General features: G+C 36.6%; 1 protein-coding gene and 1 long non-coding RNA gene across 3 annotated transcripts in view; one reads left to right on the top strand and one right to left on the bottom strand.

Moving 5' to 3' along the window:
* The first annotated feature begins 20,882 nt into the window (after positions 1-20,882).
* On the top strand, positions 20,883-47,999 carry MGAT4C (MGAT4 family member C). 2 transcript variants are annotated; one of them, XM_059472859.1, is made up of 4 exons: positions 20,883-21,017; positions 40,035-40,188; positions 44,385-44,532; positions 46,275-47,999. In XM_059472859.1, the coding sequence occupies exons 2-4, from the start codon at positions 40,048-40,050 to the stop codon at positions 47,429-47,431; spliced, it is 1,446 nt and encodes a 481-aa protein (XP_059328842.1). In that variant the 5' UTR covers positions 20,883-21,017; positions 40,035-40,047; the 3' UTR covers positions 47,432-47,999. The 2 variants fall into 2 exon arrangements, with proteins under 2 accessions (XP_059328842.1, XP_059328841.1); XM_059472858.1 differs by lacking the exon at positions 20,883-21,017 and having other exon boundaries at positions 39,969-40,188.
* Positions 48,000-72,032: 24,033 nt separating this feature from the next.
* LOC132074008 (uncharacterized) overlaps positions 72,033-72,089 on the bottom strand; it is a 2,462-nt gene continuing 2,405 nt past the window's right edge. The window contains exon 2 of the long non-coding RNA XR_009418563.1: positions 72,033-72,089. This exon is cut by the window's right edge and continues 1,240 nt beyond it. This is a non-coding gene — a long non-coding RNA (uncharacterized LOC132074008).

The raw sequence follows: 72,089 nt of genomic DNA, 5'->3' as shown, positions 1-72,089 counted from the left end.
TCTTTTGCTTTGTTCTAAAGCCTGACAGAAAATCAAGCCACCAACGGGCAAATAAGGTTCTTTTGCCAAGGGGTTAGCAAGCAGTTACTGAGAAAGACATGGACAGCAGCCATCACCAGGAGGGCATTTCTCAGCACATGGGGGAATTATAATTGAGAAAAGTGTCCTGAATCAAAATTGAGGACATAGATTAACTATTTAGAGGTTACATTCCTATGTGAAGGCTATGCAGACCCTCTAGAACCTATTACTTAAATGCTGAGGGTTTTCATATTCTTTATTCTAAGAGCTTATATTTCCTACCTAGACACAAATTCTAATGCTTCCCTAGCATTGCAATTTGCTTAAATTGATAGCTAAATATGTATGTCTTTGGATTGTGCCATTCTGCTTCTTAGATAGTATTTAGATAATCTAAGGTCTGTAACTAATTCAATGTACCAGGTGTGCTTTATCTAATTAAATTCTACAATATTTAGGTATCACTGTGCATGCAGACTGATTGTCAGTATAGAGGACATGCATGGATAAATAAATTTGTGACTAATATTCTATTCAAAATTAGTAGCTTTTACTCTACAATGTGTTAACATCCATCCAACTAAATTAATTAGCAAAATTTTAGTGCAGTAAAAGGGAAACATATGTGTTACAGTATCACAAGAAATATTATCTCTCTCTGAAGCTGGGTTTATATGAAAACAGAAAAGATCTTTAATAAATGGAAGATTTATCCAGCAGTAATCATAGAGTAAGACAAGAAAGACATTCATTCTACTGCAAATATTTGTCAAAGCTGTCTGATCCATTCTCCATGGACAACAAATGCTTTTGAGAATTCTCTGTGATCCACGTGTAAACTACCAGCTTCCCACTTCCCATTGCTATTAGTCAGATTCTTCTACATCTCAGAATCAAGCTCAATGGCAGTAACTTCACACCTTTTATTTTGTCAAGAAAAAAATAAAAAATGTTTAGCTAATTTAGAATACTCTTTCATGAAATGAACCCGATTAACCTGCTTGTAATACATTTCATATTAAATTGCAAGATTTTTCAGTGAGCCTGTTGCTAGTTTAAAATTCTGTATTCATTTGGGAATTATTAAAAAGTGCTTAGGTTTGCCTCATAATAAGTCCTACATTCACATTAAATTGCTGTTTTAAGTCTCCTTTAGCTATTTCTTACATTAAAATAAATCTGAATTAAGTGTATGAGAAAATAAAAGATTGTATTTTTTTTCTTAATAATTTTCTGTTCTTCATTATCCGTGGACATTAATGGAGTTTTAATTTCTTGTAACACCAAAGTTTTACACTTCATTAAATCTACATGCCGATAATTACAGGCCTTATTGATTTCCTGTCTTTTTAGGTATTCAAGAGCTCTTCAGGGTTTGTCTCGCCCTGAATTGTTTTTCTCACATGGAGATGTGATTCCTAACCTTTCAAAAGAGAGGTTGAAAATGTTTAGGCTTTCTGTAACACATTCTCATCTTCTTACCCATGTTACAGTTAATTAGATGAACTCACAAGACTTTCTCCCATTATGCATAGAATAATTCAGAATTATCTGTGATAATTCTTCTATAGCAAAAGATTAAAAAAATCCTCCCAGTGGTCTCACAATGTGCAACAGGGTACATTTGCAGCACAACAATTTAGTTTTTCCATTAATTCAGAGAAAAATAGCCCAGTTAGACAGATAAGGATTGCACAGATAAGGATTGATATTCAAAACTGAGGAAAGGATTTAAATTGCTAAAACAGGATGTAGGCAGATAACAGTTGCCTAAATACAAAGCACCGTTCTCTTTTATTTTATTGATGACCTGATCATGTAAGTGTCTAAACTCACCAGGTGGGCCTGATTTGACCTACAAGCTCCATGGAAGTACAATTCCATCTGCACGTAGGTCTGGAGCAAACCAAACCCAAGCAGGCTGGAAGCTAAAGTAGTCAGCAGTATGTGAGATCCAAAACCTTGGCAGAGGTATTTCTTTAGGAGAACTTAGAACATATTGACAAATCAAGAGATGTAGCAGAGCTGTTGCAAGTAATATTTTTTATTACTTGCTACAGCAAGTATTAAAAGTATTATTTTTTTAATCCAGAAAGATTTCCTCAAATTTCTTATTGTCAGGTTATAGTTTAAAGTGTATTGAATAATTTTCCATCTTTCCTAATCAGTCTGGAAAGCTGTAATAAACAATGCAACATATATAGGCTAGAAGAAGTAATAAATAAAAGAACAAAGGAAACAAACACACAAGGAGCCTTGTCTCTGGACGGACAGTCAGGAATGTCAGCTGTGACAAAGGAGTCAAGTGTTTGGATATGGGTTCTGTCTGAAGTGATTTTATTGTCTCATTTCTGTTACTGTGTGTCCTGGTTCTGTCCAGAACTTGTCTTTAAATTATTTTCAGTAGCCCAGAGGGGGCATGGCTAGGACCTGGAGGTTATTCCATACCACCTGACATAATTTTCTGGGGTAGCAGGAAGACCCTCATAGCAGCTGTGTTTTGATACGTAACAAAACCATTGCTTTCTTTTGAGATTAAATCACAGCACATAACTGCAGGGTTAGATATGTCAGTATTCAGGAATAGAAAGCATTATTTAATATTGTGGCACACACAGCTTTATGGAATCATTTGGCATTGCATTGCTCAGGACCATGACAATTATGTCTGATGTCATTTGTGCAAGGCTGCCTGTCAATGCTCAGCAGTATTAGAACATCAGCAGTTTATAAATAGCCCCATGCAGTCCAATATTCAGTTCTTGTCAGTCACAGTTGCCTCCCCCATGGACAGAGACACAGAGCATAACTGGCAATTTTAGTGGCAAATCTGAAGAGGCTGAAGAGACTGAGCAACAAGATAAAAATTTTGGACTCTTCAGATTAGTACATTTATAAACTCAATTCCCAAAACCATTCAAAAGAAATTCTCATTCAAGAGCAATTAGAAATTATATAAATAAGAATACAGATCATTCTGAATGTTCGTAGTAAGAACTAACCAAGACCAAATGATTATTTGATCTTCAAACCAAGTGTGTGTTGAGTCCTACATAATATAGTATTAAAAGTGTCAAGAATATTTTTTATGCAACAAAATTATTGCTCTTTTTTTCCTTTATGAATCATGGGAAAAATTAAGATATGGATTCCTTCTGAATGTTTTTTTCTAGATAGGAAAAAAGATTTTCTTTTTTACAAATAGAATATGTGCTTAACTTGCTGACACAAAAAGTCTACTAGATTTCCTCAATTATCAGAAATTAAAGGACACACAAAAAAAAAAAATCTACTAGGGAATCCAGGTAGCCAGACAAGACTCCAGTAATGCCATATTTATAATTAAGCTCAAAACACTGACAGGTGCTCTTCAAGAAAATGTTTTTTTAGGGGGTTATTATCAAGCTATTATTTCTTAACTGTTTGCTTACAAAAAGACAATATTACAAGATTATGTAAAGTCAATGGATTGCAACACTTGTTATTCCTTTTCTACCTATAAAGACAACTATCCTCACAAAGTTGGGAATTAGATTTTCCCAAAATCTACATTTATAAAGAAATATATATTCCATATTTGGAGTTTTATTATCATATAAGTAAATATATAAATAATGTCTAAACTCTTTTCCTAGTATATTCTCAAAAATCAGAACTAGATTGTTTTAGCTATAATTGTACAGGTGCTGTTTTTCCTCTCTTTACTGAGAGATATTGTCTTTTCTTTACCTCATCTCAGTGTTGTCTTTCTTTCAAGGATCTTTCTAATCTCCATAAAGCCTTAGAATAAAAATTCAAAGATAATTTGAGTCTTGTTTTTCTCCAGGATTTATGGTTAAAATAGGACACTTATCTTAAAATAATTGATTGGAATTGGATTAAATCTGTTCTATATTTTTAATTATTTCTATTCTTTCAATTATGTTTCTCTCTCTCTCTTTTTTTTTTTTAATTTGTTCATTTGTTGAGTACCTGGTAATAACATTTTCTGTAGAAAATAATGGGAAAAATGTTCCTGTAATTTTTTTGCTCTTCAGAGTCTGCTTGAATGCTTATCCTCCTTGATAGGCAGTAGAACTAGACTTTATTTTTCTCTTCTTCTTAGCATGTACTCTATTATCATCTCTAACCTCTGTGGTTTTAATGTTCTCAGAGAACTGCAGCTCTTTTCTCTCCTTAACCTTTCTGACTTTATCCTTACATGACTATTTGCCCTATATGTTCTTACTTCTCTTCAGTAATATATGATTACTTCTATTTTGTGAATGACCTTTTTGATTTCAATGCCATCAAATTACTACTGAAACAGTCAAATATACTTCATCTTATGATTTACTCTTTTCTGTGGGCTGAATTCATTAGCTTTTGTAAAAAGTTAGTGTCAGCTTACTGTATTCCCTTTTTGCTGCATAATTTTTTCCTGAGAGAAATTAAATATTTGACTTACTGAGGTCAGCTTTTCAAAGTGTATTATTTTCCTTTTCAACCCTTTTTCTTACGAAGTCCTTTCATAAAAATAACTTTCAGTCTTCAGGTTCTTATAGTCATCCATTTTTAAATCAGAAGAAAACCAATTTAGCTGATATTATCTTGTTATAATTGGCTTTACTCACCGAACTGAAATGTTAAATTACAAAGAATTTCCCATGTCAGTGAATTCAGTATATTGCACTTGACAAGCCTTACAACTACTGATCTAAACTGGTCCATCTCAATCTTAAACAGCTTCATATGAGAAATTTGTTTTAAACCTTACCTTTTTGTAATTTATAACCCAGCTGTGCTTACTGTAAGCATTAAATTCTTGTGCCAGTTTCATTCTTCTTTCTATTTGTTTTTGTCCTTCATGTTGCTTCCTTATTCCCTTAAAAAATTATTATCAACACATTTTAAGAATATACTGAGCTGTTTATTCTACTGCATTTTTCAAAGAGAACATTTAAATATTGATTCCAGCTAGGCTCCCAAGATTTGTATTTGTATCATCTTGTATCTCTAGAAGTAGACTTGAATCAACAAGAAGATGGAATTCAAGTCTGAAGTTACATTCCCATTATTAAAGGAGTTTAAGATCAGGGGTTTGGTAGTACTTGAATCTTTTGCTACAGTCAGGGTCATCTTCTTGTCATTAAATTCATTGGTCCCCTTGCATCTGTTCCACATTTGCATGGGTGTTTTTGTGAACAAATGTCTCATAGAATTTATCCACTAATGAGTGGAGGGACTTTTAGGGTCATTTCAGATAAATATTTTCCAATTCTCCCAACAATCATGATGGAAAACGCTAGTACATTAATTTCTTGCATTTAATATATGTGACTGGAGTGAATAGAGAACAAAATTTGATTTATTAGTTTACATAACTGCAGTAACTACAGGGATAAAAATCCCTGTATGACATTAGGTACTAAATGAAAAAAAGGAAAGTATGTAGCATTAAATGAAAAAATACAAATAGCAGTGTTTTTATTTACATTTTAATTCAACTGTCTAAGTTTTCATTAAAGTTGCACCTGTGAGAAGATTACATTAGCATCTCTTTCACACCAGCTGAAAAAACCTCAACAACCAAGTTATTTTTTCTGTCAAGCAGCCTGGCACAAAACAAACAAATACATACATATTGGACAGTATTTTAGAATCTGAAAATGACTCTACACTGCTCAAGAATAAACACTTCACATGCATCCTCAGTTTTGGATTTCTAAATAGCATTTACTATTTTGCATTTTGAAAAACTGCCTTTAGTGGAGTCAGAATCAAACATATATTTTCCAGAAAAAAACTTTCACCTTTAATGATGGTTCATAATTATTGTCATTCCCTGAGTGATTTCTAGAAAATGGTGGGTTGTCTAAAACGTATATGGTTTGCTCACAAGCTAGTATTCCTGGGAAATCCAGGGGAAAAAATAGTGAAGAAAATTTAGGCTGTTTTTTTTCAGCCCGTGGGACTTCAACTTTTCTTGCTGAGACCAAATGACTCCACAAGAATATCTTCTCTTTATCAGTTCAGTGTTGGTCCGTACTGCCTTGTGTTCTGAGCTCCAGACCACTTCAGAGTGGGGAAAAACTGTCAGGACCTTAATGCCAGCTCCAGTATTCTTTCAGGAGCAATGCCTGGAACAGGCTTAAGTAAAGGCAGCTGCAGCCCAGCACACATCAGAGACCTTTAAAGGCTTGTACTGGGCACAAATGGCAGGGTCAGAGGGGTTTGAAGGGACTGCGCGCGATGCGGGGCAAGAAGAAGGGGAGTTAAGACAGCTTATGCCTTTGTTTCTCATTACATGAGTCAGCAATTGAAAGCTGGTTACAAATTAAATTAAGGAAAATTTCCCAAGACCTTTCTTACCAGCAGCAAAACTGTGAGTTCACACTATATTTAGGCCAAATCAAAAGGGTGAATAGACAAAAGTATGATCGTGAGACTTGGCATGCTTGAGACTGACTGTACTATCGCTGGCAGTGTAGTTGGAGGTTTAGTGTTTTAAGCTGTGCCACATAAGTAATCAGAGACAACCACGTTAACCATTGATTAGTAGTCACTGGTGCTTGTTTTCCTGAGTGGCTATCAAAGACAAAATGGTAACTTTTAGAAGAATTGCGTTTTACAGTAGCATTTGGGGAAAGCACAGCATGAAGTGTCATACTAAACCACACAGTGGTGGTGAATGCTTTTTGTGTCCTGCTTCCATGAGAAGCCATGGTGCTGCTCATTAGCTCTAATACGGCATTAATATCAGCTTGTGACAGTAATGCTAGCATTAGTAGGTTTGCAGACACTGAGATGTGACTATAGATGTAAAACCTAATATTTTTTCTTTCTTCACTCTGGATGCTCAATACTTTTTGAAGTAACATTGAAACACCTATCTCCATGTCTCTTCCGATGTGATGGGATTTTAATGGTCAATTACATGGGACTGTAGAGATGAAAAACATGGCTATTATTTCAGTTGAATTTATAGTATGTTCCAAGTACCTTCAGAATGATAAAAATAAGTTGAACACAATTTTCAAGACTGAGATATCTCTAAACCACTTACTACATCACTTAAAAAATTGCCTGATTTTCTTTTCTCATTTCAGTGTTCATCTAATGTTGTTTCAAAACTAAGAAAAAAATATGAAGGTAACTCAATAATTTGCACTTATCAGCAATTGTATGTGCTCAGCATCAAGAATTAAATGAAGGGTGTTGATTATCTTCATGTAGTTTGTTTTGAATTAGTGTAGAGTTAAAAGTAAACCATACTATGTTTAATGATTCAGGAAGTGAGTGGTCTGGGCTAAAGTCCTAGAGACTCTTTTGACGTTTTTTGTTGATAGTTCTACTTAAAGTTATATTGTTAAACACCATTTCTAACTAATAAATGTTTTTTTAATGAAATTAAATTAAATTAAATTCTGGTCCTACCCTAACTCTTGGTAAGACTTGCTAAGTACTCAAATGTGGCACTATCACAACAGAAGCAAGGACTGAGCAGATGGAGCAATCACACCACTTCAGTAATTCTGTAGTATGCTCTTGTTTCATGACTGAAACTAATGTGCAGTATACTTTAAGATCATGTTCATTTTTCCTCGTGGGAAGTACTTAGTCTTCCTATCTGCAGCAGAACATGCTGGCGTCTTGTTCAACAATTATGGAATTAAAGAGTGACTCGCTGTTTCTTCAGGATAAATGGAAACAAAATAACTTGTGCCTTTATTGCTATTTTATGAGTTCTATCCCAGGGGCCAGTCTGAGGGTGAACACAAAGTTGTAAAGAGAGTAGAGAGACAGTTGAGGTATTTCCTAATATTTGACTGCTTGTCTTTCAGCACTAGTGCTGACCCTTAATGCAATTTTGTTCATAATATTAAGAAATTGGACTATTTAACTTGCCTATGGGTCTATTAGCTATCCTTTAGAGGCTGAGAATCAAATCAGAACCAAACTCCTTTTATTTGCTTTTCCTCTTTTATCTCTAGAGTGCTGTAGCATTCCTATTTCTTTTATATGTCAGCTATTTCCTTCAATAAGGAAGGAACTTGTTAAACTTGCTTCTGGCATTTGAATTCTGATGGCTTAAAATTTCAGAGCCTTTTTTCTTATCATCATTTGTCCAGTACTTCTCAGCTTGAAGTGTAGCTAACTATTACACTGTATGTGAGCTTTCATTCTTTACCTGAGCAGGGAGTGTTGAGTTGAAGTCATTGATCATATCAGAATTGTTGCACATACTAATGTTGTATTCCACTTTTAATTTCAAGCATTCTTTTAATTTACAAGTGTTTTAGTAAAATGTATTTTTGTCACATTTTAAAATTTTCCAAGGATAGATCTCCCTAATTCTTTTACAGCTATTGCTATATAGAATGAATAATACTGAAAAAGATGGAAGTGCTACAACATACATATTTCATATAGGTTTCTGTGAACAAAAGTATAATATGTTTCTAAAAGGGAACTGCTACATATACATACATATATACATATATACATATATACATATATACATATATACATATATACATATATACATATATACATATATATATATTTATGGCCCACTGTTACATGGAATATAATAATCTTGTGACTCAAAGCTAGCTAAAGCTTGTTTTCATAACTGTAAATCACATCTAAATTTCATCACATTTAAAAAAACATACACTTATATTTAACATGTCAAGTGTTTTCTGTTACAGATTATCATCACAAACTTTACTCTGTACAATTGGAAAAATGTTATGATTTATCAACTGACTTTTCTTCTAGAAGCAGTGATTTTATTGTCTCTTGTGAGAGTCTGCTCAGATTTAGTGAAGCTTATATAACATTAAATATGTTTTTTTACCCTTGCTCACCCATATTCCTTCAAGAATTCCTGCCAAAATCACTGAATGTTCCCATGTGGAGCTAGACTCTTGACAGACCATGGAGACATGGTGTGGGTTCACTGAGCAGAAAAGTTTGTTGTCACAAGGTCTCTGTGTGCAGTGGAGGTAGAAACAAACCCTTCTTCCACGAGACAGCTCTATGGAGCTGAATCCCTCCCAGACACTGACAGAGACAGGCATTCTTGATTTCTTTCTTTCAAAACAACTTTCATACAGGCAAGAAGCTATCAGAATTTAGTGGTGGGAATGAAGGGGAAAAGGACAGATTCATCAGGAAATACTACATCAATACATGACTCCAAAACTTCTTGTCATGTAGAAATTAGATAGGCAACGCAGCCTATGTGTTAGGTAAACACAACAATGGCATTAGCTAGAGGGGAAAAAAGAAAAATCTTTCACAATAAGAAAACTTAGTTTGTAATTCTATGCCTGGATTCAATAGGCTAGCTAGAATATCCCAGGGAAACAATACCAGCACAAACATTAAAACACTGTCCCTGTGCACATCTTAGCAGAATTTGTTTTTGTATTCTCCTGTCATAAATAGAGTAAATGTTTCTGTAAGCCATATTGATATTTTTTACAACTAGATTATTAAGTGCAATGCTCTGGTATCTTAATTACGGATGGTGGCAGTTTTGAATTATGTAAGATTCTTCTCCTGTATTGGTAATTTCTCTCTGAGATTTCACAAAACTTTTTATTTGGATGCTTTTTGTTGAATTACATTAGTATTCCATAGGAAAGATAAAGTGTACAGAGGAGTCTGATAGTCTCTAAAATGACTGAAAAAATCACAATCTATTTCAGCATTCTTCGTAAGAAATTTGGACAATTATGTACTATGGCTTTGAATTATGGATAATTTACTCAATTTTTCTGACATAGTAGTTATAATGGACTGCATTCTGAAACCCTTTCACTAAAAATTTGTGAAATATCCAACACAGAATATTTTTAATTAAAGAATAACTTTGAAAGCACTGAAAAACAAGGGCTTTTTATCTTGGATTCTGTCTCCTATTTTCTAATAAGTGTATATGTATATACATAACTCATATATGATGCATATGTATATACATAATTTAATGCATATGTACATATTTAACTGCACCAGAATAAATTTTAAAATAAACTAAAAACTAAAAATCTCTTTAAACAAAGTGAAAGTTAAAAAGAAAAACTCTTGGGTTTGCTTTAAAAAACCCACCTAGTCATCCTATTGCATGTTAGTTTGACCATGACCTAATAAGTCCCCCAGCAACTCTAAGGAATAGTGATTCTTACTTTTTCTGTAAATAGAAATTTCTATAAACTTGAAAATTCAATATTTTGTTCTGCTTCATAAGGGGTCTAAGGGTTTCATTTCACAAAATGTTGGCACCTAACTACTGTTGAGGGCAATGTTATGCTCAGAAATGGTGTTGAAAGCCTAAAGGTTACGACAGGAGCCTGCATGCCTTCTAACTGCCATGACCCTTCAAATTCCACAAATATTTCCCCTGTGAGGCTTAGAGTTTCTGATTGCTTGCAGAGCTCTGACCCCTGAGCAACAGAACTTTCCAACAAAAGGACTTAACAGAGACAAAAAGCTCAGGTTTTAAAGGTGGTGGTAGGTGAAGAAGGATTTTTCTCCTTACAGTTATATCTGGCAGCTTTATTTGTTTAAGTTAGTTGCATCTGTAATTTGAGGTGCAGCTGGTAGTATCTGAGAATAAATAAATCCATCCAGAGTTGTAGCATGCTGACCAGTGCCTTTGATCTCCCCCCACTTCCTCTTAAGGAAGTTTATATTGCCATTCTGTGAAGTTTATATTCCCATTCTGCCCTATAAATCTAAGTTTTCTAAGATAGGAGAAGTGCTTTCTGACACACAGAGAATGTGAAGCTGTTTGTGGATTCTTTTGGATATCATGCCTGCTGTATGGTTGTAAAGCATTAGGTCAACAACCCAGAGGATTCCTTTAAAACCTTGGTTACCCTGGAACTGGGGAGCAGAGTAAAGTGTCTTGACCCAGCTGACATGGATTATTTGTAGGCAACAACTGTTGAACCCAGTTTTCCCAAGACAGGTATCAGCTCTGAGAGTTTGCTGTCTTGTTATTAAAAGAATGCCTATCTAATAAAAATACCCAGGCTTAAGACTCATATATATTTTATTTAATGCAAACACATGAGAGATTTTCAGTTCATATCTAGAAATAACATCTCTTTTTCCTTAAAGAAACTCATCAAGAAGCCTTCAATTTTTTACTGTTAATACTACCAAATTTTTTATTAGATCAACATCTTTTTCCATCAATTATTTATCTCTCAGCTTTAAATATTCAACTAAAATGGATAATAGTCCACTGTAGACCCTTAACATGAAGCTCTGGGATGCACATAAAAGGACTTATAAAAAATATGTATATAATTCAGTGATCTTTACCTAACAAATAACTTTTAACTTACAATTTCCATCAATCATAGCATTGCTTTCATTATTTTTCTGAATTTAATAATGCAATTGTAAAGCTATCACACAATGGTAGTGAGATCTATCTTCAAGCAGTAAGCATTTAGCATTTTGACTTTCTAAATATATAAATATTCATACTTAGAAATTAGTAGAAAGCTGTAAGGTCATTATGCTGTTCACTGAGAGTCATTTGGGAACTGCAAGACTCTACATGATCCTCATTAAGTGAAATATCTGCAATGATAATATATTATTGTGTCATCTGCTTAAGAAATTGATATAAATTAGTGCTATAATATCTGACCTAATATTAATCAGTACAATATAAACCATGTGCAAATCATGTATATCGGGATTAATGGATTTTCTGGCTTTGTCTGAAACTAAGTTTGAAAGCAGTCCGAAATATTATTTTAATCAAAAGTCTTCATAACACAGGCCTGCATTGTGGTATCCAGTCCTAGCCACAGGATCCAGCTGGATGTTGACACACAGGAATGCCATCTCTCTGGGCCTCTGAGACCTATAGGAGACTTCCCTACATATTTATAGGCCAGAAATAACAGCATAACACATCTACTGGCTCCCCACATCTGGACAAGAAAGGCAATAAAGGCAGTGAGTCGAGCTGTGGCTTACTTGCCTGTTATCTATATAAATGGAGCAAATACTGACTGTTGGGACCAGACATGTTCCCAAACTTGAGAAATCACTTCAGTCCTATTTGTGTCTTAAAGTAAGAAAGAAAATAAAGGTAATAAAGGTAGGAAAAATAATTGTACCTGGAGTTTTAACATATTTGCTATTTGGAAATGTCTGTGTTAGCTATTAGATCACTAACTAAACTATTGATTCCGTTGTTAAAGGTGTATTCAGAAATTTGAAATACCCACAAAAAGTCTTATATTGATATACTTAATTTTGGATACCACAATAATTATTTTTTCTAACTCCAGTATGAAGCACATATTTACATTGAAAAGACAGTTTAGCACAAATACTCAGTGAACTGCCGGATGAATCAGAATATGAAACACAGAGCAACGCTTGCTAGCTCTTGTGCATGTTAATAGCCTTTATTCAGGAGTCTGCCTGACACTAATGACATTCATGATGCACTTATGTATCAGTGATGTCAGAAGGACTAATCTGAAGGCATTTCTGGAGCAGCAGTTGGCTCTGCTGTTTGTCCTAGCGACGCTATTTCTAAAGAGCCTGCAGACTTGAAATCCTTTTCAGCTTTAATTGTGGTCCTGCTTTTTTTGCCATTGTGACAGCGGTGGCACTGGATTGAGAGCCTTTGTGTTGGTCTCTGCCGCAATGACCTCAGTAATCATGTCCACTAGGCAGTGATAGGAGCCTCAGGAATAAAAGCTTCCCTACCACTGTCCTGCCTGGGACAATAAGAGAGGCTTTTTTATGAGAAGGTGCCCATTATGTAGAAAGAGCTCAGAAACTGTTTTCTTCTCTGCCCTGGGCCTTCTTGTCTGTTTTCTTCTCTGTCCTATGCCTGTTTGGCTGCATGTAGCTCTCTAATCTCCGGGTTCATGGCTCTGCACAGCAGGACCTGGCTGGTGTTTGCCTGTTCCTTCACATCCCACCAGCTCTTGTCCTGCCTGATGCTCAGTCTCTTTCCTGAGGGACAGAGATAACCTGCCAGTCCCCAGTGGCATACTGTCATTCGCATTTATGTGTCTGGAACACATTAAGAATAGATCTTTTCTATTCATTGCAGTGCACGATGTGCCTGAAGGTATAAAGATCAAGATAATAATCTCTCTCATTTTACAGAGGAGTCTTCTGTCCCCTGGATTCCAGCATGCAGCTACAGGGTACAGTGTCCCAACTCAAGAGAGTGTTTACACAATATCTCCATTGGACACAGCTCTGAGGTTCCAGTGCTGTAACTCCAGATCCCACCATCTATCCGCTGAGCACTAAAGAGGGCACCACCCAGAGACAAGGAAGGGCCATCCTGCCTAACATCTTGAGATTTATCATCCATTACATCTGTAGCATCTGTAGACACCAGACACCTATTTGTGGTGTCTTTTTGGACATGAGAGAGAAATACAAACTCCTGGACTCTCTTTCTTGGTTCAGTTGCTAGGCCCACTGAAAAGACTATGTATCTGCAGACTGTGATCTGCTACTGAGTGAACTCTGTTTCCTCTCGGAGCTGCTGGGGTCACAAAGGAGTAAAGGTGACTCAGGATGATGCCTGGTATGCCAGGGTTCTCCACCCTAAGGAGTTTAGATAGGAGAGAGACTTTTCCTGGGCTGAGAGAGAGACAGAAAGTTCATGGAGATGGTAACATTTTAATTTTGCTAATGCTTGAAGGCAGACTTCCCAGTGTGCTTTCTTCTTGCTGTGTGCTGGTGCAGGGCAGTGTGAGGTGTTGGATGTGCAGGGTTCTGAAGGCAAGAAAAGACCATACTGAGCTTTCCATAAAGGAAATGTGGAATTTGTGCTCCTGGCCTGCTGGTGTGTATGTATGCATGGTAATTAGTGTCCACCCACAGGTATAGTTTCTTTCATTAACATATCTTTTGGAAAAGAGAAAGGTAAGAGATACAGGGCTGCCAAGTATTTTTCCCAGAGAAAAGATAACACTAATGTTTCTTAGACTCAATGTTTCTTAATACTCAATCAAAATCTCCCCTGGAGCAACCTGATACTCTTTTTCTTTTTCTATTTCTTATTTCTTGAAAGAAGAGACTGGCGCCCACCTGGTTACACCCTCCTTTCAGGCAGTTGTAGAGAGCGATAATGTCTCTCCTGAGCCTATTTTCTCCAGGCTAAACAACCTCAGCTCCATCAGCACCTCCTCATCAGACTTGTGCTACAGACCCATCGTTGTCCTTTGATGGACGTGCTCTTCCACCTCAATGCCTTTGTTGTAGGGAGAAGCCCAAACTGGAGGTGAAAGAAGAACCCCAATCTGTGCCTGTAGAGACCAGCAAATCTAAGTCGCTGCCCTCTGTGGACACATGTTGTTCAACTCCCACAGGCCATTCAGCATGTGTGGCTTTTGCCAGCTCCTCATCTTCCCTGCTTTTCTTCTTCTTTCCTATTCTGCACAGCATATACTGTGCTTTGGCCTCCAAGCCCTCCCACCTTTGCTGTGCTACGAGAGCAGCTTTGCAGCATGAGGACAGGAATGAACAACTCACCGTGGAACACGGGCCGCAAGGCCATCTCACAGAGCAAGCTGGCAATGTGGGATGTGCCTGGTGCAAAGCCTCCCAAAGAACCAGTCCTCTCAAGGAAGTGAGATTTTTGCAGAGCAGTATCCCTCAGCAGGTCTCCTTGCTGGGGACAGGGATGCCCCTCCATCTTCTCTCGTATTTGAAGAGCCTGAAAGCAAAAATTCACAGAGAGAATGTCAGTGCTGTTCTAAGTGTCTGATACTCCACGGGGATCTAGAAAATGAGCAAAGACCACTTTTCCAAAGCTTTCCTGGAGAGGGAATAGTCCAGGTTGTGAGGAAGGGAGCATGGCGGAAAGATGCATGTCAGGTGTCAGTTGCTTAAATGTTTGTAGATGTCTGGCACTGCAGAACACTATAGCTGTTCACTTGGCTCTAAGTTTTGACTTTGAAAAAAAAATTAAGGAAAGGTTTTGGTGCAAATGTCTCAAAGATGGTGTCCTGTATAAGAGATCCAGTCATAGCTACCTTAGAGCTAAATCTTTGCGCTGCTATCTGTGGACTGTACAGTGAGAAGAAGTCTTTAAAAGTGAAACGAACTGCCTACAAATAGAGAAATGACAAGAACTTTTATCTGAAGCCTAACCAACTGTTCAAAAGTGGCTCATCAGTAGACAGTAAAAATTTATATTTTGCACAATATACTCTTTTGTCAAGGGATGCATTAAATGTCCAGCTGGTTCAGGCAACAAAAAAATACTTAGTTTTGAATATATTCCTATTGCAAGAGTTTAACAGAAAGCCGCATAAGAGAATACAAAGAAAATATTCCTTACCAAGCTTCTTCATTTTCTTCTGAAGTGATAATGTAAAAATGATGCATTGGTCATTTTCTTGAGCACCTAGTGTTTATATGTGAAAGAATTTTAGTCAAAAATATCAAAAGATTATAAGAAACACTCTTTTATGAGATTCTGAAAACCAAGATTGCTTTAAAACTATTATAAACTTTTTTTTTGCTCTCTTTCAATGAAAATTACAAGCTGTAAGCTTTCAACACATTTTCTAGAGATGATAAAATATTAAAAAGCAAGTCATTAATCTTTTATGTGAGTTGTACTTTATTCTTAGCATGTCCTCACATGGTTATAGGTTTCTTTCAATCTACTAAAGTCAATAAATTGAAAGAACATTTTCAATTTCTAGAAGTTCAGTTCAAAAGTCTTTATGCATTAGTACTGAAAAGCTTTTTGTCTATTTAAACTGTATATCATAATTATACCACAAATATATCACTAAGTAAATCATCAAATTAAATTATTTTTATAATGCTACAATTTAGCTATATCAATAGCTCTAAAATTCTAACACACATAAAAACTCTCCTATTCTGTCAATAGTACTTCTAAATTTAATCTGCCTGTCTTTATTCTCACAAAATTATCTTCACTTTTATTTTTATAAGGGCTAAGAAAATAAAACATAAAAATAATTTATAAAGAAAAGAAGCTGAACTTTAAATGCCATCATTCAGTAAAAGAATTTTCAGTGACATTTTGTCAGTGTAAATATGTTTACTACTTTAATTGATGTGACTGAGTGATTTTAAGAACCAAATGGAAAATATTACAACTTTAAAGTTACACTGTAAAATGTGAAATTTTGAAAAACCATTTCAGATATTCAATAACACTAAATTAATTTCTCTTCAGATATAATAAGTACTGACAAGTATCTGAACTGTCTTGTAATATGCTCTTTCATATTGAATTGTTTTTAAAATTAATCACTACCATATCTGAACAGAAACTGTAATACTATAGTATGCAACATTGTAAGGGAAGAATATGAAGCTATTCCACTCTACCATTAAACATTTTAAAAACTCATGATTATATGCAGAGCATATACTTCTTCCATGCTTGATACAAATTTGCTTTTATATTTTATGGTGGTAAGCTAGCGCCCAAAGGCTTATTTTTGCACTGTGCTTACCATGAATTCAAAATTGTGAATTATAAATTCTTGGTTTTGTTTCTGTTCTACTGCCAGCCTTAGTGCAGCATTATTAGTTGTCCCAGTGTAAATGGATCCCAGCATAAGTGGAATTAAGTAAAACCTGAGTACATTTCTATCATTCTATGAACTTTAAATGTTCTTTCCCACTTCCTTCCCTCTGCCATTCTTTTCTGTATGTACAGATGTTTAGGAAACAAACAAAAATCAAAAGAGTCAGATGTTATATTTATCCATTCGATGGTAGCCTTCCATTACTGTGGACTATGTTTATGAAGGTTTCCCTTTTTACAGTATGCATGAAAAAATTGTTATATCTCATTGGCTGTTTAATAATTGCTAATTGCAATTGTTTAGTATTGTTATATTTGTACTTTTTATACAGTTCCATTTTAAATAATTTTAAAATTAGGGGAAAGCAATACATTCATGAGGTGAGTGAGAATTAAAAATCTCATGTAGGACCAACCTATTTTTACATGGTGTTTCTGGTCACGTAAACCTTTTCCCAGCACAATATGTCAAGATGTGAGTTGCTTAAACATGTGTAGATGCATGGCACTGCAGAACACTACGGCTCTTCACTTGGCTCTACCTATTGACTTTGAAAAAAAAAATTGGGTTTGTAGTGCTTTCTGATTTTCTCGGACACCTCACTTCCCAGGAAGGTGCTTCTGACATTTACACAAGACTAACACTGGAATAACATTGCCAGTCTTCAGGAAGCAATCATTTCTCCCACCCCAGTAAATAAGAAAGAACAGCTTGTTCTATAAACATAGCAACTGAACGATTAGATAGAAAGATAGATAGATAGATAGATAGATAGATAGATAGATAGATAGATAGATAGATAGATAGACAGATAGATAATCTTGTTTGTATTTCTACTGAAACGGAGAAAGAAAAACAGTGGTTTGGTTTGAACACATATATTAAAATCTTCTTTACTATTTGATTACAGGATGCAACAATTACTAGAAATTAATCTTACTAAATGAGTAGCATAGATGATTGAAAAGATGAAATGGCTTCTGACAGGCACTGACTGTTTAGGAAGTGCTGTGTAAAACTTTATAATATCAAAAATAAAATAGGAAAAAAAGAGGTAATGCAGACAGTTATTAAAAGTTATATTTAAGTGAAAATGGAAGATAAAAGTAAAGTTTTTAAAATTTCCAAGTGTAGCTTTTAATATTTTATTAAATTCTAATTGTAAGTCTTTTACATAGATGTGTTAGCAAGCATCTGTGAATACACAGATGCAAGAGGAATAGTACCTAAAATTATGACATGGACCAGTTGTGAGGATCAGGAGAATTGGAGTTTGTGTTAAATTAGTTCTCTAAACATTCAGGTAAGGCTTTAAATATTCTAGCCCATCTTGCAGACATGAAAACTTCTCTATTGCTGTGAAAAAAAATCTGATATCAGCTTCTAAATTTAAAGAAGAAAATATATAAAGTAATATGTATTTTTACTTCTTTGTTCTATTTTCTGGAATTACACAGACTCATAGAATTCACCAGGCAAATTGAATTTAATATTTTCAGGAAAGCTTATATAAATTCCTCTAACAGTTTTAGTTGATCCCTTTGGAAAATATCCCCCTCTTTACACATCAGAAACTGCCTTTGCTGGAAGAGATGAGTCTATGTGAAAACAGCCCTTTTCCATCCCCTGCTTTTCTGCCTTAAATCCTTAGGCAGCCCTCGAGGTTCGCACTGGGCACAAGAGCAGTGATGCCTGACACAAACACGGGCTGGCTTGGCACAGTGCCCCTCACATCCAGCACAGCTTTGCTCTGGGAATGGTGCAGGTTCCATCAATGGCCTTCAGAGCAGCTGCCAGGAGTCGCTCCTGGCACACGACAAAAGGAGATGTGTGCCGTGCAAACAGCCTTTTGAGAGTTTCAAGGGATTAAAGAATAAGGACTGGAGGAATGTGGCGCAGGGACGGGCTTGCCTATCATCCATGAGGACTACTAGAAAGAGAAAAATCTCCTTTATGATTATTTAATAGGTTAGAAAGAACATTGGTGTGACTTCCCTTCCAGTACTCTTCTAGAGTGCCATAATATGTCAATCATAAAATCCTGCCCTTAGCACAAAGAAATATAAGGACAATATATTACGGGTATGCAATGTAGGAAAATTGAAGCCATTTGAAAAATTATTTAAGAATAATTTCCAGGCATGATTCTGAGTAACTATCTTCAGTAGCTTATACACATCAAAAAAAAGAATCAGCAACAGCTTTTGATCTCTAACTGGAGAGAAATTGAGAAACAGCTTTCATGGTTTACCTTCCTTTTCTTTGTCTATTGATATGAAAAATAACTCTGGGGGAGAGAAACTCAAACTGAAGAAAAATTTCTGAGAGGGCAGAAAAAAGTGATTTCAATTTCAGTAAACCTGTGTCAGTTTGCATAAACCAGGGGTCATTCTTTCAGCCTTCTCAATAAAAAAATAAAAAAAAAAAAAAAAGGAGGAGGCAGAATAATTTTTGTCTATTCACTGTTTGATCAGTTTGATTTGTGTTGTTCCTGCTCCTCTATCCCAAGCAGGAACTCTTCAGTAAGAAATCACTATTTTCGAAGACATGAGCGGGAGCTAGAATTGTTATTATCTGAGGAGAATATTACTGTCATATAGTGGAAGCAATACAATATAAAAATGTCATGCATTAAAACCAAATTATATATTAATTATTTTTCAGTGATTAGGATGAGGCTTCTCTAGATTTGGATTTTTTTGAGCTTTTTTCCCCTTTTTTTTTCCCAGCGTGCACACGCACAGCCTCATGATAAACGGCCAGACATGAGGCTATTACTAGCTGACACTGTAAGAATCTTTACTCCTGACAATGCTTAGTGCTGAGATGATTTTGATCATTGGAAGCCTGAGGATGCATACCATTTAGACATGAGTTCTGCTCTTCCAAATTATGCTCTGATATTTTTTTTCTTTTGGCAGTTTAACATGCTGTCGTTGTTATAGCATTATTATTATTATTGTTATTGTTATTATCATCATCATCATCATCATCATCATCATCTATATTTTAACAGCTCTCTTTTTATAGCTGTGTTAAATTCCTCACAGTCTAAGCAAATCACCATTGACCATCATTTATGTCTACAGTAATAAAAGAATTTATCATTTCAGCAATTTTCTTGGCTATTTGTAAAGGGAGTTTTATCCTATCTACTCAGGTTTCATTTTGTTTTGAAGACCATGGTGTGCTTTAGTATGTGTAGGAATCACAGAAGCAATCTATCTGTCTACTCAAATTTTGTATTTAACAGGTAACATCACTAAGGATTTAATGGCAAAGGACAAGCTGAATCATTTATCTTGGTACTGCATCCCTATGCTGTTTTCATTCTAACACAGGGAAGTTATAAAACTAAAATTATAGGTGAGACTGTAATTTCTCATTTCAGCACAGGATAAAAACTTCTTGTTTCATTTCATTTTAGCAGCAGAACTATAGTGGTCTTAATGAGTAGGAAACTGTATGTTGTAACATTGTCCAAGGTTAAGGGATTAACAGTTTGCCAAAGGTACTGTGTTCTTTACTCACCTGTAGCTAGATCTGTTGTCTCCTGAATCAATGTCCTTCCCTTCCCTTCCCTTCCCTTCCCTTCCCTTCCCTTCCCTTCCCTTCCCTTCCCTTCCCTTCCCTTCCCTTCCCTTCCCTTCCCTTCCCTTCCCTTCCCTTCCCTTCCCTTCCCTTCCCTTCCCTTCCCTTCCCTTCCCTTCCCTTCCCTTCCCTTCCCTTCCCTTCCCTTCCCTTCCCTAGACATCCTTTTAAAAGCATTTTCTTCTGCAGTTTGTAGAAACGCTGCTGGAACAATCAGAAATATGTTCTCATATTCCTAATATGCCACTTATTGTAGCACTCTCCGCTTCTTACAGTTGTTCAATAATGCTTTCGGAATTAGGGCAATCTGATTTACTTTTGATGAAAACATTACTGGTTCATTGGAGATCCACAGGCAGATTTTCAGCTGGCTATCTTCATTCAGATAAGGCATTTTAAGAGATAACACACTTCAAGCTGTGATTTGCCTTCCTTCTATCTTCCCCTTTGCACTTCTTATTTCTTCGTGGGTATGAATTTTGAACTACTGTTGAGGGTGTGCTATGAGGATGTGGGTTTACTTGAAAATTGGTAATATTAACTGTCAGATTCTGAAATACAGATGACTGAATATCATCTGCATTTTAATTGTTGTATAGATAATTGAATAACTTTCCCATTGATCTACACTGGTAGTAATTACCATAGCTGTTCCTAATAAATTTGGTGAGATTTGAAAAATGTATTTTCATTTCTTGTCTTTCAGTTTCTCACTTGGATCTCCAAATGGTAAGGCATTCTGCTAGGAGAGTTCTCATGTCTTTCTTATGAGCTGTTGTGAGATGACTTTGCACTGAAGTTTTCAGTTCCTGCATCTGGTGGCACAAATGAAATGTTGTAAGTGCTTTTATGACTTTTTTTTCATCTTTAATTTTCACATTTAATACTAGGTAGTGGAACTGCAGCTTTAGTTCCCTACCAATGTCAGAGGTTACATCCTGAGAGTTTCATATTAGACACCTGGGCAAGAAAAATCTACTGGAAGGGCAGGGCAGCACTGCGACAGGGTACCAAGAAGGTTGTGCAATGTCCTTGGAGATTTTCAAGTTTTGGCTAGACAAAGCCAGAGATGACCTTTTCTAGTGTTGGTTATAGCCTGATTCCATGTAGGAATTGACCTGTATGAACTCCATTGACCACCCCCTCAAGCAGCATTTCTGTCTTGGAAGTGGAAATGCTGTGACTGCTTAAAACAGCCACTATTGCAAGGCCTGTATATAAGGATAACCTTTCTGGAGAATTAGTGCCTCTGGACTTGTCAATTTTCAGGAACTGCTCAATATCACACCAACATCCTATGATTAGAAGGGATGATGATGAAGCTGGTCACTTCTCTTATGTAGTTGACACAGTACAGAGAAGTGTATCACAAACCAGAGCTTCATTTTCATAGCTTATTTTAGTCTGACAAGGAGTTGCACCAACATTTACTCTGGATTGTTTGCAAATTACATAGCTGTGTCCTCCTGACCTGAGTCACACAGCACAGTCTAGGCAGGACAAACAATGAACTTAACCTAGGGATTTTTCAGCCAGTCTTTAAACCTCATACATCACTACATTATCATCAAATGGTGATTCGTGGACAGCCTTTTGTAAACGGCAGATATTAATTGAATTATAACCAGTATCTTTATCTATGTAAATTCATTGTTTCCTCTTTGCTATAGCCAAATGTGTTATTCCTGCTACACCTCAGCATAACTGATAAAGTTATTACAAAGAACATTACAGTCCTTCTGTTCTCACTTTTCACTATTTCACATTTCACTAAGGCAAACTGACTCACTAACAAAATTATTTGAATTGTATGGTCTCCTCAAATGTCTTTATTACAGTTGGTGGTCCTTGATGTCTTATTGAGATTCATCAGTGAATGCAGAAAAAGAATAACTTCCTTTTTATATTTTTTCTAATGCTGATAAATCAAAATGTTGATAGGCTAAATTTTAAATACTTCTTACAGAAATCTGCAGCAAAGGGTATAGTTGTAACTTTAGAGAAGACTGTATAAAATGAAATGCTTAGGTAGAGTTAAAAAAACCCTTAAAATAGCATTTATCATATTTTTCTCTTAGTGGGTATGCTATCATACTTGTGTATGCTAATGTTGTTTCTGCTGTTCAAATAAAGCACTCCATGCAGTGTTTCAGCTAACAGTGAGCAAACTCAATACTCTACTATGACATCTCTATTGTACTTTGCATTCTACCTCCTGTTTGATACCGATAAATTCTTTAGCTGTGCCACATTTTTCCTCAAGATTGGGCAGATCAGTGAGGGCCATAAAATATTAATCATGAAAGCTTAGAAAATTAGATGTCTGTGACTGTAGGTTTGTCTTGTTGGCAAATCTTTCTCCAACAGAAATGATGCACTGTTAAAGGTATGATGTCAGTTCAGATTAAAATATATGTGGTTTTTCAGAGCAGAAAAAGGGTTTGATTTTTTTATTCAATGCTGCAAGTTTATTTAAGAATTTTATACATGCTTTAGTACTTTTGTTGTCAAAAGCAGACCTGATTGCCAGTATGCCATTTGCTTTGATTTTTCCAATTATGACATTCTCCTGCAGATCACATGGAGCAAAAACAAAGGACAGAAGTATGGAGAAAGAAAATTATACCTTCCTTTGTAAACTCGTGCCACTATAGGGAAAAGGTGCTTAACGAGGTAGTTGCCATGGTGGGTACAATGAGTGTTACAGGAGCTGTTGAGAGACCTCTAGTTTTTGACTAGGCCCTGTTATTTGGGGATTGATGGGAAGTGATCACTCCCTCTTCCTTTCCAATACTCTTTTTAACCTATGTGCTTGGGGCTTGCTTACATTAAACTAAAAGCTATCAAAATTTCTGTCCCAAACATGGAGGATTGAGTGGACCTTTTCTTTGCTTGAGAGATGTTGTATCTTCCTTGTTACACTGCTTGTATTTCTTGGTTTATTTCTTCTTCATTTAACTACTATTAACATGGGTTAGTTAAATAGAAATAATTCTAAGTCTGAAGAGGCAGCCATTTTTTTTCAAATTAATATTAGCCTGTGCTGGGTAGATTTTAATGAATTATCCATAAAGCAGCATAAATGGAAATGGGTATCCTGACTCTGCAATGAACAATAAAAGTCATTACACAAGAGCAGGTCATGTTAAAAGTCCTTGAATGACAATAAGCTGTAGCTAATTATTAGTCTGTGACAATGTGGATTTTTACATCCTTGAAAATTAATTGTATAGCACTAGGAAGAATTTGCATTTTTCCTCCTACTTGACTCATGCTGTTTGTCATGCATTTGTTATTTCTCCTTTACTTACTACTGTGATGGGATTCTACCACTCTCCTTCAAATAAAATTTGGAGAAAATCGCTTTACATTTCTAGACTTCTCAAAATCTACAGCAATATCTTAAGACAGGAGTCAACTTTACTCTTGAAAAAGTGGAGTAAATGGAAAGAGTTTACCTATTCAGAGCACCTTTCTGAAACAGCTATGTCAGTATACATTTGATTACTTTATAATGAGTGCCTGTGTGAGCAGCATGGATTATATGACTAATGCTCAGGTGACTAAAACCAGAGGATGAATTCTTTTCTAATGGTTGAAAGTGTTGCTGTTTCTGCTCACAGTACTATCAACCGGCTTCAAGGTACTGCCTTCACAGCACAAAGTGTGGGAGACAGTGACACAATGATTAATTCTTGGGTTTATGCCTTGTCTAGGCCTGGTACTACATTAGTAATCCCAGACTGTCTTTTTGATTATCCTATAAAAAATTTTTCCACAGATTTCCTTGTTAAATGTATATATCCACCAACGGGGACTCAAATCTCGTGAACTCTGTCCCAGACTCCCTCAAATTCACTATCCAATATTGTGTCCATTCTGCCCATTTCTATAGTTCTTTGTAAATCAGGAATTCGACAGTCCTTCAGTCCCTGAGGCACACCAGGAGATGCCAAATTTGATGACGTTTCTGGGCTCCCCATACATTTTGCTTATTGTCAGTACCTTCACATGTGTGCTGCTGATGGTTTGCTCAGAGTATTTCCAAAAGTCATAAGGAGTGAGGAGCTTCTGGTGAGACATAAGCAGGACAGTCTGGCACTCTGCTGGAAGTTCCATTGTTGTGGAACACTTTTAGCAGTATACTTTCCGTTCTTATGGGAAGACTTTTCTCAAAATGTTAGAAAAGGAATGTGAGTTTCAAGACTTGCTGCTTTCTGGAAGACACCCTAATATTCCTCTTGAGATGACCAGAAACCCTGTTGTACAAAACAGCTCTGTTCCATGTCCAATGTGCTTAACAGATCAGAGCTAAGGTGACAGTGGTGGGTAAGAACACTAATCCATGGTATATAATTGGTGTCATCCCTACCAAAGTCTCATTTTTTTAACCTTGCCTTTCATCTGTTAAAGTAAAGAAAAAAGGAAAAGCAGCTTTCCTTTAGTCTAGAACACAAAGTTATATGTTTCACAAACACAAGAAGAATCAGGAAGTTTACTATGCCATGTTGGCCTTTTGCATAGTGTTAAATTAAATCACACATTGCTCAGACTTTCTAATTAACAGTATGCTATGTGGAGGAAGTCTTTCAGTAATTAACCTTTCAGTTAATCAAAGCACATTTTCTGCTTCCCTCCATCTTAAATCTATTTCATGTTTTTTTTCTCCCTTTATTTCTTATCATTTACTTTGTGGTCTAGATCTTGCCTTTGAAATACTAAGATCAAATCCCTGATTCACAGCTATCAAAATTTTAAGCTACACTGTAAGGCAGCAGAGAAGGGTAAAGCCTATTTTAATTCTAATATTTCTGAACTAAAATATCAGTTCTAGCATGATAGAAAAATAACTCCCATGAGACACTTTTCTTGGTTGAAATCATATGCACTAATAAAGATGTTCTGCTTTTCATTCAAAATCAACAGTTATTCGTTGTAGGAATGTAGAAGTCTTTTTGTAAAGGGAGACATAATTGTGGCTTATGTATACAATAGAACTTCATCAAACTGAAAACTGAGCTCATATATCACCTGCAGATTTTCTCTTCATTTTCCACGATGTTTCAAATTCTTAAGCATTTCTCAGGTTATAATTTTTGTCATTGTCTCCTATAAAAATACGGAGTCATTTATAAAGTGCTGTTCAAACAGGCGGCTTACAAGACAACATATACAGATTTCAAAGCAAAAAGAGGTCAGGTAAAAATCTCTGAAAGAATTGTCTGTTTAATAAAGTAATTTTTAAAAGTGCAAACTCTTTGAAAAATATAGTTTTCTCCAGCAAAGAGCAATTTTTTTCTCTCTTGTATCCACTTATGGAAGTAGAATAATGTATTTCAACTTGACTACATGGAAGAGAGTAATTGCCAAATAGCCTAAGTGATCTGCTAGTTGATGTTTTATCAATATTTTTGCTGAATTAATTAATTATTACCTCATCCATGTGTGTTTCCATATTTTTAACTCACATTAACTTAGAAAAGCCTACAAATAATCTTCTAAAGAGAGAACATGTAGTGACAGAACTAGAGGAGATGGACTCAAACTGAAATAGGGCAGGTTTAGACTAGATATTAGGAAGAAATTATTTACTGTGAGGGTGGGGAGGCACTGAAACAGGTTGCCAGAGAAGCTTTGGATTCCTCATCCCTGGAAATATTCAAGGCCAGGTTGGATAGAACTCTGAGTAGCCTGGTCTAGTGAAAGGTGTGCCTTCCCATGGCAGTAATTTCATCTAATTATTGAAATATTTTATATTTTTGCACTTCTTTACAAGTCATTGCGCATTCTAAGCCAGTATAAAAACACAAACTGCATTGTCATGTAGTTTAAGAGAAACAAGCAATAGAAAATCACTGTGTACTTACCAAGCTACAGAACATGAAACATTCATGCAAAATAAACAGAAAAATTCAGGTAATGTATAATATGCAATTTATTTCTGATCATCTTCTTTTCTGTAGGTAGACTAAAAAAAAAAAAACCTAGGCTCTTTACTGCACACAAACTTGCTGGAATACCCTTCTTTTAGGCAACAAACCAACTTTTCAAGTATCATGTTAAAGTAATGTATTAACATAGCTCAGTGGAATCACAGAAAGATGTTATTTCACCTAATGATGTTACAAGGTTGTATCATTTTAATGTTATAGGATTTGTACAGTCAGAGGTCAAAAGAACATTAAAAGCCTAGGCTGATATCTACAGTCCAGATGTGTTAGAAAGTGATGCAGAATACAGTCTGCATCACTGTTATAGTACAGTCTCAATGGTCATTAGAGCTTAAGCATTCACTGGTATAAAAATTTTAATAATATTGAAATTCTTCTACTTCTCCTCCTAAGACCAAGTTTAAAAAATATACTGCATATGTCCTGAGTAGCTATTAGATACTATGTCATACTGAGAGCTGATGGCACCTGAAAACATAGCTGCATTCTGGCTTTTGGCTTCATGCTCTGGAAGTCACCAGGAAGAGTGGGAAGCAATCACATAATTTTCCATATAACTTCACAGCTCTTCTTGAAGTGTCTACTTCCAAAACTCACGGTGAAGCATTAAAAATACCCCAAGCGCAAACATGCAGAAATTTTGCCAGCAAAGAATTCTAAAAACTTTCTAGTACATGAGCCTCTCTTACTACCATATTTATTTTAATCAAAGATTGGCAACTGAGCCAGAATTTTTGGTTTTTCCCCTTCATTTTTCTTCCTGTGCCTATTATCTGCATTAAGGATTCATATAAAATTAACAACTGTAAACTTTAAACAAAAGAAGCAAAATATCTGCCTGATTTTCCACTTGCAGTCAAGTCAGTCATTTTCCTCTAATTTACTATAGTTAAATGTCTGAGTCACATATTTCCAATATACAAACCAGCAAGTCACTCTGTGCTTGCTTGGCTGCATTTGCAGATATGTTTAGTCCCACTTCTCTAATCCACACACAGAAGATCCTGTCATAAAACTTAGTTGCAAAATATTTACAGTTGAAAAATATTGATCATCAGCAATACTGAGAATAATTTCTTTCCCAAGCACATTGTGCCTGCAGTTGGTGAGGATGCATCCATGGTCTCTAGAGCTTCCATTAAAAAGCATATTCTTACTCAGTTTACAGCCAGAAAGCAGGGCTTCAGCATGCAGGAACATATCACTTGTTCCAGAAGGCAAACATTGTAAATAATGAATGTTCCCCTTCTTCCTCCTTCCCTTACCTTTTATATCTGAGCTGACATCACATGGTACAGAATATCCCTTTGATCAGTTTGGGTCAGCTGGCCTAGTTGTGTCCTTTCCCAGGATTTTGCCCACCCCCATCCTACTGAATGTTGAGAGACAGCCTTGGTGCTGTGCCAGTGCTGCTCAGCAGTAGCCAAAAAACACTGGTGTGTTATCAGCACCTTTCTAGCTAGCAATGCAAAGAACAGCACTGTGAGGGCTGCTGTGGGAAGATGAATTCCATCTCAGCCAGACCCAGTACGCGGGCTGAATACCCCGTAATGCACTGAAATGAAACAGCTCTCTGACTTACTGTCCTGCCATTCCACCTCAAATAAGTTCCCCCATTAACACAAATTAAGGGCATGGGTCCACCGTGGTTGTTAAGCCCTTCAATGGGTATCTCTTTCAACGTTCATATATCTGCAATAAAGCTATCAGGTACCTAATACCTAATAACATACAGCCAATAGTCATACAGCAAATAGTCTGTGTACTGTGTGCTGTACTGTGATTAACCTAGTCAATGGAAACTCTAGAAGCAGCAAAACCATGTTCTGGGTAAAGCCATGGGGGGAAGCTGCAGAGTCTCATACCTGCAGTCAGAGAACTGGTTTGTGAAATACAAAAAGGGAACTATCTTGGGGTAGACAACTACACTCGAGATTTTTATTGGAGGGAAACTTGTAGCAGTCTGCTACAGACAAGATGGGCCAGCTATAGTGCCGTAGATGGGGATGATGGAGAATGTGGCCTTGTGTTATTGCAGAATTAAGACATTTCTGAGGATAGATGCTAGTCTGTGCTGTAGTTTTATGTTTTAGAGATAGAGACAGTGGCTTATTGATTATGTGCTGCGCTTAAAAAGGGAGCAAAGAAATTTCTAAGGGAACATGAAAGGTATTCCTCCCTTTGTGCATCTATAACTGAGTATGACATCTCAGACTGTTTTTGTTGCCAGTGAATAGAAATGGGCATTTTGGGGGCACAACTCATCTGATGTATTTTAGAAAATAGTCTTTTAGTGAGATGCATCACAGTTTAGAAATACTTTTCTTCGTTGGCTACAAACAAAGTGTGACTAGCTTAGGTGTATGTGTTTGGCCAAGCAAATGTCATTTTAAAAAAACAATGAAGCACAAGTCTAATAAGCTCTCAAACAATGGGGCATACATCCAATAGACATATCACCCAACAATCACTAGTGGAGCAGTGGCCTGAAAGTATCACCGCAGGATCATTGTGCATCTGTCAATAAGGTTATTATATGTTCCTCTGTTGTAGTCATTCCTGAAAGCCTTATTTGAAAAGATGCCATGTCTCTTTTCCTTGAGGCTCACTAAATCTATTTACATTGCAATTCATTAGAAAAAACATAGGGTACTGAGATTTTATGAGCGTTTACAACAGTGTTTCTTGCCAATGCTGAGTTAGACTTTTGTTTTCCCTGAGCTCTCCATTTTCCCTGAGCTCTCACTGGTGGTGAGAAGCCTCTCCAAAAGGTGATTCAGAAGGATATTGCAAGGTTGGTGTTCTAAAGGAACCAGTTTGAGCAAAGTGGAACACGTCATTACATAAGACTCACCATTAAACTAATTTCTGCATTTCAGGAGCTATTCAAAAACAAGAGAGCTAGTGTACCTACAAGGGCAAATCTAAGAAGTGATGTAAAATATAGAATAAAAAGGAAATTATTTTTAACTGGCCATGGAGATTTTATTTCTGTTCTTTTTTTATTTTATTTTATTTAAGATACTGTGGATATTCTGGTTGCTTTTCTTCTCAGTAAAAGTGCTACACTTTGCTCCTAGTGCACAGGTTCAAATAAAATTTAACTTATCAGTTGGTCTTGTTTGAACTTCACTTGCAAAGAAATGTAATTTCTTTTAGTGAGAAACTCTTTTATAATACTTTTTTTCCGTCAAACTAAAATTCTCTTTTCTTTCCAAATGACACTGTAGCGGCTGGCATTGTAAAAATGAAATTAAACAGATGTTGAAAGTGCACATTTAGATTTATTGATGCTATTTTTGACCATATAGTGAGAAATCCCTTCCTGTCCATGTATCAAATTTAATGGAAATAATTAGTTTATTTATTAATCTTATTTTTATATATTGATATGGTTTAAGACACATGTAAGGGTCTTCAGTCACTAGTGTGGGAAAATATTTAATAGCTTCTTCAGAGGAAAAGTGGATTGGAAGTTTATCTTAAAAGACTCAAGAAAAAGGCATCAAATATTTTTGTTAAATATTTATTCAGCCTCCACTACTAGGCTTTGATTATTTAACAAATTATTTGGTAAAATAAGGAATTCAAAAATATTTTTTTGTAATAGAAACCTCAGTAACTAACAGTATTTTATTGCCATGGCTTGAGTTTATTTATCATAACTGAAATATAGAATAGCAGGAAAAGTAATTTAAGCCTTTATTGATCATCAGGTTTGACATGTAGTAAGGATGAAAAACCTATTTGGCTCACCTGACAGGTTGACTATATCATCCAGCTATTTTGTTGATTTTTTTTCTTCTGTTTTGCTTTGTTTTGTTTTCAAGACAGGAAAGCGAGAAAGTTTTTTAATTAGGTTACAAAATTATCCCTGGCACAACCTAACAGATAGCACCAAACACAATGCTACTAAAGCATAAATTGAAGCTAGAAGTAAAATGAATTAAACATCTTCTAGAAAAATGGGAAACTAATCTGCTGCAAGACAGAGGTAGTAACACCCTCTCCTTCTCCACCACTCCTTTGAATAATGGTTCATCAGTTCAATGAAATCAGGCTTCAGCTTCTCACTGAATAGCTGAGATTTGCACAGGCACAGGATTTGGAGAGATGTTCCCTTCTCAAATGGAGCTGGTTTTACTTGACAGGTCACAGAGATAAAGGGTAGCATGGCCGCGCTCACTGAAAGCAGCTTTAGATAAGTCGGTGTGCTCGCAGGGATCCCATGCTACTCAGCTCCATGGGTCTGAAATGCCTGTTAGCTTGGCATGAAGCTATTCATCCAAGGGCTCTTTTCACTCTGCCTAGAGCCACTTTTATGAAGTCTGTGGGAAATCTGATGATTAAAGTTGAATTCATCATCATTGCAATTGGAAGCTGCTAGTGCACCTGGTCTGCCTCTTTTCTTTGAAGGATTTATTCACAAGGTCTCTAAACTAATATTAACTCAGAAGGCAAAAGCAGTGCTGATAATGGTAACAGAGATATTTCCCCCTCCTACTACAGATCCTGCTTTGCTTCCATGATCAAATTGCCTTAGACTACAAGATAACATCGCAGATTTTAGGTACCGCTAAAACCATCTTCTGTCACTGTCATATTTTCTGGAAAAATCCTTTTGCCAGGATTTCTTCTCCTTGGAAGCAGAGAAGCCTGAGAAAAAAAAGGAAAAACAATATTATCTCATTTGCTTCTCCTGTGTTTTGCTACTTTGGAATGTGGCTTGGAGACTGTTTATCCAACAGGTGCTTGTTTGATTGGTTTCATGTGAATTGTTTTTACTTAATGACCAATCACAGTCCAGCTGTGTTGGGACTCTGGCGAGTCACAAGTTTTTCATTAGTATCTTGTTAAACCTTCCGTAAGTATCTTTTCTTTATTCTTTAGTATAGTTTTAGTATAGCATTCTTTAATATAGTATGATATCATAAAATAATAAATTAGCCTTCTAAGAACAGGGAGTCAGATTCATCATTTCCTTCCTGCCATGGGGGCCCTGAAAATGCCACAATCTTCCTTCCTTACAGAGTCAACATGAAATAATGTAATTGATCAAGGCCAGACTATTCTATAAATAACACAATCCACTCAACAGCAAAAATAATTTTAGTTCTTTCTTATTAAAAATCAAACTAATGCAGTCAAGACTACTGGTTTTTGAACTCATGAACAGTTTCAGAGATCTAAGATGGGTTTCTGCTAGTTACTCTGACTGCAGAATCAAAGCAGAAGATGAAAAATTTTGGATGTATTTTGTCCACACACTAGATTGCTTCTGTTGAAAATAAACTATAAAAAATATGTTTTGGATGTGACAATAGATGAAGACACAAAACATTAAAAGAAAAGACAATTATAGCATTTTGTAAAGAATTCGTTTCATCTTATATATGGTTATTCATCAAAATTTACTGAAGAATTGTTGGTCACACACCTATCCATAGTTTTCTAAGCCTTTTATATAAAATGAGTTATTTTATTGACCAGGAAGTTGGTGCTAATTGGAAAGTCCTAATGAAACTTTTGTCTTAGAAACAAATTAGTTGTATGGCCAGTGAAAAAAAATTTCTGGCATTTAATTTTCTAATCTATTTTACATTACTTCCCAGGGCCACCATGACCTTCACAGATACATGGCTTTTGTGCAAATATCCAATTATATGGTAGAATCTCATGAGCTGGACAGTTGCCCCTTAAAAGTTAGACAACTTTCTAAATGGACTTTTTTCCTCTTCTGAAAACGTCAAACCTAGTCTAAGTAGATGTTAAGGGACCCAGTCATGCAATTAATTAAAAAAAGTAATAAAAATATTTAGAAATTACCATATAAAAAAAATTACTTAAATTACTTTTTGATCTTGGCAGTGTCCCCCAAACTTATATCCCAATGTGAGCTCTGTGAAGCAGTATGTAAGGATGCCAGGTAAAAACGTCTTTCAATATTTGACATAGGTCCATTATATTCAACACCAAGGGTATCTCCTCAGAAGTGAGTACTTATCACAAAATATGACACTCATTCCTAATCAGATAAAATCCCTCAGGGCTGTTCATCTCTGGTGTTGCCTTCTAACAAGCCATAAACACTGTGAAGCAAGAAAAGGATAGAGAATTATTGTCACAATTCAGTGCCTAGGTCCTCCTTTAGGGTTAAGGTTACCTTAAATGATAGGTTTATATTAGTCACAAATATATGCAAATGCATGGAGGCTCTTTGGGTTTTTTTAATTGAGGGGTTTTGCTCCTCGTCATGTTTACAAATAACTAAATGATTGTAGGTGACACAAAACTGGGACGAGTGGCTGATATGCCACAGAGTTGTGCTACAATTGAAAGGGACCTTGACATGCTGGAGAATTGGGCTGTCAGAAACCTCAAGTGTCAGCAAGGAAAAGTTTAAACTCCTGCACCAATAACAGCCCTTTACACCAATATATGCTGGGCACCACCCAGCTGGAAAGCAGCATAGCAGAAGAGGACCTGGCAGCCACAGCTGACATGAATTTGAAGAAGAGCCAGTAATATGCCCTTGCAGCAAAGACTGTAGGGAAATAACAGAAAATTGGCAAGGAGTATTGTAAACACACACTCAAGTGACTTACAGCTGGGGTGTCAGAAAACACATATATCATATTCATTGCTGCTTAGCCTTGCGTGTTTGACAAGCAGAACATCTGTGTTTAGATAGTATAGGCCTGTGATAGGCTTAGAGACACCCTATCAAACATTCTGGAGATTTATTCTCTGCTGCAAGAAAGATCAAGCACAGGGTAAACTACGCCTGTGCAAACCCCTGATACACAGGCAAAACCAGCAGGATCAGTGACCCTCTAGCATGGACCAAGCTCTACAGTGCCTGCAGCTCTGTTTGTTTGCCTGGGTCCTGTTTTGAGGATCCCCAGATGTGGAATAACAAAAGTGAATGTACTCTGTGCATTTTGTTAAGAGTTTTATGTTTGTTCCTGCAACCTGCCTGTGCTGATTCACACAAAGGTAAAAGGTATCCTGGGCTCCTCAGACAAAGCACTGCCAGCAGGTCAAGGGTTGTGCTGCACTTGGCTCTGGTGAGGCCACTCCTAGAGTGTTGTACCCAGTTCCAGGCTCCTCACTAAAGGAGAGACATGGACATGCCAAACAGGGTCCAGGGAAGGGGCCCAAGGATGTTAAGGGACTGGAGCATCTTTGCTATAGGAAAAGACTGAGACAGCTGGGACAGCTAAGTCTGGAGAAGATGAGGCTCAGAGGGAACCTTACACTGTATGTGAATACCTGAATAGATAACAGAAAACAGAGCCAGCAGTGACAGGACAGAGTTAATGGGCACAAATTGAAACACAGCAAGTTCCCTCTGAACATCATGAGCACTGGCACATGCTGCCCAGAGAATGGGTGGATCTCACTCCTTGCCTATATTCAGAAGCTGTCTGGACACTGCTGAGGGCATCTGGTTCCAGGTGGCACTACACAGACAAGGAGAGTGGAACACATGACTTCTAAAAGTCCTTTCAGCCTCAGCTGTTCTGTGATTTTGCAGTTCTCTGAAAAAGCACTCACGTCTCTATTATGTGAGGCTAGAGTGTGCTGATGAGAAAACTATGAACTGATTTCATCAGAATCGCTTTTCATCAGGTGAAACTCTTTCCATCAAGATTAGTCGGCTTTGGTCAAACATTTCTGTTCTTTTTTTTATCCCCAAAAGATGTTTGTCTCTGTCTCAGTGCAATTCTATTAAAACAGGGTTGTCCATGGAACTTTACAAGCTCTCAGCTCTAAACTTTGAAGGCTGTGGGACATTGAGGTATAAGTTAACACATGGAGGAAGTGTTGCTGACACTTCAGCTCAGAGTCTGTGCTTTGGTGAAGGTCCTAGAGCTGAAGTATCACACCAGGAGGGGGATGTGAAGATAGTATCTCTCTAGTTTATTCTTGCTGGTCCCCAATAGACTCAAGGAATTTAGTTTATCTGCTAGCCTGTAGCTTCTCATAATCCCAGTACTCTCATACTGTACAAATGTACTGTGTGAGAGCTATTCATTAAAGTTTTATCTTCTGTTGAATCTATCAATACGTGCATCCATGTACTCCTTTCATTAATTGATGAGTCAATGGATAAAATCTATTGCCTATATATGTAACAATGTCTATCCTCACCTTTCTAAAAATTCTCTCCTCTGAATTATGCCCAGTGCTATTTTCAATGCACAGCATTTCTCCCTGTATTTCTGATGCAGACTTATTCCCCACTCCTGTATCTCTAAAAGCTGCTACTCTCACTCTCCCTGGATGTCACAGTTACCTGTTCCTTCTCTCTTCATACCAATGCTGTTTTAGTTGAATCTCTGCTTTGTCTCTGTGGAGCAGAAATTCAGGGTTATTTCAGGTTTCTTTGTTATGTTTTTCTTATCTTCCAGGCTTTTTCCACATGCCATTAACTCACTGTCTATATAGTTTTTCTAAAACTCATATTTTACACTACAACTACTTGATAAAATAAATCCAGTGGTATACAGCCATCCATCCAATGATGGATTAGATAGTGCTTTACCACATAAGTCAATGCAACTTCATACTTCTTAGTCATCTCTTCCCCTTGATTAGACTTGACTATTCCATGCCAGAAGAAATGCATTACATTTTGCTCAGAATGTTACAGCCAGAGTTTTTGACTCAATTTTATATCACTCTGAAGCTGTCAGACTGGAAAGACACTTCATCCACCAACACCTGCTTTGAATTTAAGCTCTTTGCTTTTCTTCATTGTTCAGTAACTTGCCTCAGCTGAATCATCTGTTTCCTCCCAAGCTCCAATCCTCTGTATATATCTATATGCTACATTAGTGTTTGAAATACTGTTTCACTTTCTGTGGATCAAGGATAATCATGTCTTTCAAATTCTCTTCTAAAACCTACTTCTTTAGGCCATCCTTTCTTCAGTGCCACTTTTGAGTAATCTGCCTACTAATGTATCTCCACTTTTTAACCTCCTGTATCTAGAACCCAGAATTCAGACGATATAATCATCTTTAAACCATTTATTTAAGCATGAGTAGCCGCACAATCTACTTATGATTAGTTTAAAACCTGAACTCCTCTGGATTTGTTAGCCTCATTCTGAGTTAAACTTTCCTTTCCTTCAAACTAGTTTTTATTCCCCTGCTGCCAGTGGCAGTGAACATCCTGCCTGTCAGCCTTAAACATTTTATGTGTACATTCAGGCTTTCAGTAAGGCAGTGAATCTGCCTGGGAATCTGTCTGAGCCCTATGGAATAACCCATCCATTACAATGCTCTAGTACACTACCCTCTGTAGCTCAATTCTACATCACAATTTAGGGTTCATTTTTGTTATTCTTGCATAAGAAAGTCATGGTACATGCAAAATTTAATAATAATCATGTAAAAAATCTGATTTGTTTTGGGGCTTTTCCCTTTCTTTTTTTTAGAAGTGTTTCCTTTGTGACTTTATAAAGATAACTGAATGTAATTCTTGAGGTATTGTGTGCAGCCTTCCAAAAAGAAAAAATGAAAAACACATTGAGAACTGCAAGTAAAGAAGTTCAGTAAGTATAGAATGGTATATCACAAAGCTGAGGAATAAAGTGCCTGCTTCTGAGTGTTTTTATCAAATCAGGGATTACAATAAGATTCACAAGGGTTTTAATAATTGAAAGATATTTTTGTATTATCTCATATAATAAATGTGGCAGAGGATCAGCTCCACCTCCTGGAATATGGACTCTACAGTGGCAGGTAAATCTACATGTCTCATTTTAAAATATTAAAATATTAAAATAATTCAGTTGACATTTCTCACAGCCACCAGTGCCTCCCTAAATAAGCAACTTTTTTTGAGCTGCTGGGGCACAGCACTGAAGCACACCAGAATATAATAGGAAGATGACCTTGTTGCTCCTTGCCTGTACAGCTGTAGATACAAACAAATTAACTGTACTGGTTAGGGGTAAGGCTAAGTCCTTAACTTGTGCAGGTAACCTTAAGGGTAAAGTAACACCACAGAGCCTTTTGTGTATCTGTTTATGGAGGAAATATGTAAGGAAAGTAAGTGATAATCTCTAAGAGCAGGACAAAGCACAAATCCTTAGTATTATCAGAAGGTGATGAAGAATTAGAATGGATCAAATATAAAATTGTTTACCAGAGGGAGTGTACATGAATTAGAGAAATTATTTTATGAATGGCAAAAAGTCTTTTTCTCTGAAAAAAGGAAAATAAAGGAAAAAACCCCTTGCTTTATGTAATTTTTTTTTCTCTTGGGAATAGCCATATTGAAATCCAAACTAAAATTTGTTTTAAAATTTTAATAGACATAAATTTAAATATTTTCATTTCAATTTTTGGTTTCAGGGACTTGCCTTATTAAAAACAGTCTTTCTGGATGGTCATTTGGGATTACTTTTTTTTTAAAAAAATGTTAAAATTCTTCTGAGTGTCGCAAATTCTGCAAGAGAAAACCTTGCAGTGTCATGTGAAAAACAATTCTTGACATTTTACACAGATTTCACACCTTTGTAGATCCTATAAAGAACAGCATCTACTCGCTGTAAAAGTATGTAATTGCATTTTTTGGCTCACCACCTCTTCACTGTGTGTTAAAAAGTCAAAAGAATTATGATTTTTCATTACCATGTAAAACTGCACATATGTGTCTGATAGCAGCTCATACATGTGCATAGAGATCTGTGATCTTACAAGTTCCCTCTCTAGAGACTGAGAAAAGGCATACATCTCATCTAGAAAGGAAAAGATTTATAATTTATGCAGGTTTATTAATTATTTTGTTTAACTGCTTCATGCCAGCTTTATGAAGCAAATTGCATTTATACCATTCTGATAGCTACTTGATTATGCATGAATAATGAAGGCATAAAATCTTCAAGCAAAGTTGTGCCTTCAGAATTGAATTATGAATTGGAACCTTTTTTTCAATATCAAAGATTTTTAGTAATGGTGAATGTTCTGCTCAAATGGTCTTAAAGAAAATCAGAGGTCTCAGTGCAGGAAACTCTGAGACTATTTTTGAAAAGGTGAATGACATAACTTGAAAAAAAAAAAAAAAAAGAAAAAAGAAAAAATGCAATGCACAGACTGGATACAGAGATGTCAGAGGAAGATGTAAGGACATATGGATGGTCCTGGGCGCGTTCTGAGCCGAGGGCTTACGGTGTGAGGATGTCAAGCAGCGCCTCCAGCCCAGCTCGGGCTGGGCACAGCGGCGACAGCGGCCGGGCTGGCACGGGCGAGCCTGCGCTGCCACCTGCTGTTGTCACCAGCGGTGCCACCGCCTCCTCCGTGACGGGACCCGCCCTCCCTGCCTTCACCTGGCACGGACCTGCCAAGAGATCGGATCGGATGAACAAAGACGCCCCTGGCACGATGTTGAGCTTCCAGATGTTTCCACGTGCAAACAGAGATGTAAAGGCGTGGTGTGCCACCAGCGCTAGCAACGGGGGTCTTGGAGCGCTGACGGTACTGTGTCCTCCTCTCTCCGTACATCAGTCCTGGTCATGACAGTTCCTCCAGCCTCACCTATGTAATTCCCTCTATATTTATTCCTAACCCAACGTAGGAATGATCTCATACAGTATGACCAGAAAAATATGGTTCTGAGCCCCTTCCTCACCCTTGGGGACTTCAGACAGGTGTCTCCGGGCAAAGATGGGGGACCTGTGTAACACCACGGTCCAGACAGCAAATATGTTACATATATTCATCCTGTGACTGAAAAAACCACATTTATTTATTTATTTATTTATTTTCCAAGTTTTGTTGGTTTTTTGTTTTGGTTTGGTTTGGTTTTTTTAACCCAAGGGAAATGCAATATGTTGACAGCAACCGCAAGGACTCTAACCCAGACTAACTGCATTTTCAATAGTCAGAATAGTTAATGCCACTAATATGAGAAGTGTCAGTATTTAAACCATCCAGTGATCCTCTGACTGGTTTTTAAAAGAGTGAAGTGGTTTGAAAATCAGTCATTGTACTGTGAGAAGAAGGGAGGGGGCAGGGGAGAAGGAAACAACAACAAAAAAAGAATGAAATAAAAGTGAAACCCAAATCGTATGTGTAACACAGTATTTTCTGAAACAGGGGCAACCTTTCATTTCCACAACAGCCTGCTGGATCCACAGACAACTAACAATAACTGTGTTGTCACAGGGAGTTGTAGGGGTACAGGGAGGCTTGGTGTTTAGAGATTCATGTCTTTAGCACCTCCTTCCTGAGGTTTATTTTCAATGTCCTTAGATATTAAGAAAAACAAAATCTTTATGTAACTTCAAAAAATATCTACACTGGGGTTTTCAGCTTCAGAATAATCAAGGTATTTTTATTCAGCCCACCCTAAATAAAGACAGACAAAAATGTATATTGTTACTGATTCCTTTTTTTTCTTCATGCAACCTGTAAATTGGTTTTACTCTCAACATAGTGAATATAAAAGCATTCTGTGTACAACCAGCCTCCATTTACTGCAGTTCATTTCAAATCTATAGATTCCTTGCAATTACTAATTGCATTTCAAATATTTGATATATTTACCTCCTGCTTCTCTGGAGTATAATGGACTCAAATTTTATTCTGTTAAATGTGGTTATTCAGTTTGGCAAAAGAAATATACATTGGATTTTGTGCTTGGTAGATTTTTTATTATTAGGACAGAAAATTTTCTGTATGATATGACAAATCATTTATGGAACTCCTAATATGTCCTAATTTGTATCATTGTAGATGGTCAATATTTTTAAAAATGAAGGTATTTAAGTGCAGGGTTTAACCATTGCATGTATCATATTTTTTACTACTTCACATAGACTAGCTTTAAAGTCTTTGTTTGTATATAACTTCTATACATTAAATTCAATTGAAAAATGATGAATTGCTGTGGAAAATAATTAAAATATGAGTAAGAACTTAATACATAAGTAATAAGTCTATAGTCAGCTGTTTTGTTCATAATCCCTCAGACTTTGGGCGGTGAGATCTTTAATTTAGGGCCAAATCTTATTCAAACACTTACAGTCCTACACAGGTTAGTGTTACAAGTTGGTGGACAAGAACAGAGTTCATCTTGTTCTCCAGAGTAAAATTACTAAAATGAATATGCAACATTAGAATATGACCAGACAGTCCATCTTCTTGATCTTGACCAGAAATATTCAGGGGCTTCATGATCTCTGTGCCATCCTTATTTGATTTATCTAATCAGGTTGGTAAGGATTTCCCAATACTCTGCTTAGGTGTGTCTGGTTGGGCTGGAGACCCGCCTTTCTTCTGAAGATGGAAATAATACTTCCACTTAACCACCTTGAACTTCTGTACTTTGACGGAAAAACTCTAATTGATATTATACAGTCTTGCGAGTACTTTTTCTCCTCAGGGAAGATATCTTATTTTTGCCTTACTTGTGTTTAGCATACAGATTTCTTCTATTGGTAACAACACTGAGTCAGGCAATAATTTCCTCCTTGCCCGTTGACCTGGCCTGTCCTTGGGAGGAGACACAGGTACATGGGGGAACAATGCACAGCATCATCTCCAGCCACCAAGCTGGGATCTGACACTTAAGCATAGAAAACTTAACTGTTGATGCACTCCTGCCACAGTGACATCCATCATAAGCCCACTTTAAAATGGGTATGACAGTGGGTAAATGTTTTTTCTTTACTGACACTAAAAAAAAAAAAAAAAAAAAAAAAGGAAGCTTAGTTTATGGTTAAGATTGTGTATTAAACCTTAAGATGACAATGATTAGATGAAGTTAATTCTGCATGAAAGTGCAGTCTATGTATTTTTGAAGGGATTTGATACATCTGAAGGTAAGTTTAGTTGTTGTCATGCATATCAGGTGGACCATTCTTGTAATACTGTGGTTTTATTCATAGGTGACACTACCGTATGCAGTTCTTCACAAGACACAACTTGAAATATTTTGATAAAATGAGATGCTTGCGGAAACGATCAGCAGTGTCGTTCTTAGGAATCCTTGTTGTTTGCTTGCTCTTCATGAACTTGTACATTGAGGATAGTTATGTTTTGGTAAGTTGCAAAGAAGTGATCCTGAAACAACAAAACAGTAAAACACCCCGAGTAAAATGGTAAATTGTTGAGGATAAACTACATCTGAACTATTTATGTGAGCTGTTTTTCAACATGTTTTGTACACACTGCAAATCTCACCTCTGAATACTGCATTAAATGCTATTTTAGAAATAGAATTATAAAAGAAAATTTACACCCATTTTATCTACTTTAGGCTCCTTGCATAAATAATTTCATTTTAGTGAGTTTATTTTGTGTGTTTCCTACCTTTGTAACTCAGATTTTAGTCTGATGGGTTCAGTACTACAGCATTAAAAAATAGACAAATGAAACCTAATGTAAGTTCATGATTTTGGAAAAAAATGTGGAAATATTTATGTAGGAATTTCAACAAATAAGCTACTGGCAACATAGCACAACTCTATGGTTCATGTGTAACCTAGGGGTGTTTCAGTGCTGAATGCCAAGTGAGCCCTGGAGACTCAATTAATGGATTGAATTTCCAGTTCTTTGGAGATTGGACTGGGCCCAGTAAAAAATCATAGTGGTTGAAAACTGAATCTTGCAAGTAGTTAAATGGCTAAACAGAATTTGTTATATTGTGAAATGACTAGATAATGCTGTCTTTATCTTGAATTGAAAGGGGACAGTATGGATTTTCCAGTATTTTGAAGGGTGAATTCTGATCTCATTTACATCTGAAAAGAAACATAATAATATGTCTAAAAGTGTAATACACAAGCAGTAAAATCCTTATGTTATTTATCAGAACCATATATACAGTCATCATTATTTTAATTTAAAATATTATAATTATAAAATTAGTTATAACAGTACTGTAAATATTTACAATATTAATATTATGCTAGTACTTTTCTAGGCCATTTAAAAGATGGCCCGTTCTTGTAGCAGGTTACTCAATTACAGACATATTTCTTCGTTTACCACAAAGGTTTTTCACTTTTTTATTTATTTAACTTTTCTTGGTTATGATTAAATTTGACCTGACTTACCACTTTTTCTTCCTAGTGGCATTTTCCCTAATGTTTCTTCTCTGTTCACTAATTGCTTCAAAGTCCCCCAGATGTTTCTGAAAGTGTTTTTATTATCACTGCTAATGGTGTTCCTCTTGGCTTGTTTCTGAAATCTTCCTGCCTATTTGCCAACTCCCCAGATGGCTCCATGTCTTTTTCTTAATTTCTTTTTCCCCCTCCCCGCCACCTTTTATAAATTCACTCTCTTTCATTGCTTCTCTCATCACAGTTCTGGCATGTTTGCATTCATGCAGCTCTCAGCCAAGTCTCTTGCCAAGTCTCCTGAGAGTTCTTCCAGGTCTCTCGATACCTTTATGGTCCATCAAGTGTTTTTCAAGTGTGTTAGGATGTTGACTTTTCAACTTATTTATTTAGTTTTATTCTCAAACTTCCTGACCCTGTCTGACAGCTCCAAACACACCCTGTCTGGTGTGTTTTCTCTGCTGAGGTAAAAGATGAGCAATTTCACTGTTTGTGGTGAAGAGAAATCGACTTGGGAAAAGCTTTTGAGCACAGCAGGCTAACCAGTTTCCCTCAGGGAATGAAAATCTGAAAGTCCTCAGAGCCCTGAATTGCAGCCAATCTCCTGCTGGACGAGGGTAGCTGTTAGAGGAAAGACATCTGACCCAGAGTTCCCCCTGCCAGTCTCGGGCACCAGGCTGTGCAAGGGCTTGTGGTGCTCGTGTCTCTGGCACCAGATGTGACACAAGCGTCTTTTTCAAAGAGTCAGAGTATTAAAATGACATTCATTTTGGTAAACCTTAAGAAGGGAGGAGAGAAACTTTCTGGTTTTCCTCAAAGGGTCTCACGTATCCAGAAAATCCCTTCACTGTTTTCTGCAGGGCATTTGCTGCAGAAATGGAAAGTAAGGGCCCATGTGGCAAAATAACTGAAGTGCACTGGGTGGAGGGCATGCAGTTATGCAGCGCTGATGTGCATTAGAAAAGCAGTTTAAGGTGTTTCATCTGCAATGTATGAACTGCATTTGATCAAGCATTTTGAAGACATAATGAGCTAAAATATACCAGATAGCACAAAATTCACAAGGGAGTCTTCTACCTACTCAGAGTTGTAAGTGTATTGTGAGTGAAGCATGTGTTCTGTGCTCTTCTATGAATACTAATCACTGTTTTGGGCAATATGCAAAGAATTACACTGTTGTAATTGACACAGCATCCTTAGCAGAGCAGGGCATCCTCATAAAGGGTGGAGAACTGCCATTCATCCTATGGCACCCACATGAATCTCCCAGCAAACGTTGGAATGCAAGTTAGAGTTTAGTTAACAGAAGAAAGCCAAAACCATTCCAGAAAAATCTAGAGAAGAAAACCAAGAAGAGTTAATCAAGCTCCTCAGCTTCACTGACCTCTACATAGTCAGAGATAGAAGAAACAGATTTTAATCTTTTGAAAAAATCCAGATTTCTGTTTTGCCCATCATTCAACAAAAGAATGAAAGAGCAGCTATTAAAAAGAAATGTTAGCCACAAAAGCTATTTATTAAAGAGGGGGCAAAAAAGAAAAATTTTTGTGGTCAGTTTAGATGTTTTGCTTTTTAAAATCAAAACATTTTCTTCTGACATTGTCTATTTCTAAAAATTTTATGTAGCAAAACCTCAGCCAGCGGAATAAGTTTCCATTCCAAGACCTTATGAAACAAGGAATTTTGGTGCTCCATTCTGGAACCCATGACACAATGTTTTGTTTGCTTCTCAGATATTAAAGAAAGGTTTTGAAAAAAGAAAGTTTTTGGACCAGCCTTTTTTCTTTTCCACCTGACATTTTTAGTGGAAAATCTCCTCAAGTTTTGGTGTATTTTCTTTCAAGATCATTAAGTTACATTTTAATCTTGAACTTGATGATCAAACTTCCTCTCATAATTTATGTGCAAATGCAAAGTGGTGCATAAGCACTTGAGAAAAATTACTTAAGAGACACTGAAGATCAAGAGAGCATAACAGTGCAGGTAGATGCCCCTGAATGTCTGCCAAAGATCTTTACCTAGCTCAGAAGTGGATTTTTTTACTACTATGCAAGAAAAACAATGAACTATAAATGAATGTAAGATCAGTTGACAGAAAGATTTATTTGTGCTATAAAATTTAGCTTTGACACATTTTTAATATTTATGCCATTAAATATGAGCACAGTTTACAGTTCCTGTGGTTGTTTCAGTTAGCAGCATTACTATTACCGCACAATGCTCCCATTTAATGACAGATCCCACAGTTTTAGTGCATTAACATATTGCATACATCAGAAGAAACAAACTCATTCATTCATGTGCCTGCCATCAGACTAAAATCAAACCACATAAATTAAATAAGCATTCCTACTTTTAAATACAATCTTCATGAGCTGTTAGATATTTTCTCTTTTCTTAAGGACTGAGGAGCAGACTTTCCCTGAGGCCCAAGTGACATTATGGGTAGGGCACTACTGATGAAGCCTCTCTTTACCTTCTGTGCCTTTACTATCACTAGGGAAGCCTCTTGGAAGAGGACTGAAGAAGGAGGAATGAAGAGGAGGTGTGGTCATAAATGTACATTTTGACTATGCCATCAAAAATGTTCTCCGAATTCAGAGAAACTTTTACTGTCTGCATGATCACATGCGTTTCTTCTTATCGCAAACCTGAGTCAAAGCTTCTCAGAAAAATGTCAAAATGAGCCAGATGCCAGGATCTAGATTTCTTTCCTTTCCAGCAGTTTTGGTATATTTTTTAATCACTAGAAACATTTTTTTAAAATCTGTGTTTTTACATCTGTGAAAGTTCTCCTATCTGTTGCTGAGTGATATTTTCTTATCCCTCTTTTGAATACCACAGCATTTTTTGGCCAATAATTTAATATTTGCTACCTTTCCAGAGTTTTATGCAAAGTATTTTTTTTCTTTTTCTTTTACTGTAATCTGAAGGCTTATGGTAGATTTTCTTAGTCAAAATGTATGGTATTCAGTAATGCCTGTTGGTTTGGGGGGGGGTTTGTTTGCTTGTTTGTTTTTGTTTTAAATGAGGTGACATCTACAGGCTTTTCTGAAAGCTGAAACTGAAAAATGTTATTGTTGGAAACCTGCCTGTCCATGTTTCCTCTCTAACTGACATTCACAAATGTGTTTCTCTCTCTCCCTTTTTTTGTTATTTTTGTTTTCCTGCTAATAGGAAGGGGACAAGCAATTAATCAGAGAGACAGCCACGCACCAGCTCAACCCAGAGCGTTATGTTCACAGTTTTAAAGATTTGTCTAATTTCTCAGGATCTATAAACATTTCCTATCGCTACCTAGCTGGCACACCTTTGCCAAGGAAAAGTAAGTAACTGCAATTTGAATATTGCAAAATGAGGCAATCTAAAAAGGTGTAGAATCCATATAGTCCCTGTGGTATTTCCATGCAAGAGGGGCTGAGTTAAGCAGTGACAGTCCCAAGAGAGTTAGTGGCCATTCTTGCGTGGCCTCTAGTCCCAACCTAGCAGCCTGATTACCTTCTGCCTGACTTGTAGATGTCCTGCAGGCAGCCCTTGGATGGTCTGTGGGAGCAGAATTCCATGGATCTCCTCCCAGGCAAGAGGAAGATGATTTAGGAAGCAGAAGCAAGGCACATGCTGGTGGTGTTCTGCAACCACCCTCAGAGAGCACACTGTCAATCTCTGTATAACTGGTAAATCCAATCTTAAGTACGCTTGGCATAACACAGATGCACCCCTCAGGTCCACTATCCTGCCAGCCCAGTAGCTGCAAATGGACCTCCTTGCTCCTTTAGCTGTGCTGAAAAGGAGAACTGTGCTCTTATCGGGACAGTAAAGGAGGATTCTTCTCACAGCCATCTGCAGATGGACTATTTAGTTATTCTTCACACATGGTTCAAGACTTTCCTCTAAAAGAGAAATATGGCCATACCTAGGTGTCCTTTGGGTTCCAAATCAACCATTTCACATACATAAACAAAACCCTGAAGTCCAAGCCCAGAAGGTAAAATAAAATAATACGTCAGTTGCAGAAAGCTATAAAGTCTGTTCAAATTAAATTTGAAAAAATCTAATGGCTCTGTATGCAGTGTAAATTACTTCTGGAGGTTGTGCTTCACTGTACCACTTCATTTTGAGCAGACTTAGGCCTCAAGGGAAACCCTGAATCACTATCAGAGCAGTCTTTTACAAATGACTACGTTTTAAGAAAGTTGGGGTAGGTTCAACTTAGGTACACATTGTCAATTACACAGTCTTAACATTTTTTTACATCAGATGCTACAAAAATAGAGATATATTAGCAAACATCTGAAAAAAATCCTAATTTGGAATGCTGGTAGGAATACAATGACAGTGACTACAAAACAGCAGAAATGAAATTTCATGTTTTATAAGATATATCTCTGTCTAGAAAGAATGTAACAGCATTAAAAAATATTTGTACAAGCAATGAGAGAAGTTCTCTTCTACTTTAAAATAATGTCTAAATTGAGGGATGTTCCCTTTAAAATGCTTGATGAGTCCTGAAAGAGGGTTAGAAGAAAAACTACTAGGAAGGAAAAACTCACCTAAATTCACCTAAAAATGAACACATTCCATGCGAAATTCATAAAACTATAAAGTTATGCAGAGATATAACTAGAGTTTTAGAGGGCTTAAAATTATAGAAGTGCTGCATTTGGTAGTTTCTTGCTTTCTAAGCATGGTGTGAATAATCCCCTCACAATCCCCTTTCTTTTGGCAGATTTACAGCCTTATCATTGTATATGTGGTTTTGTCTACAAGGCATAAACATACACACTGCTTTGGCATTTGTCCTCAGGGTGCTACTCCTGGCAGTAAACAAGTGAATGTTTAACACAAAAGTCGCCATATGTCCATTTGCTCACAATATCACACCTCCTAATGAAAAGGCAATAAAGGTCCTTTGTCGCATGCAGCTCAATAAACTCACATACCAAATTTCTCAGTCTTCACCATTCACAAGGTTTATTTAATATAAACACAGCTCTGGAGAATATCTTTGTGATAAAATCGCTTCCAATATCAGATTCTCAGTTTTTGTTTGAACTGTCTTTTGTACAGGGTATCTTACAATTGGACTATCCTCTGTAAAACGGAGAAAAGGAAACTACTTGCTTGAGACCATCAAGTCCATATTTGAGCAGTCAAGCTATGAGGAGCTCAAAGAAATTGCAGTGGTAGTACAGCTGGCAGATTTTGACTCAGCCTGGTGTGAAGGGATGGTCCAGGATATTTCACAGAAATTTGCACATCACATAATTGCGGGCAGATTAATAGTTATTCACGTCCCTGAGGATTACTATCCTGTACTGGATGGCCTTAAGAGAAACTACAATGACCCCGAGGACCGTGTGAAGTTCCGATCAAAACAAAATGTAGATTATGCTTTCCTTCTAAACTTTTGTGCTAATCTTTCTGACTATTATGTGATGCTGGAAGATGATGTTCGCTGCTCAAAGAATTTTTTGACTGCTGTTAAGAAAGTTATTACCTCACGAGAAGGATCCTACTGGGTGACATTGGAATTCTCCAAGCTGGGGTACATTGGAAAGCTTTACCATTCCCATGACCTACCACGCCTGGCCCATTTTCTATTGATGTTTTACCAAGAAATGCCTTGCGATTGGTTGCTCATCCACTTTCGTGGGCTGTTAGCTCAAAAGGAAGTGATACGTTTTAAGCCATCTCTCTTCCAGCACATGGGATACTACTCATCTTACAAAGGAGCTGAAAATAAGTTAAAGGATGATGATTTTGAAGAGGAGTCCTTTGATATCCCTGACAACCCACCTGCAAACTTGCACACCAATATGAATGTATTTGAAAACTATGAGGCAAGCAAGGCTTACAGCAGCATTGATGAGTACTTCTGGGGCAAGGCTCCTTCTACTGGAGACTTCTATGGGATTGTATTTGAAAAGCCCATTAAAATCAGTAAAATTAAAGTTGTCACTGGAACTGAAGATCGACAAAATGACATTTTACATCATGGGGCCCTGGAAGTAGGTGAAAAGATTGTAGGCAGTAAAAAAGGAAGACAATGTACAACTTACTTGAGACTAGGGGAGTTCAAAAATGGGAATTTTGAAATAACAGATGTAGAGCACAAAGTTCTGTTTGATATTAACTGCATGAGAATACTTGTTACTAAAAGTCAAAAAGAATGGCTGATCATTAGGAGCATTAGCGTCTGGACTTCTCAAACACCAAATCAATAGAACGAGGCCACCCGAGAAGGTGCAGAGTGCATACAATCAACTGGGTCACAACTGGTGCCACTCCCCAGAAAAACAAACACTTCAGCTCTTTACTAGAGACACAGAATATCTGGGGAAAATCACAAAACAAGTAAAGCAATTTATTTTTTACCAGTTTGGTCAGGCAATATACAAACATTTATTTGTTGAAAATTTCGAATTTTATAGAAAACAAAAGGTTCTCAAACCTCTCTTGAGATCTTTAAACCCTTTTTTTATTATTATTTCTCTGTAAGAGAGATCTTGTGGACTATACAGAAAAAAAAAAAAAATCTGTCTTATAACTGCCAAAAGGTTTGAATCTATGATCATTATGTTGTGAAAAGAAATTGGATTGCACCTAATGCGTATAAAAATTTTAAATCCTATGGTAGTATGCGTTTGTACTGTAGTTGGTAATGTGTTTCTTTTCCAGGCAGTTGTGACAAGATCTGTCCTGAAACTGGCAGTTTACTTCTGAGCACTGTAAGAAAATAATGTGGCTAGTCATTGCAACTTCTTGTCAAAAGGGAATGTATAAAATTATAAATCTGACATGACAATTATGTAAAAAATAGATAATTGCATCTGTTTTTCTGTCTCAACAAATATCCTTTGTTCTTTTTCCTGGCTCCTTTCACTGAAATGAGCACTACTTGGATTCTGTATTACCTAAGGGACCAATTTATTCTCCTTACTTGCTCAAATTGCCTCACACCAAGCAAGCCTTCTGCTTGACTACCAATGTCAGTATCAAACCCAGATACCTCAAGAGCAGCACTTGTCTCTTAGAGAGGCATCTCAACAGATCTCAGCTTCAACACTTTTTGTTCCTTCACGATATGGAGAAGTCCCTCTGAGAAATTTGCAGATAGCTGAATACTACAGCATGGTTTCCAAGGGTTGTCATACCTTCCATATCTACCTGCCCATGCGTGATACAAATGCAAAATGTGCTGGGTCAATCAGTTGGGTGTGAATGTAATCTCCAGTCTGTCCTGGATGATCTGTAGTCAACAGAAGAGACACAAAATTAAGAATCCTAATACAATGAGAAATTAATATGTTTCTTAATTAGGAGGGTTCTGGGTGTTTGGGTTTTTTTTAAGTTTTCTAATTCTGTTTGTATTAGTATTGTAGACATCTTCCCACTGCCTCTGGTTATTTCCTATAAATATATTTTGCCTGGCTTTAGACAATAAGCAGAAAGGTTTCTCCAGTCCACATGACTTCAGTGTTAGCTCTGGGCTTCCAGTGCATCACACAGGGAAGCTGTATAGCATATGATTTACACTATATGCATAGATTTAGATTAAGAGAATCTCTGGGGTTTTTTTCCTCTAAGAAATTCCCTAGATTGTCTCAGTAGACGCACTAAGAAATACATGAGTTGCAAGTGTGACAGAGATGAACATTCTATTGTCAATCTCATGAAAACTGTGCTTATCATCTGATTGCATTTAGGAGTTTAGTTAAACCTGGAAGGCAAGAATTAAATTTCAAGAATGCTTGCACTGACAAAGACTGAACTAGCTACTGGATGAGTACATACAAACCTAACATGGCTATTTCAGAAGGATAAATTATTTTTAAAATCTACACAAAACATCAATGCAATTGATTTTCCTGGTTCATAAGTCTGGAGTCTAGCTTTGGCAAATTACCCAATACAGAGGTAAGGTATATTGTCAAATAAATCTTCTGATATATGCTTCTATCTAATTCAGAAAAATATCTTTTTCTCAAAGAAAGTCTTTGCTTCTTTGTTCCCTAATATATACCTAAATCTCTGTTTTTTTACGTACATATCTTCAATAAAATAAATTAAAAGTGTCATACGTGTTCAACTTGAAAAGGAAAATTAAAGCTCTCTTTAAAAAAGGGAAATACATACTAATTTTAAATTATTATAAATACTTATGAAGGACTTACTTTTTAATATTGATATTCCACATTTCAATAACAATTTGCTGGTAATTAGTGATTAGTCAATCCCCATTTTATTTTAAATAAGCTGTCAGTCTTCTATAGAATCACAGAATGGTTTGGGTTTAAAAGGACCTTCAAGATCATCTAGTTCCAATCCCCCTGCCATGGACAGAGATTTCTTCCACTGGATCAGGTGGCACAGAGCCACATCCAGACCAGTATTGAACACCTCCAGGGATGAGGCATTCACAAATCCTCTGGACAACCTGTTCCAGTGCCTTGTTGTTACCACAATAAAGAATTTCTTCCCAATATCTATTTTAAACCTACTTTCAGCTTCAAGCCATTCCCCCTTGTCCTGCCACTACATGTCCTGGTAAAAAGTCCTTTTCCAGCTCTGTTGTAAGGTCTCTTTAGGTGCTAGAAGGTCTCCACAGAGCCTTCTGTTCTGCAGCTAAACAACCCCAACTCTGAGCCTTTACTCGTAGCAGAAGTGCTCCAGACCTCCAATCATTTTTGTAGCTCTCCTCTGTATCCACTTGATCATTAATATGTAATTCATTAACTTTCCTTGATCCCTAACTATTAGGGCCAAAACAAACATTATTAGGTTAAGCAGGAACCTTTACTTTTATTCAGAAATGCAATATGTCTGAAGCAATTTTCTAAATAGAAAATAGACTCAATCCCAAGATCTCAAATACTCTTGTAATCAAAACCACAGACAATGTGAATGGCTAGTACAGATTAAATGTTCTCAACATAAGCCTAAGCAATCTAAATGGTATTTTTTAATTACAAGCTGAACAAAACTGCTTTCCTTTTCAAAATAACACTCGTAGTGGATCTCATCTTTGGCACAATTGCTTAGCAGCAAGATCTCTCATCTGGTTGTTATCACTTTTGGGAGATCACACTCAAAAATGCCCTCAGAGAAAGCTTTCCTTGGCTGTGAATACTGGTAAGTGCTAAGAATGAGAGGCATGCACCATTCTTACTGTTGAATTTGACCTGGCTTTGAAGAAATAATTAATACATTTATTCCAGGAAATCCTAGAATTCAGTTTTAAAAGCTAATGTTTTGAGCACTCACTATAGGGCATCCAGCTTCTCCATCACTGAACATATATCTTATCCATCATATTCACAAAAAAATGGTTACCAGATTCTGGAAGGAAAAAAAAGAAAAGAAAAAAGAAGCCATAAAATATCTTTTTGTGGCACCCAAAACTGTCCCCAGCACTGAAGGTGAGGCTGCCCCAGTGCAGAGCAGAGTGGGACAATCCCCTTCCTTGCCTGGCTGGTGATGCTGTGCCTGATGTCCCCCAGGGCAGGGTTGGCCCTCCTGGCTGCCAGGGCACTGCTGACTCATGTTCAACTTGCTATCAACTGTAACCCCCAGGTCCCTTCCCACAGCTCTGCTTTCCAGCATCCCGTTCCCCAGTCTGTCCACGCATCCAGGGCTGCCCCATCCCAGATGCAGAATCCTGCACTTGCCCTTGTTGAACCCCATATGGTCAGTCACTGCCCACCTCTCTAACTTTTTGAGGTCTCTCCGCAGGGCCTTTCTGGGAGTTGACAGATCCTCCCAGTTCTGTATCATCTGCAAACTCACTTAGTATCCCTTCCAGTCATGCATTTTGAGTCATTTCTGAAGATGTTGAAGAACACAGGGTCGAGAATGGAGCCCTGTGGAACCTCACTAATGACAGGACCCGAGTCCAATATCATCCCTTTCACTATAACTCTTTGTGAGCCAATTGCTATCCCATCACATCACATGATGTGTTTATCCATTTGTGTGTTGGATAACTTTCCAGAAGAATCCTGTGAGAGACACTATCAAAAACTTAGCTGAAATCCAAGACCACATCAACTACCTTCCCTTGATGAACTAGATGGGTTACCTTGTCATAAAGGGAAATCAGGTTTGTTAACCTGGACTTCCCTCTCATGAAGCTGCAGTGGCTGTGTCCAATGACTGAGTTGTCTTTTGGGTGTTTTTCACCTGAATAATCATTATAACATTACCAGGCACTGAAGTGAGGCTGAGACTTTCCACAAATACTGAAAATATTGCACTGTGGTCCGGACAGTGATGCATCTGTTCTGAACTTAGCTACATGTATTGCTCCTGCTAACACCTTTTGGGATTGCTGATTGTATAACATAGGAAATTCTTGGGAAGTAAAATATTTTTTACTTCAAATTAAAAGAAGAAACGAACCCTTACTGGAGAATAAACAAATGCAGGACGTGGCAATTTGCAGGACAACCAGTTTTAGAATATTTAAGATAACTACTACGATATGGGTAATTCACTAAGATTCTATACAAATGTAATATTTTTTAGATCCATCTGATATGGTGCTCTGTTTTACTGTCTGATCAGTATTCTCCTATGTAAGACACTAATGTTTTTGCTTTTATAAAAGGACATTGGAAACTTGTTCATTATTGAATAGCTACAAGTTAAATAAAGACCAAACTATGACACTTTAGAGAAGATTTCATTCTGGAAACTTATTAAAGTAACAAACCCAATATCTAACTGTCTTAAAAACTGCAAATGACATCAGCTTTCATTGTGAAGCATTTCAGAGAATCTGATGGAAATATTTCTTACTGCTCTCTAGTTAAATTTGCAGTTCTGTTAGACTACATTTAAATAAGTATTAAATTATGAGTTGTAATGCAGATCATATGTCATGAGCTCTAGCAGTGTCATACCCTCAAATGGTAAAGTATAACATTTTGTAAAGACAAGTGGAAAATACAGATGTATCATAATGAAAACAGATGGTTTTTATGTCATATGCTATATACAAAGACAAATTAATTGGAGCATTTCCACCACTCCATCAGCTTTTCAGATAAAGCAAAATAAGGGGCTCAATTTTTGTTTTTCAATCCTTAGTCCTTGAAGACAAAAATTATTAAATTTATACTCCCTTCAATCAAAACTGTGTTGACCTATATATCATAGAAAACTGAAAGGGTGGTTTTGCAAAATAATTATATACATACACATACAGAAATATTTGTCTTATCGTCTTTATTTTAGTTTTAGCTATCCTGGAAGACTCCATATAGGTGTATTTTGGTATCTTCAGATGGCATTTTCCAATATCTTGCCTCTTTTACTAGTTTTGCCACAGCAGATACATGCTGTGTCACTTAGGTATACATACTCTGTTCCTTTGGCAGAACAGTCAGTCATGTAAAGGAAGTTTACATTGCTGTTTTTGCTGTAAAAGAAGAGAAATGGGACCATGTCCAGAGTCTGTACAACACTTGTCTAAGATCTGATTCCTTCTGGTCGAGTCCTTCATGACGATGGGAGGCCATGCAAGAGGTTTGTCCTGCACATTCTTCTCCTAGATAATTAGAGATACAGAATCTATTTTTGTATGAATACATATAATACATATAAATCCAAATAAAACTACATGATTTATAGTAACTTTTATGGGTAATTTCCTATCAGCAACACCATTCTTCCCAGAAGGGATGTTCAGTGTCTTCCTCATAAATACTATCTTGCAATGAGAATAATTTTTTGAGCTTTAAAGAAAGGAATATATATCTCCACCTCAATCCAAAGAATTATTTATTGCATGTTAGTTTACCAATAAAATTAAAAACAGAGGCAGAATAATTTCAATACCATATCCATAATAGTAGTCTGCTGTTAAATTGCCATGAAATTGAATTGGCAGCTGGGCAGATATTAGAGTATTTTTCAGCCACATTTATAGATGTTTTTCAACTGTCATGCTACCTAATACTGTTCTCAAATAAAATTCCACTTTGCTCTGATAGTTGTAAAAAGGTTCTTAAAATTCCATGTAGAACCTGAAAGTACTTTAAGTAGGATTATATTGCTGATTAAACCCTTTGTCAACCCTTGGCTGGGCTTTGGTAAGAATTTCACATTTAACAAGTAAAGCTGAACATCAAAGGCTGATGTTCATTTCCTCTGTTCAGACTGTTAAATAGCTGCCTTCCTTCTTTATTGCTATTTACCCATTAATGTTGGTTTTACTTTTGCCAGACTGAATTCTGGAGCAAAAGTTTAAAGTATTCTGGCTTTTTTTTTTTTTTTTTGTACATCATGCACTACTAAGAGCAGAGATCTAAAGGTGTAAGTTAAAAACTTACACCAGCCTTTGCTGCTGCTGAACGTCTCTTGCAGTGTGCTTGTGCCACCTGGGTTCAGTTCATTTGCAACTTTAGAATCTATTCTATTTTCATGTTACATTTTCACCAGCACACACAGCCACTCCTTTCTTTTCTCTTTAATTTCATTATAAAAATACTGCATAAATGAACACCATCTTGTGTGAATATTGCCAAACCGCTTTCACCTCCATTCAGAAAACTGGGATGGTTACTGCCATTTATTTCTCAGAATTACTTCCTGCTTTTGGCCATTGCTCACTACATTTAAATGCCACATCTGCTGAGAAGACAATAAGCATGCTCTAATGAGACAACCTTTTAAAAGGGACCTACTAATTCTTTTTCTTTTTTTTTGCCATCTAACTCTAAGAGTGCATTATCTGATTGTGCCAAAATTATATGCATACCGTTTTACCTCCATGGAAATCCCATAAAGCAAACAGTTTTTGTTAATCACTCCTGCAAATGGTTCCTGGCAGCAGCCTGGCTTTGCATTTGCAAAATGAGCCAGGTTCCTCTCTTCCAAAGAGCTGAATAGCAACTTTCTAGGCAGGAAAAAAGGAAAAAATAAATCCCAAACAGGTCTTCTCTCTAGTGGTTGTCTGCTACCTTTCAAAGGTACAATTTCTTCCCTATGTTTCCTCTCTTCTCTCACTCAAAATTGTATATTAAAATCAACAACAGGTCCTCCTTCCCAATACCTCAACTTACTCCCATCCGTACACTCATAGTATTCTTTTGGAAAGGGGTAGTTGTAGTTTTAGTTTATACAGAAATTCTTAAAATTTGGTGAAAAAATGACACAACACGGCCAACAAATTTTTTCAAAAGTCCATGTCCATGATGGGTTTCACTTTGGTGAAGATATTTTTGGTGCTTTCTGCTGTTTTTGCAACAGTTGTGAGGTTCCTTTTGGCAAGTTTTGATTTTTTGCACTGCACCTGATGTAATCCCTGTCCATTTTCTTGTAGTCACTAAATTGCAATTTCCCAATTTGTTTTTCCCTTGAATTGCTTTTCCTTTGATGGTATCTCTTTTCTACAGTGTTTGTAAGTCCTTCTTTTCTGTTTGCAGGATTTTAATGGGGATGAGTTTTGGCAAGCTTTGGTGCATGTCCTTGCACTTGATGGCATGCCATGCCTTTTGATGGCTTCGACTTTGGGAAGGATTTTTTTTAATCTATTTTTATTTTAATCTTTTTTTAAGTATCCATGCCATGTCCCTGATATCTTCCCCTCCAAGATGTCTCTTCCTCCTTGACTTTTTCCCGTGCTTTTACAACAGTTGTAAGGTTACTTTTGGCATGTTTTGGTCATTTGCACTGCATCTAATTTCCTCCCAGACCATTTTCTTGTTGTCACTAAATCTCCTTATTTTCTGGGGTTATTTTGGAATTTTTCAATTGCATTTCATTTGATCATATTTGATCAGAGTATTTGTAAGCCTTTCTCTTCTGTTGCGCAAGATTTTGTTCCGTTCAACATATTGCATATCACAGTTTGATATGCAATATATTTATTCAAAGTAGAAAACATGTTTACTTAAGCATATTTGTGATAACTGCTCCTCACAGAAAAACAAACAAATAAAGAAGTCAGGTAAGGCATTTTAGGTAAGTAAGTGCATACATAAATTCATTAATAAAAATATTGCAATCCCCCACATCTACTGTCTTCTGTATCAAAGACTTTAAACATTCTGGCTTAGGAGAGAAACCACTGTGTCAGAGATAATTTGGATATTAACTTTTATATCGTTAATCACTCTTTCTTCTGATCTGAAGCCAATTCCATAGCATATAATCTCTTGGGTTATATCACTTGCCAGGTTGTTTTGTAAACAGATGCTTCTTTTCTTGAGTATTGATAATAATTAATATATTTACCCTGTCTACAAACTATTGATTACATTTATTGTTTTGGTTTACCTGAAAGCTCATTTTTTTGTGTTTTAAACTGAAGAGATATATTTGGTTTTTTTCAATGGCTTTAGCATAAAAATTATAGATCAAGGGAATAGGAGTCATATGTTTAATCTGGTATGAAACTGAAATAAACTGTTTTCCTAATATCATATTTGATAAAAGTTATCTAAGCCATAAAAGTATATTTAAGCATTTATCTGTCCTAAAGAAACATAGAATATATTTGTTTCAGGACCCTGTGGTGAAAAATTTCCCATTTAAGACCATATGATTGGGAAAAATTCCCTTTCCCAAACTTTCCTTACTTCTGCCAGCAGCAAGACATTGCATTTCTTTAGTTCTGCTTTATGGCCAGATCCCCACTAGGATTGTATGCAATTAGTTAATCAACATTTATCTAATTATGCTTATTAAAGATTGAGCATTCATCTTGCTTTCCTAAAGCAAAAATATTGTAAAATTCTGGTTAATGTTTCTCATTGTTTGGATAATTTTTGAATATTTTCTTTTATTTATTTATCTTCATAGACATACCTTTCTTCAAGAGTGAAAATGGTTGCATTTCTGCATCACCTATTTCTGTCATCACCTTCACATCCCCATTTCACTACTCACTTGCTCATTGAAGGCACACGCTCATGCAGTGAAAACACAAATAAATGGAAAGGCATTGTAAGCAATAGGTTTCTGGTAGAGAGGGGAGCATGAGAGAGAGTTAGAAGCTGACTGAGCTATTTAAATTTCACTAAAAGGAAAGGTAAAGAACATTTGCTTCTGCTGCCCTGCCTTTTGACTGTGACATTTCTTCTGTTTTGTGTTTCTCTGTGGATATGGAATCTGAAGCTCACTGCACTTAGTTGGAAATTTTCTAATAACTTTGCACTTCTCTGCTATTCCACTTCAGCTATAAATCTTTTTTCCATGTAAGCCAGCTTGCTTTCTCCTTGAGCTACACCATGTGGTATAAAATGTACCCTCTAGCTGTCTATGTGGTTTTAAATCTGGGACAAATTATCAACCCAGCAAACATTTTTGCAGCTGTTTAAGTTAGAGAGGTCTGTGCTCCTGCTGAGACTGGGTGCTGGAGCCAAACCTGGCGTGCTACATCACCTGGAGGACTGCTTGGGCATGCATTATTGCACCACAGGCCTGTGCCTCGCGTCCAGCCAGCCGACAGCTGGAGCGGTTTAAACCCTAGCACCAGGCAGCTCTTGTGGTATTCCCCTCTCCTCACTTTGCTTCCAGTTCCACACCCACAGTGCAGCCAGGAAAAGTGCTCAATGCAGAGTCTTTGCTGCTAACCATTTTAATGTTAAGCCTTTTTGCCATTCCGAGAGGATGAGGACCTGGCGTGCCAGAGGCGCTGCCCCACGCTGCCCTCTGCTCCTGCCCAGCAGGCAAGCAGCTGATTGCATTAAACCTTCAGCTGGCCCTCAAAAACAGACTTTTTGGGGTTTATTTGTCCCACATATCCTTCCCTATAAAAACTATTTTGCTTGACATTTTTAGTGGAGCGAATACATTTTAGAGCAGCAAGAGGTTTTTTTTTTGGTTGCCGTTTTTTTGGTTTTTCTAATAGCAAAGTAATAAAGATACTAAGGAAATAAAAGAAATGAAAGATGTCAACCCTAAAGTTTCTGAAATTAGTCATTAGTCATTAAAGATAGCTCATATACAGTAAAAATTACAAGATATTTATCATTTTTTCCACTCAAATTAGCTTTGTTTTGTGGTTTGATGGGTTTTTTTCTCTTGTATTTATGAGTTGCAGAGGCAGCTAAAACTGAAAAACAACACCAAACTTTTCCCACCCTTGCTTCACAGTTTGCATAGATTTAGAACTTTTTTAATATTTACCCACATGGAAACATCTACCATCTGGTGAGCATACTTTGGTCAGACGTTCTGCTCCCAGTAGTCAGGACATCTTGGAAAAATTCCTAGTTCTGAAAAAAGAAAACAAACCCTTGTCTGTGCCAGCATAGTTTGAGAGCCAGATGCTTATCTGAATTACACTGCTGTGAATAAGCACTTTCAATACTAATGAAAAAGCAAAAGTTTGCTTGGGTTTTTTCCTTCTTTGATTTCTCTTCTTCAATTTACCACAGTAATTAAATAGACCAACATTAATAAAATAGCCTCAAAAATCTTTTAAGGGCAAAAGGATCTTTAATTAAACTTTAAGTAAGAAGTCAGCAGTTTAAGGTTCCTTCTCCCTCACAAAAGGGAGTGCTACAGCACATTTCACAAGAATTTGAACTTTTGAATCTCAGGAACTCAGAACAGAGGGCCTCTTTCCTCTTTGCTTACCTCAGTATGAGCTATAGAAAAGTACCTTTCTTCCAAAACAGTGTAAATTCCAAAGGATAAAATTAATAATTTCATAAATGGGGTGTACATGTACTAGAACTGTTGTGGGAGCTTCTCCTGCCTGTCCCACTGTTCTAAAATATTGCATTCGCAGTAGCTTCAGTGTCTTCAATGCAATGGCATTAGTGGACTCAGTTTAAAGGTGTCAGTCTTTAACGACATAAAATTTAAAAATCAGGAATTATTTCTGCTCTTGCTGTTTTCTTCAGTTCACTGTACTTTTCAGACAAAAATGTGAGAGACACAAAGAAACAGAAAAATGTTTATAGCCGTCAGAAGAATTGTTTCTTTTCAATCTCTTTTGTTGGAAAACAGATATTTTTTCTCTTAGAGCACCTCAGAACAGAGCTAATATGTGTTCCTAAATGCTAATTCAGCTGCTTTTTTAGTTTTCTCTGGTGTCTAAGCAACATTTTCCATTATGAACCCAAGATGATATTTTGTGTTTGGCTTTTTTTTTTCCTTTTTCAACCGTACTGGAATTCAGATGAGGACATCCAAATAGCTTCTTTTTGAGTTTTTTCTTTTTTATTTTAATTTTATTTTTAGACAGGATGGGTACTATTTGTAAGAAAAAAAATACATCTGGTAAATTTAGCTTCTTTTTTTTTTTTTTTTCCTCTCTTTTACTACTACAAAAGAAAGGATACAATAAGAAGTGGGACTAAATTTCTGAGCTCTGCTGCGCTTTCTTTTGGAACGCCCAACCATGCTTTGGCAGTGAGAGTCCAGGGTGGCACCCTGGATACCATCTAGTCAGAAAAAGCAGGGAAATTGTCTTAGCTAAAACTATTTCTTGAGGCTGAAGTTAGAAATTCCATAGAACTGAAAAGGAATCAGATGCAAGTAGCGGACAACTGGTACCAAAGCAAAGGATGACTCGGATGTTTCTAGTGCTCCGCTCCCAAAATATATGGTAACTAAAAATATTCAAAAAAATCCAAAGACCACTGAAATCAAAACGATTGTGCATCTTCATTTCAACAAGTTTGATCACATCCTAACTTAGAAATTATTTCTGATCATTCAACTGGTCTTAGTGGAGGCATTTTGAGTCAATTGCCATGAAAACCAAGCACTATTGGTACAGAAGTTTTTAAAGAAATTGTGTTCAGAGTTCCACAGAATTTAATTAAAATTTATTCACCATTATATCCCCTGCACTGAAAATAGGGGTTTAGTGGTGCTGCTCCTCTTCGGTCCTGCCTTTCCACCCACTCCATGAACTATGATCCAGTGAATCATATAGTGAATCAAATAGAGAAATATAACATGGATTGCAATCAAGAAGGAAATAAAAACTGAGATGTTAGTTCAGTCACCATTGGGCCATATTTGCATTTGTACTGGCATAGTTGAGGGACTGGAGCTGACACAATTCAGTAAGATGGAAAGAAGACACTGTGTAGTTAATGACTGAGAAGCTGTTTGCAGACACAAAGATGTTTCTAAACCCTTTTCTTTAGTGTCTGTATTAGCACATACAATAGTCTTCTTATTGTCTCAGATCTGAAGACTTTGAAAGGACAAATTAAGGGAGAGAAATAAAAATTAATTAATCCAAGAAGATGAAATAAAGCAGAAAAATACTGAGTTACCAGGACCAAAAATTAAAATTATTTCAAAGCCACAAGCTGGGCCCAGAACTCAATGTGTTCTCATTGTTTGGCTGCAAATATGTTGTTCTGAATTTAGTTCTTTGGCTTAATTTTGTGTAAAATATAATCTCATGGCCATAAGACAAGCCCTCTAAATATAATTATTGCCTATTAGATTATCTCAATTCCTGTAAATAAATTCTCTGAAATTCAATTAATAATTCCTTTTACATTTTTGCTAAGTATTGTAATATATATAAAGATTTTCAACACTGTAAAGTCATACTGATTTTACTTCTGCTTAAAATCCATAAATAAGACTTTGAATAACAGATATGTATTTTAAGTCTTTGTAGCCAAAGAGGTGAATGTTGTTGCCAGCAGACTGTTAAAGGCAACTGAATATAAACCAGAAGCGTAATGAATAATAAAGAAATTATAAGAAAGCTAAAACCAGAAAACCTAGGAATAAATCTTCTGGTTGCATTAAAAAAGTCTCCAGATTAGAGCTGATACATCTGTCAGTTCTTTTCCAAAATTCCTAAGCTTATGTTGTGGGAATAAAAAAAGAGCAGTGTTTTTTTTGGCATAGTTTTAAACCGAGGGATAGAAAACCGAATTCTATTTGAACTGTCTTGTATAATTTTCTAATGTAATTTCCACAATCACTGATTTTTATTTTTTTTTAAGATTGCAAAGGGCATTTGGAGTTGCATGGTTTTGTAAAACAACAAAACCATTTGTTATTTTTCATTTGCAAGATGAAAAGGAGCTTTCAGCTTTTGAAATAATGATATTGAAAAAAATTTGTTATAGTATGAGAGAGGAATTCTAAGGCTGGAAAGGATAAAACTACATCCATTCCTTTCCATTTTATACAGGGTTGGACATTTATGACCTTAATAAAGTATTTAAAAAAGAAATGACAAGGGTGGAAAAAAAGATTTCTAGTGCAGCCAAGCCCATTGGGAGGTGAGAAGAGACAGAGATGTCAAAGTATCATAGCATAGACCAATATTGGATGGATATTGGAGGGAGGTACAGGAGGGCAGGTGGAAATAGAGAAAATAGAGATGAAGAATGAGGACCAATAAAATTTGTGCTCACATAAATAATTTTCCCAGAGCTGTCATTTTGAAAAGCCAACAATTCAGAAAAAAATATATCTCCTGGGTTTTGGGGGTTTTTTTCTGTTTTGGTGTTTGGTTTGGTTTAGTGCTAGAATAGAAAATAATGAAGTTAGATTTGGAGATGCCAAATCTCTACTAGTATTAATTGCAGATTTTCAGTGTCAAGGATGAATTCTGAGTTTTGTGCATCAATAAAGGCCTAAAGTTAAGTTTGGGCCAGAAGATATTTTCTATTGAAGCTGGTCTCTTTGGGTGTTATGAGCTTACTGTCCCTTTTTTAAATTAAGATTTCTTATATATCTGTTTCATATTAGAGTAAAAACTGCAGAGGATTTTCGACTCCTAATATCGAATATTTGCAATGCTTCTGGTTTAAATTAAAAGTTAAGAAAATTAAGAGAAGGTAGTGAAAAAAGAAAAGGTAACATTTCAAAATTTTCAAATGAATTCAACTTGGTTGTAGTTGTATAACTGGGAATAAGAGATAGTAACTGTTGTAATTGTTTGCAATTGTTATCTTCAGGTGTATTGATGTTCAGTACCATTTCAGGCATTATTAGGTATTATTTGGTATTGGAGACATCTGAAATCCAGAATTATTCAACAGAGTAGGGGATCTTAGGTGATAAAGCCTTCCAAAGTGACAACTGGTGGCCAAATATTTCTCAAAATAAAAATCAGTAATAGTCAGTAATAGAAATCAGTGTTGGAGCAACCAAAGACAGAGTTATGTGGTTTAAGGTAATCAGTGTAGGTGCACCTATGGTCAGGACAGAGACAGGGGGTCTCCAGAGGGCAGTTCATTGCATGCTAGGTTAAGTGCCAAAGAGAGGTGGCACCTCTCAGGATATTCCTGTCACAAGAGGATGTAATGGGAAGAGGATGATCAAAATGCTCACACAAGACTTTCAGTGTTAAGTGCACTGATGGAGAGACATGTATCCTACAACTTTGTCTGTTAGCTCAATTTCCTCCCACACCTCCTCCCCAAAGGGTATTCAGGCTGATATTTCAAACTGAAGATGGTTGTGTCTATACTTTTTTTTCAAAAAAAACAGCATGTTCCTAAATGATGCACCTACACATCTTAAATACCTGCACGGGTGGTGACTTGACTACTTCCCTGGGAAACTTCTTCCAGCTTGACCAACCTTTAAATAAAGAAATATTTCCTATTTTATTTAATAAGATAATATTTTTCATAACATCCTTCCATGGTCTAAGAATTGCTTAAACTGGTAAACAAACTTGCTTGGGGAAAAAAATAAAAAGTTGTAATGTTCTCACAAACTAAACAAAAAGTTTAAGACATATTTTAGCATTATTATAACCTGCAGGTCAGAGGTTTATGTACTAATTGTGAATATCAAGGTCATAAATGCATAAGAGCTTGATTACAATGTGGTGAAAGTATTCTGTGTGGAAAACTGGAGTGTCTAATTCCAGCAATACAAGACCATTGATGACAGAATCTGACCCTTTCACAGTTTACATACTGATACCTTGCCCAAACTCTCATTAGGCTTGCCCAGCGATCTTTACAGAGTGTATGATGGCATCTGAAGTGGCTAACAGGGGAGGAAAATATTCACAATAATGAGCAAAATATCAGCTATTTGGTTCTATTCCCTCCCCCCACCCCCCTGCTCTGTTTGTTATCTGGAATAAGGGTACCACCTACTGGCCATCAGGTTTTTCTGCGGAGTTACCTGAACATATCTTTGTCTTCTGCTCAGTGGCACTTATTCCTACCCTGTTGATTAAAACAAACTAATTTCCCATCATTTTGTACCATTCCAGCCATGTGGATTTGAACAACATTCTTTTTGTTTTTATATACATATATCAATAAATATAAAAAAATTTGTACGCAGGAGGCCAACTGTTCTTGCTTCAGTGTATAGTTTTATTAATGCAGACAAACAGTCATATATAAAGGAACAGCTGAATTTCTTTAGTATGAGACAGTAACAGTCTCCAGAATCATGCTTTCCTACAAAGAAATGTAAAAAAAATATGTTCTTATCTCTCTGTCTCTTTTAAGGATATAGGAGATAATAAAGTCTTCTTACTCATGATTTTCAGCCTGGGAGTCTGACCCCACTAGGAACATTTTCTGCCTCTGAAGACTTCATTCCCTGCCAGCATGTGAAGCAGAAAAGAGAGGAGAAAGAGGTGGAGCTCCTTTTAGGAGCAGGAAGGGTCCACAGATAGGCGATGAAATCCTGAGCATGTCAAGAGCAGGGTGATCTAGGCTGGGTCAGGAAAACTCTGCAGTCACTCTTCTCACTCAGCACATTCACACTACTGATGAAAAACCACTGATCTTTTCCAGTCTCACATCTAAAACCAAATTTCTGAAATTTCCCTTTTACATGCCTTAGTCTGAGCCACCCAGAATCTGGGGCATCGTGCTGGTGTTTGTAGGGTTTTATTTTCAATAAAACTCATGGACTGCTAGGTGTGTTTACTAATTTTGTGACCTTAAGCAGGGGAAAACTAAATCTTTGCTTTAAAATAAGACAAAGGAAATCAGCTTTGTAGCAGTGATAAAGGAGTTTGTAGACTAATTGTGCACTCCCTTCACGTGAAGAACAGAATGGAAGGTGTCATGTCTTTTCTCTAATAAATTTTTATTGTGGTGAAGGCTGTGTATGAAACTGCTTTTGATGCTGCACATAGTACAGAATTTTGGGGAGTATCAGTCATATCCAACACTAATGGCCTGACTAGGATAGACGTAACTTTCCTCATAACAGCTCAATCAGTGCTACAGTTTATATTGTGATTAAAACAATACTGATGACACACGGATGTCACAGGCATTGATGAACAGTGTCTGCACAGCCCAAGGCCACCTCTGCTTCTCACTCTATCGCAAGTCTGATTAGGTTGGAGGTGTGAAATAGTTAACGAAGGAAAGGCAGACAACCCAAACTAACCAAAGAGATATTCCATGCCATGTAGCACCATGGTCAGCCAAAAGAAAAGGGAAAAGAGGAATTGGTTTGACATTGGTCTATCTGAGGGAAGCAGTGAGTGATTGCCTTTGCATCACTTGTTTTGTTTTCTTTCTCTCTTCTTCCATTTATCCTTCATTTATTATTTTTGTTAATTAATGGTTAGACACTCAGGGGGGCTTTTTGTTTGTGATTTTGTGGGGTTTTTTGGGGGTTTTTTTTGTTTGTTTTTGTTTGTTTGTTTGTTTCTTGGGTTTTTTGGGGGGGTTTTGTTTGGGTTTTTTTTTGTTTTGTTTTGGGTTTTTGTTGTTGTTGTTGTTTTGGGGTTTTTTGTTTTAATGTTCTTCTTTTGTTCCCCCATCCTACTTCAGTGGGGCTGAATGAGGGCTGTTTGGTGCTTACCTATCTACCAGTGTTAAACCACAACATATGGAGAGGGCTGAAAAAGCCAGGTGATAATTTTGAAGTATTGTGGGCCCCAAGCATCTCTTAGAGAAAGAAAGCATTTCTCTGGTGCAACAGAGCTTAAGGTAATGGAGCAATGTAATACAGCCATGTTGCAATAGTTTTAGAAAGAAAAGAGAAGGACCTGTTAAAATATAGAATATTTGTAAAAAAAGACCCTCACTTAAACAATTATGCTGTTTTTCACTCCCTAGAAACTAACATAGGTTGAAAACAAGAATTAAATCTACCCTGCTTAAAAATCTCAAGAATGGATTCGTGTTTCAAGACACCATTAATTTGTGACACTCATCATCAAGTGATTGAAAATGAATGAACAGCTCCTTACAAAACTGGCAATATCAATTATAAAAAAGCCATTCAAAATTACTATAAGTATGATAGATCTCATCTTGTGTTCATAAATACCTGTGGCATTAAAATTGTATGTTCTTCTGAGTCATTTTAACTTCACTTTCCTCTGGACCTAGGTTTCCCATTTTTTCTTCAGCAATATGGATTAAATATGAACTTCTGTTCCCAGAAAATTGGAGTCCTTGCTCCACATGCTTAATTGCAATACAAAAGGGCTATCTGTTTGATACAGTACAATTAAATTATTCTAGTTGTGTGCCTCAAAATTAAATTGAAATTACAAATAAAGAAATTTTAAAAAATTTCCACTTATGATCTGTACAAAATAATGGTTTTACAGAAACATAGTCCCAACTTTTTTAAAGTTATATCTGACTCCGTCCAGAATGTCTCGGGTAGGAGAAGAGCTGTGGATATTGAACCATGTTGAGCAGGTAGCCCCTATTCATGCAAAGGGCAGCAGCCAGGTATCTGCAAGCACTGGGTGCAGCTATGCATTGTGTCATCCTCATCACAACCTCACTGGAAACAGCAGGCAAGACAAAGAGATCCTCTCCCACCACGTGGTAATCACTGTCAGCACATGCCACATTCAACGTTTTCCTGATACCACTGTTGAGATCTCTTTCTCCCTGGCGTGCTGGAAGGGTTCAGCAGCTCTGCACCATCAGAGATCCTCCCCTGCCAGCTGCATTCCCTCTAGCTTTCTAGAGATCAGAGAGAATCCTTCTATCAAGTACATGAAAGGCAGCTGTTACAAGGCCAATGCCACGGCTGTGTGCTATTAGGGCTGGTTAAAATATGATAGGAAAACATTTTCCCATTTTTAAAAAATGGCAGTTGTCTGTCCTGGCACACTCCTGTGGACTGGCTGATCTTGCCAAAACTGCAGCAGAAACTGGCAGACAGGCTGACCCTAGGCTGTGATCGTGTCACTGAGCTCAGCAAGACTTAATTCCCTGGAAAACTTTTGCTGACTTGCTGGTGGCCAAGACGGTGTAAGACACCTGTCTTTAAGTCTGCTTAGGTCCTTCTGCTGCAAATTCCCCAACATCTGGTGGCAGGTAGCATACCTCAATTCCCCAGATAACTGCCCAGTGGAAATTTGGGATGCCTGAGTATTTAGGTTGTGACCCTAGCAGGTGGCAAAAAAAAAAAAAAAGAAATAGGGGAGACACTGGAGATCCTGGCAAACATTTCTAGAGCAGAATATTTAATTCTAATGTAAAACAACTATCAACATAGTTGTTTGGTGCTTTTTTATGCTTATATTTTTCTAGATATTTTACTTCCAATCTTGTTGTGCCCACAATATTTAACAACACTTATTAGTGACATCACAGAAAGAACATGGTGACCACAGAGAGACCACAGATATTATCAGCATATATTGCAAACTCTGCTAACCTGTGAATTTTCATTGCAGTATAAAATGAAATTTAGCTCCTAAGGTGCATAGAAAATAAGATTAGAATTTTTCCCCTAAGATTTTAATAAAAGATTTTTGGGGAAAAAAGGCCCAAATAGAACAAAGAAAGTAATCATGCTAACAATTTTTTGAAAGAGAACAAAATAAATTCTACCAATACCTAAAGTATACAGCAGTAGTGTATAGTTTATATGATAAATCTTGCTTTATATTCAGAAAAATATTTTGAAGCATTTTATGTCACCATATGGAAAATTCTGTCTTGAATTACAGATCAGATATATTAAGAAATACTGAAGTCTGTATTTAGTTTTAAGAATATCCTCAGGGCCCTTAAAAATAAATAATTGAAGCAGATAAATTGAATAGAGAAATGTGAAAATTACATGGTTTAAAGTGATTTGGTGCTCTAAATCCTCAAGAGCCCATTGAAGACAATTAGTACTAAGAAACTAAAGCCTCTCAATTACGAAGACAGGTTAACTTTCCTAATCTTTGTCTTTCTCTTTACTTCCACCAGATGGTGGTGTATTGCAAAAAAAATAAAACAACTCCTGAAGACTTTTTCCTTTCAAAGCCTAAAAAGAAAAGGAAAAGTCATCATCAGGTAAAAAGAACACATCAAATCCCTATGAGACTATACAGATTTTACAGAAACAAAGTCCTAATTTTTTTAAAGTTATTCCTAACCCCTAATCCAGATTTCTGTCCATAGGAGGAATGTGACTTTTCTTCTAGTCTCCTCTTTATTATTTAAGTTGCTAGACTGCTTTATTTTCAATAGATGGAGTAGGAGAGATAGTTATACACAGTTACTATGTTTTAATCAAGTCTTGTAATGTTTTTCCATTCCACTTCAGCAGTGATTCCTCACCACACCCTTTTCATCCATTTTTTTCTCAGAAGAATTTGCTGATTGTATTTTGCTCTCTGTCTCACCTGCAATACCAGTGCACCTTTCTGGAGGGTTAAGTGCAAGGCCCTGGGCACTCCAAAGCAAATATTTAAACCTTAGTAAGGTATTGTGAAGCAACTCTTGAATGTTCCACACACTTTGACATCAGGTCAAGGAAGATTTAACTTTGGCTTAAAGATTGTCCTGGGCTTCAACACAAGAAGACTCCCACTGATACTGAAACCACTGCTTCAGCTAACAGACAGGCGTGTGCATAAAGCCACGTCAGCATTCCTGCTGCCTCCTCCAGCTGGGTAACTCTGCAGAAACACTGGGTTTTGAAGTCCTTACAGGGTATGAATGATTTTGCCATGCAGGTGCCATGGATATTGGTGGCAGGGAGTGATGTGAGCTGTGATGTTTCAAGATTTATTCTAGGTAGTTCATACTCTTACACTTCTTCTCCAAGTATTGTGGTATTGTATTAGAATCTGTATATGTAGACATATAAGCACTTACAAGCAAAAAAAAAAATTGCTAAAAGTCTCCTCATTAACATTTTTTTATTTGCTTCTGAGAATAGAGAAATGTTTTCTTCCATTGAGAAACTGTTATTTCAGCATCTGAACTGAATGGAGGCTCTGTTACTGGATTTAACAAAGGAAAAACTTAAAAGGCAAAATATAATGCTGTTGTCTGTGCTTTATTCACTGTGTCTCTCCAGGCAGTGCCTTGAAATTCACTCATGAGCAAAAGGGTTCAATTTGCTAATCCTTAAGTTCCAGAGGCTGAGCTTGGGGCCCCTGGGAATATGGTGTTCAACACAAGTCCTGACACTCCACCCTAAGCTGTGTGGATTTGAAAAACAGGCTTCAAGCCTGAAGCAGGATTGTTTTCTAATTATCATCTGTTCATGTGAAAGTCAAAGTCTCAGAAGCTAAATGTAATTAAAACAGTTATTCTACCCCTTGGTACCAAACATGAAGCAGCCCAAATTCCCAGGTCTGTCATCCATACTCTGCCAAATTGTTCTTTGCTGTGTTGACTGCTGCCTCCTCATCTGTGTGCTCACCAATAATGCAGAAACCCATAAGAGTACTGATTGTGAACAAGAGCTATTCATTTGGTCTCCTTACTTTGGATTACAAATTGTCTGCTATGTGCCATGGTATGGCTGAACTCATAGCATTCTTTACGACACTTCTTCTATTGCCACTCCTCTCCTCAAGTCTACTGTAGAAACTAATCTACCCCACCCAAAAAGAAGATGAAGGGAAAATACATGAGTTTTTTCTTTTAAAATCAAGTGTTCCTCACAGCTTGGGTCATAGATTTTTTTTTAATTAACTCATAGCTTTATTTACATCTGAAATGGGGCCTTAAACCTTGTTAAAGCAGGAGATTTAATTTTAAAAAATGAAAATTTTTCAAGTGGGAATTTACACTTTATGCCCTGCCTTGATTTGTAACTGGAACACTTGAAATTGTTTGAGTAAATAGCAGCATGCAGAAAGCACAATGTTCTCAAGGCAAGTCTTAATTGACAAAGTAGAAACCAGACATGCAGACCTATTAGTAACTAGAGAAAAATGGATTCCCTGCTTTACAACAAGTCAAGCTGTGTCTTGCAACAATAAGGTCTAAGACTTACTTAGTGCTGCTTACAAAGTTGCTGTAAAAGAAGAAAAAGGGCACTACTCTGACAGTCTGTCTCTTTGCTTTCTTTCTTTCTTGTCTTCTCCTTCTCTCCGGGCTATTCTCCGCCTCATCATTGGCCCCTTTTTTTACGTTAAAGATTTAAAGGAGGAGTACACGTCTGATAAACAGCATATTACAAAAATTTCAGTCCCCAGTTCCAGAATTAAATCAAATCCTGAATTTTCTACTGACAGTCTATAAAATCTGATCAAAAAATCAACAGTAATCACAAAACTTATTGGAAGGAAAATTGTGATTGCCAGCCCAAATGTTATGTAGGAAAAAACATGGCATCCTTCTCTCTGTTCTGGTTTTCTTCATGTAGTAGTGACCAAACAATGATCATTTATTTGAGTTTCTTATGCTATTTTCGCAACCATCATTTCCAGCTTACAGAAGGCTTCCCTCCTATCACATTTTGCAATATCCGAGGGTTATAATATGTCTTCTGCTCCCTTAGAAGACTGAAGCTTCTCCACCACCAAATAATTCCCTCCTCTCTCGCTTCAAATTGTGTGTGTTCAGTTCAGGACCAGTATAACTGTGCAGGACACAGACTTAATTTTCTGAATGTTGGAAGGTGACTATCAGGCATACAGTTGTGCAGCTCACACCCAAACCAGACCCAATGAGCTATGGGTCATTGTTTTGGTCAGATCTGATAACACAACAAAGAATTATAAAACAGTAACATTTTTTAGTCATTTTTTTACTCAAAACAAGCATAAACATCCATTTTTCTGGCCATGAATATCAAGTAACACCCCTGCAAAGCTCTTCTTTTGACGAGATGCATTCTAAGAGAGATAAGGCAAGAGAGCAGTGTCTCCATATAAAATGTTTCCTTGTGTGTATCAAATGAATGAATATCATAAAATGGTTTGAGTTGGAAGGGCCCTTAAAGATTATCTAGTTGCAACTGCTCCTGCCATGGACAGGGACACCTTCCTTTAGACCCCAATGCTCAGAGCCCCATCCAGCCTGGTCTTGAATCCTCACAAGGCTGGGGCATGCACAGCTTCTCTGGGTCATCTGTTCCTGTGTGTCCCCATCCTCACAGTAAGGAGTTTATTCCTGTGTGTATGTGTACCTATATATAAGCAGCAGAAATACTGTCCATTTATTTGACTTTTTCTCTGTTTAACCAAACTATTTCAACTGTTTGCACAAAGCTAGACTGTTTAAATAGCATTTAGCTTTATATATTATTAATCTCAAGGACTATCTATAATGGTAAATTTGAGCAATCCTTTCTTATACACACCTGTTGCCAAAGAAGCAGATGCACTCCTAGCAGAAAAGCACTGAAGTGTTTAAGTGAACAGAAATCAGGTTTTTAAGCACCGTGCTACAGATATTTTAACACTCTCTCTATCTAAATAAAGACTTATCACAGTACACGTCAGTTCCTTTCACATCAAGATATGCCTTGGAAAGTGTTGCAAATAGTACATTATGTTTCTTCACACACTACTGAAAGCTGCTAATAAGGCATCAAAAATCTTTTAGCACAGCATTACTTCTTATGCCTTCTGCCTTGCTGAATGTTCAGAGGAGATCTTACTTATAATCTACATCCATCCATTTCACAGAAACGTGGATTTCAGGTCGAGGTCAGTGTAGCATGCATTGAAGTAGAATGTTTGATTTGCTACAACTATGATAGACACATGAAGGAAATCTAATTTTTTTAAGACCAGTTCCAGATTACTTTCTTTCTGAGAATATGAATTTCTGGAGTTTATCTCTGAGCTTTTATCTGAGAAAACAATCTAAAAAAGCTACCTACAAATGTAAGTTTCTTATTACTTTTCAAGACTGAAATGAACTCCTGCTTTATGATAAGGCCTTCACTTTGGCTCTAGGCTTTCCTTGGTTCTTTTTTCATCTCCCCTAAAAAGGTGGTCCTATTGTCTGCACAATGGGATGTCTCCTAATTCTGAGACCAGTGTGATGAAATAGTGTCAACTTGCTTGAGACATGGGTTAAAACAGCAAGGTTTCTCAAACCTGTACAGATTGGTGTTGATTATCCCAAGCTATGAACAGCAATCTGTATTTCTGTCTTGTACTGACAGTCCAGGCTTATTGAATGACCCAACTGACTCTGATTTGTGTATGTCTTGACCCTTGCCATGCACTCCCTCCTTTTCCTGATCAGCTTTCTTTAGTTGTTCCAGTTTCTCCTTAAAAACTTTCAATTTGAAACATCTCAGCTCAAATCTGTTTTTCTTGATTCAAGGGAAGTGCTGGGAATGCCAGCCAGATGATTGCCCTTCCCATACACTGAGGGGAACTCTCCTCCTTTTTTCAGAATATTCTGCATCTTAGTTTATAATGCTAAGCTATCCACACTTTAGTTCTTAACCAACACTACAAAAGCAAAACGCAACTCAGTATTATATTCCCTTTGCTCTTTTTCCCTGACTTTTCCCTCCCCTTTTTCCTCCCTGCATATACCTAAAACCCATGCTTCAGCCAGCTCTGGCAATCTTTAGTTGGAGCCAGACAGAAGGAATATCCAGTTAACATCTTTGCACCTTTTTTCATTAAGTCTCTTACCTATCCTTATTTTTCGTCCCATTTGTCTGTTCCCTTACAGCTCCTTTCAGTTCAACACTAATACAGGAACCTAAAACCAGAGAGGTAAAGCTGAGGGGCATGGGATATTTATAAAAAAAACGAAATTTTAACTTTCACAATTCCCTTGTTCTAAGAGTAACTCTTAACTTCACTATCAAAAAAAAAATTTGAAAAATCTGCCATCAGTAAATGAACTTTGAGGAGAACAGAAGTATTTGCCAAGGATTTCATCTTCAAAACAGCTGCAGCTTCAGCACTTTAGTGCCTTTTCATATTAAAAACAATACTTTAGAAATTTGTGTTATTGTCTATTTTTGGAACAAGCAGATGTAGAATACTATAATAACATGGTACCATAGTATTCTGCAATTACATATTCCTCAAAATTATGCTTTAAATGCAGCAAAATTCAGAATGATTTGAATAAACCCTTCATTTGTGGGTATATACTCATGTAACTTTGCTATATGTGGTGTTATTTTTTTGATCCCTTCTTTTAAGCAGAACAAAAGGCAAGTTGTCTTTTCCAAACAGCTCTTTATTGTAAAGATCATTAAATAAGATACCAAAACACAACAACTTCTACAGTATATGATTATACAACTATTTTAAGGATTTGGTAGTACATAAAAATAATCAGGAGCTTTCTTTCATGAAAGAGCTATTGAGTAAACTATTTCTAAGATCTTTATATCTGTTAAAAATTAGGATTTTTTTTTTCCTAGGACAAGAATGATTGTGTTTTAAGCATAGAGTTTATTCATTCAAAAAATTTGTCTTTTTGCATCCCAATAAAAGTTTTTAAAATATTAGATTAGAGGAAGAGTTGTTTTTAAATACATATAAACAATAGATTTGAAAAAGAAAATTGGAGGAACAATGCCATTCATTCCAGATAAAATTATTCCCAGGTCATATTTCATATTGCACAATATAGCACATATTAGGTTCTTTCTTTCTTTCTTTCTTTCTTTCTTTCTTTCTTTCTTTCTTTCTTTCTTTCTTTCTTTCTTTCTTTCTTTCTTTCTTTCTTTCTTTCTTTCTTTCTTTCTTTCTTTCTTTCTTTCTTTCTTTCTTTCTTTCTTTCTTTCTTTCTTTCTTTCTTTCTTTCTTTCTTTCTTTCT

This window comes from Ammospiza nelsoni, chromosome 5, assembly GCF_027579445.1.
Source record: "Ammospiza nelsoni isolate bAmmNel1 chromosome 5, bAmmNel1.pri, whole genome shotgun sequence".
In the NCBI taxonomy this organism is placed as follows: domain Eukaryota; kingdom Metazoa; phylum Chordata; class Aves; order Passeriformes; family Passerellidae; genus Ammospiza; species Ammospiza nelsoni.
This window is presented reverse-complemented; position numbering and strand designations above follow the sequence as displayed.

Excerpts from the sequence above, each read along its gene's own strand:
- MGAT4C (XM_059472859.1), top strand. The coding sequence starts at position 40,048 with ATGCAGTTCTTCACAAGACACAACTTGAAATATTTTGATAAAATGAGA. Across the intron at positions 40,189-44,384 it reads TTGAGGATAGTTATGTTTTG|GAAGGGGACAAGCAATTAAT; the intron begins GTAAGTTGCAAA and ends TCCTGCTAATAG. Across the intron at positions 44,533-46,274 it reads CACACCTTTGCCAAGGAAAA|GGTATCTTACAATTGGACTA; the intron begins GTAAGTAACTGC and ends TCTTTTGTACAG.